This window comes from Macaca fascicularis, chromosome 3, assembly GCF_037993035.2.
Source record: "Macaca fascicularis isolate 582-1 chromosome 3, T2T-MFA8v1.1".
Taxonomy (NCBI): Eukaryota; Metazoa; Chordata; class Mammalia; order Primates; family Cercopithecidae; genus Macaca; species Macaca fascicularis.
In genome coordinates this window covers 59,946,858-60,007,805 of record NC_088377.1, presented here as the reverse complement: position 1 = coordinate 60,007,805, position 60,948 = coordinate 59,946,858, and the positions used below count along the sequence as shown (strand labels likewise).

Sequence of the window (60,948 nt, the reverse complement as noted above, 5' to 3'; positions counted from 1 at the left end):
GCTTGGGTGACAGAGCGAGACTTTCATCTCCAAATAAAAAACAATGATCCTAATGCAGTTATTTCCTTTTGCATTTATGAGAAGATGGAAGAAACACCCATATTTGATGGTTGGTTGGGAACTGTCTTTGGTATTGTATGAAGTATTTTAATAATGTGAACATGAAAAGATGAGAACCCTGCAGACCCCATGGGCATAGAGAGAAAGAAGTACATTAGAGGGTGTTGTAGGAAATATTTTCATTCCTGGCACTACTTTTTAAACCACCCCTCAACTTTCTTTCCTAAAAAGAATAGAAAAAACAAAGAAGACAAAAGATGAAGAAACATTCCACGTGACCCTCTGTACCCTTATTTGTTATAATAAAGTAAAAGCATTTTAGGGATTCTCTTGAGTGCAGTTTATGATGTGATCCATGTTATTTATTTTCTGTTAATGATTTTCAAAATTTCAATTAAAGACATTCAGAAATTTAGCTTTATCACAGGCAGCTGTTCACATATAAAACTAGTTTGGTTACCTTCATCTGTATAAACATGTAGCTAGTGAACTGACATAACTATTAAACTGGAGAATCAACAGAAACATGCCAAGAACTGGCTCTTACCTTCCACAGTGACCTCAATGTCAGGAAACTTTTCATTACTCTCAGGGCTTCATGGTCTTCCCAGAAACTGCAAAACTGTAAAATAAGCACAGAATTACTTTAGTATACTGTAGGAAAAAATACAGAGGGAGATGCTTTATAAGCGCAGAGTATTAAAATTCATTCACTTTGGCTCTTTTCAAAGTAAACTGCAGAATTAAACTTGTAGTGTAATCCTCCACAGGGGGCTCAACAAAGCCATGGAAACATAAATGAAGTGGGATTGCAAATGTGACACTTCTAATAAATTTTTTTTTAAAGAAAAAGAAGTCCATTAAATAAAATACCTTAAAAAGCCAAGAAACTAACTGCAAGTCCCCCAAAGAGAGTGGTCAATGATTCCGTGTGATTTAAGGAATGATGAGAAAGAATGTCTTAATGCAGTGAAATATAATACGCAATACAGGTAATCTCTTACCTTTAGTGTTTATTAGCCATTCCAGGAGGCGAGTAGGAAATAACTAGTTCAGGTCTAGAAAGAAAACTAAGAAATGTTACAGTAGCCAGTACAATGGTGGCCTCATAGCCAATAAAATGGTTGTGATATGACCTCAGGGTCACCTGAGGTCAGGAGTTTGAGACCAGCCTGACCAACTTGGTGAAACACCGTCTCTACAAAAAATACAAAAATTAGCTGGGCATGGTGGTACATGCCTGTAATCCTAGTTACTTGGGAGGCTGAGGCAGGAGAATCACCTGAACCCAGGAGTCGGAGGTTGCAGTGAGTTGAGATTGTACCATTGCACTCCAGTCTGGGCAACAAGAGTGAAACTCTGTCTCAGAAAAAAAGAAAAGGGTACTCAATCATCCATATTTACTTGCTAACAAGATTGACCCAGGAATAACAGAGCAGATAAAACCCAGCAGATTAAACTTCATTCAAGTACTCAGGCATAGTGCGAGCCACCACAGCGCCTCTGAACACCGTGGAGGCAGTGGTCACTATTCTCTCACTGATGAAGACAACTGAGTACGGGATGGGGAATGGCAGGGGCAATGGAGAATGCCAGGACTGCAGCTCAGAGTCAGGCTTTTCCATTAAGGACTTACAGCCACACTTGTCACCTCCAGCTAGAAAAACATTTTAGTATAAATGTCATTTTATTGTTTTAATTCCAGAAATGACCAAAGTGGCAAACAGAACTTACATTTTTATTGTTGCATTTTATCTGTTACCCAAGCTAGAGTGCAGTGCTGTGATCTCAGCTTACTGCAGCCACTGCCTCCCAGGTTCAAGTGATTCTCCTACTTCAGCCTCCTGAGTAGCTGGGATCACAGGTGCCCACCACCATGCCCGGCTAATTCTTTGTATTTTTATTAGATATGGGGTTTTGCCATGTTTGCCAGGCTGGTCTCGAACTCTGGACCTCAGGTGATCTGCCCGCCTCAGCCTCCCAAAGTGCTGGGATTACAGACGTGAGCCACCACACCTAGCCTAAAACTTACTTTTTAACAACAAACTTCATTTTATTACCCCCATGGACGATCCTTTCCAGTCACGGAATTCCAAACCAGGAGGGCTTCGGAAGGGAATCCCCTCTGGCAAGGCTTCTACATACAGGAACTCGGGGTTTGATTCAAACAGGATATGGTACTTTTACTGTCTCAGTGAGTCCAAGAGCTTGAGCTGAAAGTTCAAGAGAACATAATTTGTGGAAGATAAAATTTGACACAGACCTTCTTTTATTTGTATCTGCATTCTCAGTACATTACAGACAAGTTCCCTACAATCAAGCAATATTCACTTCATATTGAAGGCATTTTGCTTAGGATATTGGGCAAATCTGAAGAAGCAGCCTAAAAAATAGTATTTTTAGGAGGAACATTTTAACACTTTCACTCAAAAGGAGAGTTACGTTATTAGCCAAAATGACCTCTGTGTTCTAAGCAGAAATGATCGAAGGCCATTCCATACAGCAGTGGCCCCTGGCAGCCTTTGCATTCTCATCAAGAGGCAGGGTAGCTGTTCAAAGACAGGTGGTGTCTATGATGCAACGAAGCAGCACTCAGTAAGTTCAAGTCATCAGACACAGAGTAGACAGGATTCCTGATAAGGGACAGGAAACGTCAGCAGCAGGTATTGAGATAGTAAGCAGGAATGCTCTGGGAATGCTGCGTGCTCCCCACTCCTTAATTCCTTCTCCATGACAGACACACCCAATCAACTGAAACACACTTTCTTGCTGAGTCTGTTCAGAATCGTTCAAGACAGCACTCCAGGAAACCGCTGTCAACAAATCTAAGAATTTGCCAGACGTGTGTTAGCCAGATTTGAACTACAGACAGTGGAATGACACTTCACCCAGCGCCTCCCTTCCTCTCCCATCCTGACACATAAGAAAGCTGAATCCAAGAGAAATGAAGTCACCTGCTTGATTTCAATAGCAAGTGTAGTAGTAGAAATAAACCAAAGCCCGGTTTCTGGGACCTTCCTTTTTTAGGTCCTAAACTTCTATAATTCATTCAGACACAACCCTTCATTGATATGTTAAGTTAAAGACCGACAGTAGGGGAAGGACTATGGGTCCCTTCATGTTCATATGAAAGGGCGAGACTCTTATCTCCAAAAAATAAAAAATACAAAAATATTTCAATTAAAAAAAAAGTGTGACGGTTTTTGGCAATGTTTAAATAGAAAATAAGAGTATCCCTTTCAAATAAGCTGACACTTTCTGAACATGTAATAACCAGGGTCACAGAATCACAGAGGCCAGTGAGAAGATTAAAAAGCACCCCTGTGAGCCCCAGTGACACAAACACCGCCAGGAACATTTCCTGTTCCTGTCCCTCCAACTCATCCACAGCAACATAATGTCGGCAAGTGGCACGATCTGCCTCCCCTACCTCCAGGCAGCCACAGGGAAAGTAGAGAGCAAAGGGACCATTCCCTGTGTCACTGATTAGTGAGGCTCAATGGGAAACACGAAGCATGAGGGGCACCCAAAGGTAGGTGACAAGTTCAGTGTCTCCCCTTTGTCTTCCTGCTTCACGTATTATCTGCATCTTCTGCTCTTCTCATGATAAGGAAGGAAGCAGCAATAGCGTGTCTACTGTGGAAATGTGGGACTACTCATCGGGCATCATGGAACCTAATATAGAATTTTATACAGCCCTGGGAGCTTTCAGAACCTAGTGTCCTAACATGTACATCCAAGTTTTCTAAGGCTCTTGACCAAGTAGTAGACTATGAGCCCCCAGGGGTTCACACAGATTTTCTAGGGTCTTCACACTGCTAACCACAGTCATGGCAACACCTTCATTACCTTTTTAAACATTGTTTTCCCAATTGTCCCCTTAAAATTGGGCAGTTTAGGCTGGGCACAGTGGCTCACACCTGTAATCCCAGCACTTTGGGAGGCCAAAGCAGGCAGATCACTTGAGGTCAGGAGTTTGAGACCAGCCTGGCCAACATGGTAAAACCCTGTCTCTACTACAAAATACAAAAATTAGCTGGGCATGGTGGTGCATGCCTGTAATTCCAGCTGCTCGGGAGGCTGAGGCATAAGAATCCCTTGAACCCAGAAGGCAGACGTTATAGTGAGCCGAGATAGTGCCACTGCACTCCAGCCTGGGCAACAAGAGTGAAACTCCATTTCAAAAAAAAAAAAAGAAGCAGGCCCAAATCCTTTTTTTATTTTTTTTTATTTTTGAGACAAGAGTCTTGCTTTGTCGCCCAGGCTGGAGTGCGGTGGCGCGATCTCGGCTCACTACAAGTTCTGCCTCCCAAGTTCACACCATTCTCCTGCTTCAGCCTCCTGAGTAGCTGGGACTAGAGGCGCCCACCACCACACCCAGCTAATATTTTGTATTTTTAGTAGAGATGGGGTTTCACCGTGTTAGCCAGGATGGTCTCGATCTCCTGACCTTGTGATCTGCCCACCTTGCCCTCCCAAAGTGCTGGGATTAAAGGTGTGAGCCACTGCGCCCGGCCAGGCCCAAATCTAAAAGTAAAACTTAGCATAGACAATAAAAATGGTGAGAATTCCATTCCCTGGTTACTTACCCCATAGGCTGAAGAGCTGCCTCTGCCTGTAAGGATCAGGGCATTCTGTGTTTGATGGCAGAACCTATGTCAGAATGCAGCACAATCCCTGAAAAGTGAGAAGAACATCAGGGTGAGTTATCCTGACCTTGAGATTGCTTCTCTAGCTCTTTCATTAAAAATATATATATATATATAAGAACCAAGAAGGAGATCCCCTCTTGCCACCTCAGTTCTTTGAACTCAGCTACTCAAGGCCCATTTTGTCGAGATCAAGGGCTCCCATGAGTGACTGTGAGGTAGATCTGATCACTCAGAGGGCAAAAGGTAATCTCATAAAACCTGAAGATGTGAAAGGAGAACGTTGCCACTGCTCAGAAACTCCACTAGCCCATCTTGAAAAGAAATCATCTACGAACAGAGTAATTCCCACTTTCCAATTCTAGGCCTTATAGTTCTGCTGAGTGTCCCTAAACTTTTTTTTCTTTTCTTTTTGAGACAGAGTCTTGCTTTATCCCCCAGGCTGGAGTGCAGTGGTGCACTCTCGGCTCACTGCAACCTCCGCCTCCTGGGATCAAACAATTATCATGCCTCAGCCTCCCAAGTAGTTGGGATTACAGGTACACACCATCACACCCAGCTGATTTTTGTATTTTTAGCAGAGATGGGGTTTCAACATATTGGCCAGGCTGGTCTTGAACTCCTGACCTCAGGTGATCTGCCTGCCTCAGCCGCCCAAAGTGCTGGGATTACAGGTGTGAGCCTCTGTGCCCAGCCTTCTGCTCCTTCTTGTTTTGCCCACCTACTGTAAGACAACTAAGCTAAAACACATTTTGTAAGCAAACCAAAAGGAAGCTCTCTAGGTGGTATGGCTACTATACTCAGGATACTTGAACTTTCCTTGACCCAAAAATGGCTATCTGGAAGTCAGCAATCTCAGAGTACATTTCAAATGCAAACTAGAATACATTAGTGTAAACTAAGAAAGTCCAGAGCCTTTGCTTGAGTAACATTAGATGCAGCAAAACCATGAGCTTCATGCATGATTGGTATTGTAAGAGAAGCCACAGGGAGTAGAATAAAATATGACACCTTTGGCCAGGCGCAGTGGCTCATGCCTGTAATCCCAACACTGTGGGAGGCCGAGGTGGGCAGATCATCTTAGGTTAGGAGTAAGAGACCAGCCTGGCCAACATGGTGAAACCTCATCTCCACTAGAAATACAAAAAGTAGCTAGGCGTGGTGGCAGGCACCTGTGATCCCAGCTGCTTGGGAGGCTGAGGCAGGAGAATCAATTGAACCCAGGAGGTAGAGGTTGCAGTGAGCCAAGATCATGCCACTGCACTCCAGCTTGGGCAACAGAGCAAAACTCCATCTAAAAAAAAAATTAAATAAATAAAATAAAATAAAAAATTTATATATCCATATTTTTATATATATTATATATTTTTTATTATATATATTATATATATAAAAAAAACATCTTCTTGACCTATGACCAAAGTTCCTTCTAAACTCAATTTGGGGCACCATATATCACAAACCAGATGACAAGAAATTAAATAAATTTTAGTCTTTTTCATGCCATCCCAATTATAACTTGATCATTTCACTAACATGTTTCAGCAAATGCTGGAGTTTTTCTCTCTTTAGGAGTCCTCTCTCACTTTACCCTGCTTAATAAAGCACCTCACACACTTAGAAACAGGATGGAGACAGGCCAGCTTCAAGACATGCTGCACAGGGAGAACAGGCTGTCCCAAAAAGAGAGGGCTCTACACCCCTCTGAACTTCACAGTAGACCGGCTACACACAAATGCCTGAATGAAGGAAGTCCCTCAAGAAAATGAACAGTTGGTGAGATCAAGACTTCTGGCCCAAAGGGCCTACAGCTGGTCTGACCATTCATCAATCTGAATTTAAATGGAGACACATTGGACTGTGACATGCAATAAAAAACTGAACTAGCAAAGGGTTTTAATTTGGGTTTCCTTTCCACCCTACACAGCTCCAGCAAATGGAGGAGTGAGTGTGCCTGCAGTGCTCCTCACACATCTAGGGTAGTTCCCATTCACAGTGGTCAATCTTTGGGATTTTTCACACATTGCAGGGTCACTGTCGATCTATGCTAACCTAGAATGTCCAGATAAAAGCTCCTGTTTACACACTGGAGAGAAAACTGTCAAATCTGAAAGCCCATGAACTGTCCCAGGCAGGGGGAACACATATAGGAAAAAATACAGAATCTGACATGAGAAGCCTAATTTCAGATTGACCTGTACAGCTTTACAATTGTGAGTAATTAACTTACTTTCTCTAGGCTCTGTTATTCTCACATCAATAATGAGAAAAGCGAACTGAAAAGTCTCCCAGATCCCTTCCAATCTTTACATCCTCTGACTTTATGATTAAAAAGTTATTTTAATAAGGCTAAAACTGTGGCTTAACCCCAATGGGAGCCTGCTGGGATTATGCTAAGCAAAACTATTCCACACAGACAGAGCCATTCTGACCACGTGCCTCCCTACAATAGGTATCATACAGATGTGCATACAGATATGCACCAGGTATGAGAAGTCCCTTGTAGAGAGGACATTGACTGATTCAATAATAGGCTGATTTAGTCATCCAACCAACAAATATTTACTGAGCACCTTCTAGATATTTAGGGATACAACAGAACAAAACAGACAAAATCCCGTCCCTAATGGAGCTTACAGTTTAATGAAGGAGAAGGGGGAGTCAAACATCAAGTAGGAAATATGAGTTGGGAATATATTTTATGCAAAGCGGCCTGGAGGCCCTTGATAAGGTGATTTTTGAGCTGAAATCCTAAGCAGTGAGAGAGTGAGCCATGCAGACGCCAGAGGAAGAATGTTCCAGGCAGAGGGAACAGCAAGGCCCAGAGATAGGACAGGGTCAAGCATGCCTGGCATGTTACAGGAAACACCATAAGCTCAGTGTTTATACAGAGAAGTAAGAGCAGGAGAGTAGCAGGAAGCACAGAGAGACAGGTAGTAGGGGGGCAGATCATGTAGAGACAGAAAGCCACTGGAGAGTTTGAACAGAGGGGTAAACATGATCTAAATTCCACTGTAAAAGGACTGTCCTAGCTGTTGTATTGAGAGTAGACTGGCTGGGCACGGTGGCTCACGCCTGTAATCCCAACACTTCGGGAGGCCAAAGCAGGCGGATCACTCAAGGCCAGGAGTTCATGACCAGCCCAGCCAACATGGTGAAACCCTGCCTCTACTAAAAATACAAAAAATTAGTTGGGCATGGTGGCTCACGCCTGTAGTCCCAGCTACTAAGGAGGCTAAGGCAGGAGAATCGCTTGAACCCGGGAGGTGGAGGTTGCAGAGAGCCGAGATCATAGCATTGCACTCCAGCCTTGGTGACAGAGCAAGACTCCAACTCAAAAAAAAAAAAAAAAAAGAGCGTAGACTGAAGGAATCAAGCATGGAAACAAGGAAACCAGTTAGGAGACTACTGAGATAATCCAGGTGAGAGATCATGGCAGATAGGTCCAGGGTGGCAGCAGTGAGGAGTGAAGAGGGACAGACTCTGGGATATATTCTAAAGTTGAATCAACAGGACACTGGAGGACAAGACGATCTTGGAACATCTTGGGACTACTGCACAATTGAATGAAGCTAAATGGCACTGAATTCCAACATCCACTGTGAAATCCCGGGATCAGGGATTTGTTCATCTCTGTCACCCAGCGTCCCACCCAGTACTTGGCACATAATGGGGATATAAAAGGTCTTCAATTCTTTAGTGAATAAATGTGGAACTGAATATATTACAAAACCAAGAGACCTGCAGTTTCATAGGTCATTAGGAGACCAAAAAGCATCAGGTATTAGACATATTTTACTAGCAATGGATCCCCCTCCCCTGAGTGAATCTCTTTTTTTTTTTTTTTTTTAGAGACAGAGTCTCACTCTGTCACCCTGGCTGGCAGTGGCACGATGTCAGCTCACTGCAATCTCCATCTCCTGGGTTCAAGCAATTCTCATGCCTCAGCCTCCCGAGTAGCTGGGACTATAGGAACCCACCATCATGCCCAGCTAAATTTTTTTTTTTTTTTTTTTTTTAATTTTAGTAGAGATGGAGTTTCACCATTTTGCTGAGGGTGGTCTCAAACTCCTGAGCTCAGGCAATCCATGTGCCTTGGCCTCCCAAAGAGCTAAGATTACAAGCATGAGCCACTGTGCTCAGCCTGAATCTGTTTTTTTAATAAAAAATTTTCCTTTATAACTTATTTCACAGTAGTAAGCGTGAAGCCAACAAACAACTTCACATAATACAGCTGAGAATCTGAACAACTTGGCCATTTCCCTGAGAGGCCAGATGTAGTCACCAATCTCATACCACCTCAGCAACTCCCATCTAAAATACAGGGATAAATGTTACACAAGTAGTAAGCTCATGTTCTTATAAATAGTAAATCATGCACCAGGCACAATGGCTCACACCTGTAATCCCAGCACTTTGGGAGGCAGAGGCAGGTGGATCACCAGAGGTCAGGAGTTCAAGACCAGCCTGGCCAACATGGTTAAAACCCTGACTCTACCAAAAACTACAAAAATTAGCCAGGAGTGGTGGCCCGCACCTGTAATCCCAGCTACTCTGGTGGATCACCAGAGGTCAGGAGTTCAAGACCAGCCTGGCCAACATGGTTAAAACCCTGACTCTACCAAAAACTACAAAAATTAGCCAGGAGTGGTGGCCCGCACCTGTAATCCCAGCTACTCAGGAGGCTGAGGCAGGAGAATCGCTTGAACTCAGAAGGCAGAGGTTGCAGTAAGCCAAGATCACACCACTGCACTCCAGCCTGGGCAACAGAACGAGACTGTATCAAAAATAAAAATAAAATAAAATAAAATAAAATAAAATAAAATAAAAATAAAGACATATAGGATGTCACTTACATGGACAGGTGTTCAGGGCTTGTGTGGAGGAGCTGTGGATGAAGACAAAAGTCGACCTGGAGACAGTGGAGGCCAACTGGAGTTAATGAATGAGGAAAGGAGAGAAAGAGACAAGGAAAAGGGTAAGGGGAGTGGAAGATTTGCCTCAGTGTGGAGGTCATCTCTGATTGCTGACAAAGGCAGTGGAAAATATTGGAGAAGGTCTTAAAATATTGCTAAAGGTTGGTTTCAGAAAATCTTGTAACATTTCTTTTACTTTAAAAGAAAACATAGCATCTCAAGGGTTTAAGTATGAGATTTTTTTTTCCCTCTTTTTCCTGTGTATTTCAGAGTAGTTGAACCATTCAGCCACAGAAAATAATATCAGTATGAACCACATTTGAATACTACCAATAAAGACACAGGACTCTCCTCCTCTGAGGTCGAGCGCGTCTATTCACTTGCTGCTCAGCCTCCTCTTCTGCCCATCCTCACCTCCTTTTCTGGCATCTGCTCCTCCCATGGAGGACTTCACACCCTCCTCACAGAGCCAGCTGCCACCTCCCACTGTTTGAGGCCCCACCATGTTCCTGGCTCTACTGCCTTCTTGCATGTGACATCTACCTTTTACCAAGCTGAGAACACAGTGCACCCATGGTGGGTTTAAGCAGACAGGTCTGATGGCCACAAAACTCTTTTGTCATGTGGTCTGTGAATTGAATTGTCCTGTCCAAAGACTAATGCATGTTCCATGTGCAGGCCAAGTGAGGTTCTATTGGAATGAGGAACCACTAAGCACCTTTAACTCCTTCCAAGATCTTTTATGAGTGGGACAAAATCGAGTGATGCTAGTGACAGGAAGAGTGGAGATTCTCCTTTTGGTGACAGCTGCTGCACTCTCGTGACAATAGCAGGTCTGGCACTGTTTCAGCACCCAATCCTTGCAGTGTCTTCTACGGCATTTGCACATTCTTTATATAATACAGGCTTCACACCCTCAGTTTCTGCAATCACTGTCACAAATGCCACTAACAAAAGCAGTGACTGCACTCATCACAACCTTGAATTTGAGCTTTGTCTTGAGAAATGAAGGTTTCTACAGGTTTCATCATGTTCAGACTAATCCAAACTGAAGATCTACCTCCAGGAATATTTTTCTTTCTCTGTTACCTCCCTTAGCAAAAAATATGTGTCTTCTAATCTTTGATTCTTCAGCAATGCTTTGATTCTTTGGCTAAATAAAAAGCATGCTGAGGGCCAGTTGTGGTGGTTCACACCTGTAATCCCAGCACTTCAGGAGGCTGAGGCAAGTGGATCACAAAGTTTAGAGTTTAAGACCAGCCTAGCCAACATGGTAAAACCCCGTCTCTTCTAGAAATACAAAAATTAGCCAGGCATGGTGGTGTGCACCTGTAATCCCAGGTAATCGGGGGGGCTGAGACAGGAGAATTCCTTGAACTCAGGAGGCGAAGGTTGCAGTGAGCTGTAATCATGCCACTGCACTCCAGCCTGGGCAACAAAGATGGTGCCACTGCACTCCAGCCTGGGTGACAGAGCAAGACTCTCTCTCAAAGAAGAAAAAAAAAGTCAAGAGCATGGGAAGTATTAAAATCAAACATAATCAATGGTCTCCCATCAGAACAGCTCCATTTTTTTTGCTATCATTATGTGTTAATGTCTATTTGCTAAACATTGATATCTGTACTAAAGTTTCAAGTGTACCATATAACACAATAGTGCTGACTTAGTAATATCCTTTGCTGTACACTAAACTTCAGGATCATACTTATATATCACAACAAAACTATCTTTCCCTAAGGTAATTACCATTAATATTGCTTTAAAATTATGAAATGTGAAGATTGTTTTTATAATTTCACAACAGCTGAACATTATTGTCTGTAAACAAAGTAATCTAATAAATCACCATCACAACAAAAGCCCCACAACATAATGTTTCACCTTATAAAAAAGCACTGACATTTATAAAACTGTCATAGTCAATTTATAAAACTGTAATAGTAAATTATTTTTACTCAGAATAGTACTAAATTAACAATAAAAATATAGGCCAGGTGTGGTGGCTCACGCCTGTAATCCCAGCACTTTCGGAGGCAGGTGGATCACTTGAGGTCAGGAGTTTGAGACTAGCCTGGCCTACATGGCAAAACTCTGTCTCTACTAAAAATACAAAAATTAGCTGGGCGTGGTGGTGCATGCCTGTAATTCTAGCTACTTGGGAGGCTGAGACAGCAGAATTTCTTGAACCTGGGAGGCAGAGGTTGCAGTGAGCCTAGATAGTGCCACTGCACTCCAGCCTGGGCCACAGAGTAAGATTCTGCTTCAATCAATCAATAAAAACACATGAAGGCCGGGCGCGGTGGCTCAAGCCTGTAATCCCAGCACTTTGGGAGGCCGAGACGGGCGGATCACGAGGTCAGGAGATCGAGACCATCCTGGCTAATCCGGTGAAACCCCGTCTCTACTAAAAAATACAAAAAACTAGCCGGGCGAGGTGGCGGGCGCCTGTAGCCCCAGCAACTCGGGAGGCTGAGGCAGGAGAATGGCGTGAACCCGGGAGGCGGAGCTTGCGGTGAGCCGAGATCGCGCCACTGCACTCCAGCCTGGGCGACAGAGCGAGACTCCGTCTCAAAAAAAAAAAAAAAAAACACATGAAGGAAGCATTTTCTATGTATTTATAAGCCCGGTATTATGTGAAGCACTTTACTATCTTATCAAATCTTCGGGATGGATCTTCAGTTCTCATGAACACAAAACAGGATACTAAGGCTCAGAAAGGAGAAGAGATGTGGCCAGGCTGTGTCCCCAGCGCCTATGATCTCACCACTAGGTTACAGTGCTTCCAAATAGCACATGTTATGAGGTTTTTGCTTTAAAATGAACCAATAAAAAACAAAGGCAAAAAAGGTGTACATTATTAAAAACTGGAAGAATCACTAAAAGAACCTTATGTATTTAAGTACATAACTAAAAATATTATGGAAAAGTTATTGAATTAATTAGCAAATTTACTCTAATTCTAGACTTTTATTGAGGGGTAGGTTATATAATTCATGATGAAAAAAAACTGTTCGTTTCAAGTATATTAACATAAATACCATCAATATGGTTTTTCATGGTTAAATGGTCACTTAAAGCACTTCAGTTAAAATTCTGCATATCATACAATTCTACAGCTTGCTAGTAGATTGCAAAGTAAATAGTCATTCAAATAAAAACAACAAAACACGTGATGTTTTTCACTGGTTGTTGCTATTTTTAGGTGAGCATTTGCTATATACCATCAGAGAGATGATAATAACAAATTGCGAATTTCTTTCATCATTATATAAAGGTGGCTTTAAGATAGAATGGTATAAGGGCAAAGAAGAATTTGAAATCTAACATCAACTCAGCGATGCATCAAGATAAAAGTAGAGACAATAGACGCATCTTGGTGAACACCGAATTTTTTTTAGACAGAATTTTGCTCTTGTTGCCCAGACAACGAGGCCCTGCCTCGGCCTCCTGAGTAGCTGGGACTACAGGCTGGGACTACATGCCACCATGCCCGGATAATTTTGTGTTTTTAGTAGGGACAGGGTTTCTCCATGTTGGTCAGGCTGGTCTCGAACTCCCACCTCAGGTTTTCCGCCTGCCTCAGCCTCCCAAAGTGCTGGGATTACAGGCATGAGCCACCGTGCCTGGCTGAATAACGAATTTAACAAAGCAGACTGAGAGAAGCAATTACCTTAAAAAAAATAATATTTGGCCAGGCGCAGTGGCTCACGCCTATAATCCCAGCACTTTGTGAGGCCAAGGTGGGTCGATCACAAGGTCCAGAATTCAAGACTAGCCTGGCCAAGATCGTGAAACCCCATCTCACCTAAAAATACAAAATTAGTAGGGCATGGTGGTGGGTGCCTGTAATCCTACCTGCTCAGTAGGCTGAGGCAGAGAATTGTTTGAACCTGGCAGACGGAGGTTGCAGTGAGCTGAGATCGCGCCACTGCACTCCTGCCTCAGCGACAGAGCAAGACTCCATCTCAAAAAAAAAAAAATACACACACACACACACACACACACACACACAGGGTAAATCCCTAAGATCCAGGGCTTTGCAATAAATATGTAAATAAATCCCAAATATCTATGCTGAAAGTTTAAAAGAAATGCTAATTGATAATTAGAGAAATACAACTTTTCCTTAGCTTTCTAATAATCTAGAAACAAAGAATGTTGCTAATATTTAGACAGACACTACAAAGTACCTTACAAGGAGAGATGTGTAAGGATGGCAGGATTCACCAGCAGCCCTGGGCTTGTCCACAGTATCCCCACTGATGAACAGTAACTCCATTGTGTAAATGCTGATGAACACACTATTACAGGACTTTTCCAGTTTAGACATACCATATTTTCTTTCAAACAATTCTTTGTTTACGTAGATCAGCAATATGATTATTCCATTTTTCTGAAAATCGACCAAAAGTTTATTCTCAATAATACATCCCTATGTCAGAGCAGCAATAACATATAATGACTAATTTTCTATATTTTACATCCTAACAGACCATATCATTTTACTGCTTTCAAAAAATTTTTTTCCCTTTTTGGTAGTTCTTACAATTACTTTAATGGGAGACTATAAGAGAAGTTTTAAAGTTTAGTACCTCTTTTTAGCCTTTTAATTTCTGAAAAGCAAGAGGGCAGAAAAGATCAATCAAATTAAACACAACAGCAGGGAGGCCACAATGAGGAGGTCTCCAAGGGTCTTTTAGCAAACTTCCTAAAACACTTCCTAAAACACTCTCTCAGCTGCGTGGAAATAAGATTTTACAGTTGCAGTGGTGCGGGCTAGTAATCCTAGCACTTCAGGAGCAGAAGCGGGGCAGATCGCTTTGAGCTAAGGGCAACATAGCAGAAACCTCCCTCCCCTCCCCCACCCCCCAGTCCCACCCCCTTCTCTACCAAAAATGCAAAACTTAGCCAGGCCTGGTGGCAAGCGCCTGTAGTCCCAGCTACTTGGGAGCCTGAGGCAGGAGAATTGCTTGAACTCAGGAGGCGGATTTTACAGTGGGCCGAGACCGTGCCACTACCAGCCTGGATGACAAGAGCAACGCTCTGTCTCAAAAAACAAAAACACAAGGTTAAGAGGGACCCCAGACTTTACAGATACAAGTTTAACAGGGACCCTAAAGCAAAAAACCCCAGCCCTTTTTATCCCAATCATTGAAACACCAGGAGGGTATAACAGTTTTGCAGCCTAGCTGTAGCAGGCTGATGCCCCCAAGATGCCCATATCCTAATCCCGGGAACCGGTGAACATGACCTTACACAGCAAAAGGGGCTTTGCAAGTATAATGAAGTTAAGGGTCTTTGGCCAGCTTGTCCCCGCAGGGTTTATGTACTCACCTGGATCCTTATAAGAGCAGAGCAGGTGATGGAGAGCAGAGGGAGGTGTAGCGATGAAAGCAGGAAACTCGCGTCACTGGAGAAGGGCAGCACAAGCTGAGGAGAGCAGGCCGCCTCCAGGGCCAGGAAATGGAATCTCCCGCAGAGCCTGGGAAGGCACTGACCCTGCTCCCACCTTGACTCCGTGGAACTGACTTTAGAATTCTGGCCTTCAGAACTGTAAGGGAATACCTCTGTGCTGTTTTAAGCCACTAAGTGTGTGGTAATTTGTTGCAGCAGCAACAGGGAACCAGTATTGTAGTGAAGCCTCAAAACCCACCTGAAGGAGCCAGGCGCAGTGGCTCATATCTGTGACACAGTTTCACTCTGTCTCCCAGACCGGAGTGCAGTGGCACGATCTCTGCTCACTTCAACCTCTGCCTCCCCAGTTCAAACGATTCTCCTGCCTCAACCTCCCGAGTAGCTGGGATTACAGGAGCGTAGCATACCTAGCTAATTTTTGTACTTTTAGTAGAGACAGGGTTTTGCCATGTTGTCTAGGCTGGACTCAAACTCCTGGCCTCAAGTGATCCACCTGTCTCAGCCTCCCAAAGTGCTGGGATTACAGGCGTGAGCCACCGCACCCAGCACTCCTCAAGGTCTTTGATGGTAGGTTTTTCCAGGTGATCAGTCCTTGTCTGGTCTGGCTGTGTCCCACTCTCCCTCTCACCAAGTTGGAACTCCTAGCTAGTTTTCAGAGGAGGAGAGTGTGTACCCCAACCCCAGCTTAGTATGGTTCCGATCTGCATTTAACTCACGAAGCCTGGCTGCTCCCCAGGCCCTGGAGAAAAAAAGGCTCTCGCTGAGGGTATGATACAGGACGGGCCTGTCCCCAGAACCCTGTGAGACAGAAGCCCAATGTCCCACCAGGTTGGCAGGGCTGGGGAAGGGAAAGTGTTATGGCAGCCACAAGACTAAAAAGAGGCAGCAAAGGGAGCAGGACAGCGCTCCCATGGAACTCATGCCGCTGCCTGAGTGAGGTGAGGAAGGAGTGCACCCAGTGATGTCAGGGGCTCCAGAGGCGCGGTTCCAGCGCGGCTTTTCCCCTCGCTTCTTGCCATGTTATTCTAATCCCCTCCAGGTGAGCTGCCCACTTTGTACCCAGGGTTGCCGCTGGGGCCTGTACCCAAAAGCAGCCCCCCCATGGCCATGGCCCCAGGAGTGGGGCAGAGCAGGCAGGAGTCCTGGACAGAGGAGACACAGGGGCAGGAGGGAATGGGCCCCAAACTCCAGGAGGGGGCCCTTCTCATGGGTCCTGCTTATTGGCCTCTCCTCCGTTACCCCTGGGCTGATCACCCTGGGAAGAACTAAGCAAAGGCTTCTCACTCTCAGGTCCGAGAGGTTCAATTACCGGGTCCTTAGGGAGGTGCGAGCCCCTGAAACGATGCAAGGTGCCCGGCCTAATTTTTATATTTTTAGTAGAGATGGGGTGTCACCATGTTGGCCAGGCTGGTCTCGAGTTCCCGACTTCAAGTGATCGGAATGCCTCGGGCACACAAAATGTTGGAATTACAGGCGCCAGCCAACAAGCCGGGCCAGCCCTATTTATTTAAGCCTGTACATTTTGCACTTGTTAAAGTATTTGAACATTCAATTATCATGTTTTCTTTAAGCAGTCCCTCCCTGTTGCACACTTGGATGGTTTATTTTTTTAGACAGGGTTTACCTCAGTCTGGCAGGATGCAGTGCTCTGATGGGATCATAGCTCATTGCAGCCTTGAACCTTGGGGTTCAAGTATCTGGGAAGCTGAGGTGTGACTACAGAGAAGGGGTCGTGCCATGTTGCCCAGGCTGCTCTTTAACTCCTGGCCTGAATGAAGGGTTCCTTCCGTCTCGGCCGCGTCCGGACAGTTTTCTAGTTTTGACCCACAGAAACACTGAGCTGGGTCGGAGTTTGTCAACTACCCTTCTCCAGCCAGCAACACACAGAACATGGCGGGGAAGTTCGCGGTTAGGGGGTCCACTCCGACAGCGGGGAAGCTCGCGGTTACCCGGGTCCACTCCGAGAAAAACACAGTCCAGCTCCAGGCACTGTGGCGTCACCGTGACGCCGCCGGAGGCCGGCGCTCCACGTCATCACAGAGGCCCTGTGACGTCACAGAGACCCGCCCCCTCCTGTGGAACCAATCGGAAGTCGAGGCGCGGCGGCTGGGTGTTCCAGGGGCGCCCATGCGCAGACGCGTGGCTACAGGCTGCGGGTCAGTGTTCGCAGGCTGTGTGTTAGGGCCCGCAGGCTCCTACCTGGCCGCGGACACCAATAACCTACAAGGAGGAGATTTACCACTGACTGTACTACTGCTACCTGCGCGACTTGCCAGCCTGCGGCGTAGGGCGCAGCAAGGGCCTGACGCTGAGCGAGCAGGCGCTGCGCACCAAGCGGCTATCGCCTGGCGGGCACAAGCACAAGATCGGGCGGAAGCTCCTCAGTGGCCACCGCAAACCCGCTAGCTTCGGCTGCAGCCCTTGCCGCACACTCGCGTCACCTGAGCCTGTGTAGGTGCGCCTCCCAACACTTCCTCCAGCCAGGTCCCGGGGACGCCAGCAGCGTCCCCCGCCGCCGGGCGCCGCGCAGGATCGGCCAGGTCTGAGGCTGCCCTGCATTAGGGAGCTGCCTTGACCTCTGATGGCCGTTGCAACAACATCAAAGCCTTTGGAACTTTGTAGGGGGATACAAGGGGCTAGGAAACCAAGAAAACATCTTTTTAAAAATATAAGCGATCGGGCCAGGCGTGGTGGCTCACACCTGTAATCCCAGCACTTTGGGAGGCCGAGGTGGGCGGATCCCTTGAGCTCAGGAGTTCCAGACTAGCTTGGGCAACATGGTGAAATTCTGTCTCTACAAAAATACAAAAAATTAGCTGGGCATGGTGGCGCGTGCTTGTAGTCCCCGCTACTTGCAAGGCTGAGGCGGGAGGATCGCTTGAGCCCAGGAGGTGGAGGCTGCAGTGTGCCATGATATTGCCACTGCACTCCAGCCTGGTTAACAGAGTAAGACACTGTGTCAAAAAAAGAAAAAAGAAAAAGAAAGTAACTGATCTGTGTTTTTGTCTGATTTCCTACAGGATACCGAAGGACCTGTTCAAAGTATTTTCTGTAACTCCAACTGTAACTTGGTTCTAGGAGGAGAGAATCCACGTTTGGTCAACAGAACTTTTCACTGTCACTAAAGTTTACTGCTTCAGTATCTTTTCCTTACTAATTGATTGTTAATTAAGTAGTGTCCAACTGAGTAGCCTTTTTAGGGTTTATTAATTAAAAGAGAGCAGCGAAAGTGGCATTTTAACTCTTCCTTTTTTTTTTTTTTGCAGTTACTATGGTAACTCTTTTCAAGTTCACAAATGATTTGTTCTTAGCTGTAAAGAGGTCAGAAATGTAAGTGGGGAGAGACCAAAGATAGGAATATGTGTAAGATTTCTACCTAAATGTTGGCCGGGCGCAGTAGCTTACGCCTGTAATCCCAGCACTTTGGGAGACCGAGGTGGTCTATCGCCTGAAGTCAGGAGTTCAAGACCAGCCTGGCAAACATGACCAAACCCCGTCTCTACTAAAAACACAAAAACTAGATGGGCATGGTGCTGGGCGCCTTTAGTCCCAGCTACTTGGGAGGCTGAGGCAGGAGAATCGTTTGAACCTGGGAGGCCAAGGTTGTGGTGAGTGGAGATCATGCCACTGCGCTACAGCCTGGGCGACAGAGCAAGACTCCATCCAAAAAAAAAAGATTTCTACCTAAATGTCACAGACTGCTCTGAAGGTTAATATTTGGTATTCTGATGTATATTGCACAATGTGTCAACCTCAAATAATCAAAAGGGTCAGAATCTAAAGGGAGTTTATTCATGCAGAGAGTTTAAGGAGGGTCACCTGGGAAGCACAGATACCCAAGAGTGGAAGACAGTGTTCCAAGGCTTAGAAGTTTGGGATCACTTGCATAGACAAAGTTTAGGGAAGCTTAGCAGAATTTCAGCATCTCTCCGTGTAAGGCTTAATACATACTTAAAACAATCTGATTGGTCCGGGTGGTCTTTCTTTCACTCTGTCACCCAGGTGGGAGTGTAGTGGTGCAGTCGCCACTCATTACAGCCTCAGCCTCCCTGGCTCAAGCGATCCTCCCACCTCGGCATCCCTACTAGCTGGGACTAGAGGCATGCACCAACACACCTGACTAATTTTTGTATTTTCTGTAGAGACAGGGTTTCACCACGTTGCCCAGGCCAGTCTGAAATTCCTGGGCTTAAACAGTCTGCTCACCTCTGCCTCCGAAAGTACTGGAATTACAGGCATGAGCGACGGTGCCCAGATAGGGTGGTCTTTTTTTCTGGGAAGTGTGTATTTTACCGTCTACACTGAAGATGTAAGTCATGGGGTCTTTTGTGCCATCTGGTGTGAGTTAGGTACAGAACAATAAAGGAGGCAGTTAATCTGTAACAAAGATGAGTGATTGGAAGGAGAGGAGGACTAGTCTCTGGTCTCTCATAGTCATTTACAGAATGAAAATAAGGAAGGAATAAATTATAATTTAAGAAGCAGAAGTCACAAACATGCTATGTGACTCTGTCAGGGTGTAACTTCCCTCTTGGCATGATAAATTTATAGAGGGTCCTGAAACTTTTTTTAATTTTATAGTTGCTAGGTTCTCTGCACTGTTGATCCCACAACAATTCTTCGAGGTAGATGCTACTATCCACTTTTTGTTTGTTTGTTTGTGTTTGAGACAGAGTCTTGCTCTGTCATCCAGGCTGGATTGCAGTGGCGTGATCTCGGCTCACTGCAACCTCTGCCTCCTGGGTTCAAGCAATTCTGCAACCTTAGCCTCCCCAGTAGCTGGGATTACAGGTGCACACTACCACGCCCGGCTAATTTTTGTGTTTTTAATAGAGACCTGGTTTTACCTTGTTGACCAGGCTGGCCTCGAACTCTTGACCTCAGATGATCCACCCGCCTCGGCTTCCCAAAGTGCTGGGACTACAAGCATGAGCCACCACGCCCTGCCCACATTTTAGAAAACGAATTCTAAGGCACAGAGAGTTCAAGTACCTTTCCAAAGATGACACAGCTAATTAGACAGCAGACTAGGTGACCTGACCCCAGGATTTTGCCCTTGACCTCTACACTACCTTGTTGAGCACAGCAGTAAATATTTCATACATAGCTTTATCCAGAATTTTCCTGTTGGTTGTGGTAAACCATGTTTTGTTGTTTTGAGACAGGGTCTTCTTCTGTTGCCCAGGCTGCTGGTGTGCAGTGACACAAACATGGCTCACTGCAGCCTCAACCTCCTGGGCTCAGGCAATCCATTTCAGCTTCCAAAAGTGCTCGGATTACAGGAATGAGCCATAATGCCTGGCCTCACACTATATTTTAATGCTTTTTTCAAAAATGAAAACTTTTGGCCGGGCACAGTGGCTTACGCCTGTAATCCCAGCACTTTGGGAGGCCGAGGCGGGCAGATCACGAGGTCGGGAGATTCAGACCATCCTAGCTAACATGGTGAAACCCCATTTCTACTAAAAAATACAAAAAATTAGCCAGGTGTAGTGGCAGGTGCCTCAAGTCCCAGCTACTCGGGAGGCTGAGGCAGGAGAATGGTGTGAACCCAGGAGGTGGAGCTTGCAGTGAGCCAAGATCATGCCACTGCACTCCAGCCTGGGCCACAGAGTGAGACTCCGTCTCAGAAAAAGAAAATGGAAACTTTTACCAGTGATTCCCTTCCTTCAAACTAATGTGTAAGTGATAAGAAAATGATGCTGTTCTGGCCGGGCGCGGTGGCTCAAGCCTGTAATCCCAGCACTTTGGGAGGCCGAGACGGGCGGATCACGAGGTCAGGAGATCGAGACCATCCTGGCTAACACAGTGAAACCCCGTCTCTACTAAAAAATACAAAAAACTAGCCGGGCGAGGTGGCGGGCGCCTGTAGTCCCAGCTACTCGGGAGGCTGAGGCAGGAGAATGGCGTAAACCCGGGAGGCAGAGCTTGCAGTGAGCCAAGATCCGGCCACTGCACTCCAGCCTGGGCGACAGAGCAAGACTCCGTCTCAAAAAAAAAAAAAAGAAAAAGAAAATGATGCTGTTCTGTTTTGTTTTCTTTTTGCATGTTTTGTTGTTGTTGTTGTTGTTGTTGTTTTGAGACAAGGTCTTGCTCTGTTTCCCAGGCTGAAGTGAGGTGATGCAATCATGGCTCACTGCAGCCTGGACCTCCCAGACTCAAGCAATCCTTCCCCCAGCCTCCCAAGTAGCTAAGACTACAAGTGTGTGCTACCACAGTTGGCTAATTTTTGTATTTTTTGTAGAGACAGGGTTTCACCATGTTGCCCAGGCTGGTCTCAAACTCCTGGGCTCAGCTATCCTCCACCCTTGGCCTCCCAAAGTGCTGGGATTACAGGCGTGAGCCACTGTACCTGGCTGATGCTGTTCTTTTCAAATGCATTTTTACTTTTTTTTTTTTTTTTTTTTTTGAGATGGAATCTCACTCTGTCTGCCCTGCTGGAGTGCAGTGGTGCGATCTTGGCTCACTGCAGCCTGGTCTTGAACTCTTGACCTCAGATGACCCACCTGCCTCGGCATCCCAAAGTGCTGGGGTTACCGCTGTGATCCACCACACATGGCAATTTTGCTCGTTTTAGGTGCTAGAACTTGTTAATTAAAAAAAAAAAAAGTTTTTTTTTTTTTTTGAGCTGGAGTGCAGTGGCATAATCTCAGCTCACTGCCACCTCTGCCTTTTGGGTTCAAGCGATCCTCCTGCCTCAGCCTCTCGAGTAGCTGGGACTACAGGCACATGCCACCATGCCCAGCTAATTTTTGTATTTTTAGTAGAGACAGGGTTTCACCATGTTGGCCAGGATGGTCTCGATCTCTTGACCTCGTGATTCACCCGCCTCAGCCTCCCCAAATGCTAGATTACAGGCATGAGCCACTGCGCCCGGCCAAAAAAAAATTTTTTTTAAGACAAAGTCTCATTCTGTCATGCAGGCTGGAGTACAGTGGCACAATCACAGCTCACTTGCAGCCTAGACTTCCTGGACTCAGGTGATTCTCCCACCATAGTCTCCCAAGTATCTCAGACTACAGGTGCACGCCACTACACCCGGCTAATTTTTGTGTGTGTGTTTGTTTTTTGAGATACAGTCTCGCTCTGTTGCCCAGGCTGGAGTGCAGTGGCGTGATCTCAGCTCACTGTATTAGCCAGGATTGTCTTGATCTCCTGACCTCGTGATCCGCCCACCTCGGCCTCCCAAAGTGCTAGGATTACAGGTGTGAGCCCCCGAGCCCAGCCCACACCCAGGTAATTTTTTTTTTGTAGTTTGTAGAGAAGGTGTTTTGCCACATTACCCAGGCTGGTCTCAAAACTCATGGGCTCAAGCGATCTTCCAGCCTCAGCCTCCTAAAGTGCTAGGATTACAGGCATGAGGGACTGCTCCTGGCCTTTTTTTTTTTTTTTTTTTTTTTTTTGAGACGGAGTCTTGCTCTGTCTCCCAGGCTGCAGTGCAGTGGCCAGATCTCGGCTCACTGCAAGCTCCGCCTCCCGGGTTCACGCCATTCTCCTGCCTCAGCCTCCCGAGTAGCTGGAACTACAGGCGCCCGCCACCTCGCCCGGCTAGTTTTTCATATTTTTAGTAGAGACGGAGTTTCACCGTGTTAGCCAGGATGGTCTCGATCTCCTGACCTCGTGATCCGCCCGTCTCGGCCTCCCAAAGTGCTGGCATTACAGGCTTGAGCCATCGCGCCCGGCTGCTCCTGGCCTTTTTAATTCAATTTAAATTATAAATGTGATCGCTATAGAAATATGTGTATTATTTATCTGCTGCTATGTAACAAATTACTCCAGACCTAGTGGCTTAAAAGTAAATACTTAGGGCCAGGCACAGTGGCTCATACCTGTAATCCCAACATTTTGGGAGGCCGAGGTAGGCAGATCGCTTGAGTCAGCAGTTTAAGATCAGCCTGGGCAACATAACGAGACTCCATCTCTACAGAAAATGCAAACATTAGTCATGCATGGTGGTGCACACCTGTGGTCCCAGCTACTCAGGAGGCTGATGCGGGGGAATCGCTTGAGCCCAGGAGGGAGAGGTTGCAGTGAGCCAAGATCACACCACTGCACTCCAGCTGGGGTGACAGAGTGAGACTCTTGTCTCACAAATACATAAATAAAATACTTAGGATCTCCATTTCTGTGGGTCAGGAATTCAGGAGTGACAGAGCTGGGTCATTTGGGCTCAAGGTGTCTCATGACATTGCAGTCAAGCTGTCCACTGAGACTGCAGTCACCTAAAGCCTGTTTCCAAGATGGCTCGCTCATGTGACTGCTGACCAGAGGCCTCAGTTCCTGTCACATGAGCCTCTCTACAGGCTACTTAGGTGTCATGGTGTGACAGCTGGCTTTCCCAAGTGAGCAATCAAAGAGTGAGCAAGAGGAAGCCACAGTACCTTTTATGATGTAGTTTGCAAAGTTGCAAGCCATCACTTTTGCTTTTTCCCATCTGTCAAAAGGGAATCATGTAACCCAGCCCACACTCAAGGGGATGGGAACTGGGCTCTGCCTTTTGAAGAGAGTATCAGAGAATTTGTGGACGTATTTTAAATGACCATACTATGTTTAATTATTGCAAGTACGGTCACTGTAGAAAAATTGGAAAATAGGGACAAGCAAAAAAACAAATCACTTGTAATTCCATGACTCAATGGATAGCATTACTAGTTGGGTGTATATAATTCCAATATTCAAAATACATATTTTCTCAAAATATAAACACACTGTATATACTGTGGTGTAATCTCTTAACGTATTTTTTCAAAATATAAACACACTGTATATACTGTGGTGTAATCTGCTCTTTCACTTAATGTATTATAAAAAATACCTTTCGTGTCAAATATTCTTTCCTTTTTTTTTTTTTTTTTTTGAGACGGGGCTTCGTTCTTGTCACCCAGGCTAGAGTGCAATGGTGTAATCTCCGCTTACTGCAACCTCTGCCTCATGGGTTCAAGTGATTCTCCTGCCTCAGCCTCCCAAGTAGCTGGGATTGCAAGCATGCGCCACCACGTTGAGCTAATTTTTTGTGTTTTTAGTAGACACAGGATTTCACCATGTTGGCTAGGCTAGTCTCAGACTCTTGACCTCAAGTGATCACCCACCTCGGCCTCCCAAAGTGCTGGAATTACAGGCATGAGCCACCGCACTTAGCCCCTCATAACATTTTTTAATGGCTGCATACATTTCATCATATGTATGTATCATAACTGATTTAATGAATTCTGTTATAGGACACTTAGTTTGTTTACAGGTTTTCCCTGTTTTATACATTTTGTTAAATGAACATCCCTACAGCACATTTATTTGTACAATCATGACTGTTTCTTAAATCCCTAGAAGCGAAATTTTTGCAACACAGTTTGCATAATTTTAAACTTCAAATGCCTGTTACCTAATTTGAGCAGAATTTTTACTGCAATAATCAAGAGTCCATTTGGCCAAATTCCTTATCTATGACAACATCTGCGAAAGTTCCAATATTGATAACTGTAAGTGAATTTGTTGAGAGTGACTGAAATCACTATGGAATGAGAAGTTGCTATGAAAATTTTACTAAAGAGTGAACTGGCCGGGCGCAGGGGCTCACGCCTGTAATCCTAGCACTTTGGGAGGCCAAGGTGAGCAGATTGCCTGAGCTCAGGAGTTTGAGAGCGGCCTGAACAACACAGTGACATCCCATCTGTGCTAAAAATACAAAATTAGCCAGGCGTCATGGTGGGCACCTTTAATCCCAGCTACTCAGGAGGCTGAGGCAGGAGAATCACTTGAGCCCAGGAAGCGGAGGTTGCAGTGAGCCGAGATCACACCACTACACTCCAGCCTGAGTGACAGAGTGAGACTCTGTCTCAAAAAGATAAAATAGGGAGATGCGAGTGTGTTAGCACTAGCACCAACACACTACCAGTTTTCCAAAGTGGGGGCACCAGTGTAAACTCCCATTAGAGCTGTATGGATTTCTCTTACAGCACGTCCTCTAAATCTTCGGCAGTGTTAGTGTTTCCAGCTTTAGGATTTTCGGTGACTCTGTAGAGGGATCTCATAGTGGGTTTTTGGTTTTTGTTTTTGTTTTTGGGTTTTGGGTTTTTTGTTTTTTTTTTTTTAACAAAATATATTCCAATTTAAAACAGAGTTCATTTCAGGAGGAAGATATGAAAAGTCAACTTCCATCGGTGTCTGGATTAAGGATCAGGGCCAGTGGCCACAGGAGGTGACACTGAGCCGCTCCTCAGCCCCTCCTCCCTTCCCCCAACGTGCATGACACATGCATTTCAAACAGTAAAAGGTTTAAAAACAGCATTGTATAGAATATTCTTTTTTAAATAAGGTTGAAATTATCTGAAATCAGGACAGTGTAATATACAAGTATCACTGGGTCCCATCTGCCAGGCCAGCCGCAGGATCTGCTGCCACCACTGGGGGACATTGGCAAGGGAATGCCCCTCTAGGGGAGCTGGGGGACCCAGGGCATGGGTCTTGCGGTGGCCAGGGGCTGCTGCCGCCTGGGCGTGACATGGTCAGAGAAGGTGGTCAGCACTCATGAGAAAGCATTGGCAGGTGAGATTCACCAAAGTAAAAACATACACCCCACACGTGGTCCCACACGTGACACGGGTGGGGATCGGCTGCCCGTTCCCCGACCTGAGGGTGTCACTGGTGCGAGAACCACTGCCTGGGACTCTACTGGGGCAGGCACCCCTACCCCAGGCCTGTAACACCCACCTCTGCTTTTTTGAGGGGTCAAGGGATCAGGCACTCAGACCCAGAGGACCCAGGCCAAACGGTTTGGTGGCCTCAACCTGGCTCTGGGATGCTTGGCACAGCCCCCTCCCCTGGAAGGGCTAATACTAAGCACACCCCCAGCCTGCACGCTGGGCGATTCCACCCTTGTGCCAGGTCCAGGTCCCCTTGTGCGATCTGGGCCCTCAGAGATGCCACAAGTCTAGGCCCCCTAGAGGGGTCCGCTGCCGGCAGTGGATACACTGGCCCCGCCAGGGGTGGCACCATCTGCTCCCCCAGGGCACGGCCGGGCCCCAGCACTCACCATGGGGGTTTCTGGCGCCAACCCTCTTAAGTAGACACTTGGCACAAAAAAAGGACGCTTCTGGGAGAGACAAAAGCGGAAAAGTGGCGAGGGGGGCGGGGACGCTGCCCGGTTTCCCAGTGGGGCTGATCACCAGAAATGTACCTGTCTCCTCCACAGGGCTCCCCCTCTTCTCCCGCCAGAAGCCAGCAGACAGCCCTGCGCAGAAGAAGACCCGGGCAGGTGTGACAGTGGCAGGCGGGAACTGCTGGTCGGGGTGGTCTTATTTGGGGGCCGTTTCTTTCTTTTTTTTGAGATGGAGTCTGCTCTGTCGCCCAGGCTGGAGTGCAGTGGCAGGATCTCAGCTCACTGCAAACTCCGCCTCCCGGGTTTACGCCATTCTCCTGCCTCAGCCTCCCGAGTAGCTGGGACTACAGGCACCTGCCACCTCGCCCGGCTAGTTTTTTGTATTTTTTAGTAGGGACGGGGTTTCACCGTGTTAGCCAGGATGGTCCCGATCTCCTGACCTCGTGCCTCGGCCTCCCAAAGTGCTAGGATTACAGGCTTGAGCCACCGCGCCCGACTGGGGCTGTTTCTTTTATAATCTGCCAAGGCCAGAAGCAGCTGTCCAGGGTCCCAGAATCGCAGTGGGCGAGGGCAGCACGGGCGATCCATCCTGGGACAGCTGTGCGAAGTCCAGACCCACAGAGTGCTGCAGTGGTCAGTCAGCAGCAGGCGAAAGAGCCACCTCCCCAAAAACAGTCCCCTCGTTCCCCACCTTCCAAGTCTCTGGGGGAGAACCAGTCTGGGTGCCTCAGTGCCTAAAGGGGCCCCGGGAGGCGGTCCCCCGGGCGGTGGCTCAGTGCGCAGCCGTGGCCTGGCGGGCTCCCCATCAGACCGTGGCTGTGGCCAGCCAGGCCTGGAAGCTGCCAGGGCCGGTGCCTGCTGCCACCTTCCACGTGGCCCTGGCCAAAGTGCAAGTGCTGGCTTCCCGCTCCTCGGGGGCGGACACAAGTACTTGGTACAAGGCCGGAGCTGCGGGCCAAGTCCCTCTCCCTACCTCTCCGGTACACACCTGAGAATATGCTGTAAAAGTCCGCACCCCACCCTCACTGTTTCCAAATTGGGGACAACACGAAGCAGAACAAAACGAAAAGAAATGGCCCCATCCAAGTGGCCTTTCTCTGAGTGTTACTGGGGACCATCCTTCTAGCCTCCAAGTCCACGTGGGCTCCAGTGGGGTGCACTCCAGCTGGGGCAGGGTGGCCGTGCAGCCCTCTGGAGCCCCTGGGCAGCCTGGAGTGGCCAATGTCGCCCCTGGAGGCACAACCCAGAGGAGCCCCGAGCCCCCATGACTCCAGCCCAGGGACCCTTCCCATCCTCTGCAGAGGGATGGGGTACCTGGCCAGAATAGAGGACCCTGGGCGTTTCTTCAACCTGTGAGGTCAGGCGTTCTTTTTACTCAAAAAAAAAAAAAAAAAAAAAAAAAAAAAAGTTTAGGCACTTCCCAGGGTGAGCGACTGAGGGAGTCCCCCAGCCCCTCTTCGGGAGTCCAGTGGGCAAAACACAGCATTGAGTTGTCAAGAGGCCAGGCGCACTGGGCGTCAATAACTTTAAAAAGGGGAAAAAATGTTAGTCCCCGAGTCTCCAGGCCTTTCGTGCTGAAGAAGAAAAGAAGCGGGGAAGAGAAAGAAAAAGCACGTGGGGTTGGAAGGACAGTCGCCGGAGGCTGCTGGAGTGGGGACCCCCATGCTGGCTGGCAAGGGGCTCCGTGAGGCCCAGAGTCGCTGGGGACACGGGGCACTCGTGTGTTTTATGTTTCGTTGGGTTTTTTTTTTTTTTTTTTTTTTTTTTTTTAGAAAAAAGCGAGTCATAAGCCAAGGCCGGAAAAAGGCTGCCTTTGCCCGTTGACAAAAGGTGAGAAGGCGCGCGAAGTGTTCGGAGAGATATACATCCCCTGACAACTGTGAAATAAAAACCATTTGTTAAAAATATTAAAAAACAAACAAAACAAAGACAACTCCTCCGCAGGCAGAGGCCCCGGACCGGGCTCAGCAGCGCCACCCGGCGGCAGCCGCGGGCTCGGTGTGAAGGAAAGTTTGTCCGGGCCCTTGTCTCCGTCCGGTCTCCCTGGGCCTGGGCGCTTTCAGACCGGGTTGTGCTCCTTGAGGTTGAGCTGCAGGATGGTGCCCTTCACGGCCGCGAGCACGAAGCGGATGTTCTTCGTGTAGATGATCTTGTCGCCCTCGGGGTTCGTGTCCACGAACATCTTCAGGATGAACTCCCGCGCCGCTGGGCGTCCCGCTGGGGCCCGTCGAGCTCGGGGACGGAGCCCACCAGGTGCGAGTACAGGATACTGTCCTCCAGCAGGTCCTTCTTGTTGAGGAAGAGGATGACGGAGTTCTGGAACCAGGGAGAGTTGACGATGGTCCGGAACAGGGCTTTGCTCTCCTCCACCCGGTTCTCCTTGTCCGACTCCGCCAGGACTTGGTCGTATTCACTGAGGGCGACGAGAAACAGGATGGACGTCAGGTTCCCAAAGCAGTGGATCCGCTTCCTGGAGCCGACTGCTGTCCCCCCACATCCACCATCCTGAAGATGATGCTCTCCAGGTAGAAAGATGCCGGTGGTGGGCACGCGGCCCCGCAGCGCGTCCTGCGGGGTGGGCACGTGGCCCGAGGCGGCCCTGCGGGCAGCGTCCGTCAGGCAGTACTTGGCCGGGTCCGAGAGCTGGCACTGGCGCCTGCGGTCGCAGCACTCCTGGATGCCGGGGTCGTCCCACAGGGTCCTGATGGCGCTGACGTACCAATGCTCGAAGGTGGTCACCTTCTCTGCGTCCAACTCTCGGATCAGGAGCCACTGGCCTTGTTCTGCTCCTCCTTGTGGAGGATGTTCAGCATCTCCACGGCCCGGATCGTGGCCTGGGTGGCGGTGAAGATGTGGTAGACGAGCTTGGTGAAGCCGCGCTTGGCCTCCTGCGAGTAGCAGGCCCCCTGGACGATGCGCGTCTGTTTGATGAAGATGCTCTTCCCGCTCTCGCCCCTGCGGAGCAGCAGCAGCTTGAGCTGGCGCCGGGCGTCGCGCTTGTCCCCTGCAGCTGCTTCTGGATCTCGGCGTTGATCCGCTCCTTCACCTCATCGCTCAGGCAACGCGCCATCACGGACTCCAGAGTCATCGTCCCGGCCCGGCCGCCGCCCACCGGCCCCCGCCCGCCCTGCCCCGCCTCGGCCGCTGCCTGCGAGCCGCCGGGTCCCCGCTGGGGCAGCGCCAACCGCGGACTCTGGCGCTGCCGCTTAGCCTGCGCTGCCGCCGCAGCCACCGCCAACCGCAGCCTCTGCAGCCGAGCGACAGCGCCCGAGTTGGGTTTTGTTTTTTTTGTTTTTTTTTTTTTTTTTTTTTTTGAGACGGAGTCTCACTCACTCTGTTGCCCAGGCTGGAGTGCAGTGGTGTGATCTCGGCTCACTGCAACCTCTGCCTCCTGGGTTCCAGCGATTCTCCTGCCTCAGCCTCCCAAGTAACTGGGATTACAGACGCCCGCCACCACACCTGGCTAATTTTTTTGTATGTTGTTTAGGAGAGACAGCGTTTCACCATATTAGCCATGATGGTCTCGATCTCCTGACCTCGTGATCCGCCCGCCTAGGCCTCCCAAAGTGCTGGGGTTACAGGCGTGAGCCACCGTGCCTGGCCAATCTGAAACCTTTTCTAGCTCCTGAGACTGTGGTTCAAGGCAGGGCTATGCTTCCCCCTCCCAGCCCTGGCACTGTACAGAAGCCTAAGAGATGCCCACTGCCAGAGCGGGGACCAAATCCTCATCTACCAGGGACCCAGGGGGTGCCCTCCCTGAGAGTTTGGCCCTTGGTCTCACTCCCAGGCAGAGACTCCTCGGTTCAGCTGCTTGATTACCCCGTGACAGAGAGCTCATTACCTCTCCAGGCTTATTACCTCTCCAGAGAGCTCATTACCTCTGCACTCCGTGGCCCACCCTGCCATCCCCTGACAGCCCCGCTCTGGCCAGCATGATTTTCCCAGTGTCCTCTACCCACCACAAACCCGAGCCCCCCAACAGGCTTGCTCTAAGGGGACAAGTTGTGCTGCAGATGGGGCCTTAAGAAGCAGTGCTCTATGATAAAGAAGGTTGACTCATGTCTGGCAGGGCTTTCTGGAGTCTGTGGAGCTAAAGACATTAGCAGAATACAAAGCTGGGCTTGGTCACTGGCACTCCTGACTGCAGTGACACAGCAGCTCTCAGATGTGAGCCGTAGATCTCAGACCTTTCCAGAAGCTCAGAGTTCTTGCTATGTAGTGGGCCCCCACTGTTTCTACTCCTTTTCTTTTCTTTTCTTTTCTTTTCCTTTATTTTCTTTTATTTTCTTTCATTTTGAGACACAGTCTTACTCTGTTACCCAGGCTGGAGTGCAGTGGCGCTATCTCAGCTCACTGCAACCTCTGCCTCCTGGGTTCAAGCAATTCCCCTCCCTCAGCCTCCCAAGTAGCTGGGATTATGGGCACCTGCCATCATGCCCAGCTAATTTTTGTACTTTTAGTAGAGACAGGTTTCACCATGTTGGCCAGGCTGGTCTCAGACTCCTGACCTCAAGTGAACCATCCTCCTTGGCCTCCCAAAGTGCTGGGATTACAGGCATGAGCTGCTGCACCAGACCTCGTTTCTACACTTTAAACCAGCTCCACGGGAGGCCCCCTGAGGCCGCCTGCTCCAATCCCAGGTAGTGACAATCGTGCAATGTCCTGGGAGCAGGAGTGAGATATCAGACAGTTGTGTTCAGGACTGGGCAGGTCTCATGCCCAGCTGGATCCTTCAAGCCCAGCGCAGCCCCCCAGATTCCACATGTGGGGCGACAGGGACTCCAGGCCTGAACTGTGCAGACCCAGGAGGGTCCATTACAGGGATATGCAGACTGAGGCCCAGAGGGGAGGGCTGGGCAGTCCCACAGATGCTTGGAGGGACCTCTAGCCCCACTTGTGTTTTCCAGGCCTGAGCTGCTCAGTGAGGGAGTCCAAGAGCCCATCATGGAGAGTCAAGGTACCCAGCGTGGGGTCGCAGGCTGTGGTGTGGGCGGGCAAGGGAGGGCCCCAAGGGCTTCTGCCACCAGCCCCTCCTCCTGCTGCCTCTGTCCTGCTCCCATCCTGGCCCTGGCATTCTCCCCACACCCCCGCACTGGGTTTCCCCTAACGATGCCATCTTGGGTCCCAGGAACTGCCTCCTCACTTGGCTTCTCTCCCCCTGCCCTGCCCCCAGAGAGGGACTCCGGGGACCCTCTGGTGGACGAGAACCTGAAGAGACAGGGCTTTCAAGGTAAGGTTGAGCTCAGGGGGAGGTCTGTTGTCCCAGCACCATGACCTTGACCTGGTTTGGGTTTGGAGGGCCAGGCTGGAAGTGGGGAGGAGCTGGCCCCCAACCTCAGGGCCTAAGGAACCAGGCAAGCCAGGTTGGCAGCCCAGGCCCGGCTGTACCCTGCCAGCTCTGTGTTAGAGACTCCAGGGGACAGGGGGTGCCTACAGGTGGATGGTGGGGGAACTTGGGGAATGGGAAGGTATAGGGCCCAGGAGCCTGTCTGCTCCCCTCCTCCCCTTCCCCCCCCCGGCCCCCGCCATCCCCACTGAGGTAGCTGACACGCCCACTCCTTATTCAGCAATCAGCTGTGGTCTTAGTGCTTTGAAATCAGAATAGGAGCCAGGTGCCGCACCTCACGCCTGTAATTCCAGCACTTGGGGAGGTCAAGGAGGGAGGATGGCTTGAGGCCAGGAGTTCGAGACCAGCCTGGGCAACATAGAACCTGTCTCTATATCTATTTTTAAGAAAATAAATCAGAAGCCGAGTGCAGTGGCTCGCGCCTGTAATCCTAGCACTTTGGGAGGCCGAGACAGGCAGATCACTTGAGGCCAGGAGATCAAGACCAGCCTGGCCAACATGGCGAAACCCCGTGTCTACCAAAAATATGTAAGAATTAGTCGGGCAAGTTGGTGTGCACTTGTGATCCCAGCTACTTGGGAGGCTGAGGCAGGAGAATCGCTTGAACCTGAGAGGCGGAGGTTGCAGTGAGCCGAGATCGTGCCACTGCACTCCAGCCTGGGCAACAGAGCAAGACCCTGTCTCAAAAAAAAAGAGAGAGGGAAAGAGAGAAATGGTGGTCTTGGATCCTTCCGGCGCATGCGGACACTTTGTTTGTTTGTTTGTTTGTTTGTTTGTTTAGATGGAGTTCTACTGTTGTCGCCCAGGCTGGAGTGCAATGGCACAATCTCGGCCCACTGCAACCTCTGCCTCCTGGGTTCAAGCGATTCTCCTGCCTCAGCCTCCTGAGTAGCTGGGATTACAGGCATATGCCACCACACCCGGCTAATTTTTGTATTTTTTTGGTATAGATGGGGTTTCACCATGTTGGACAAGCTGGTCTCGAATTCCTGACTTCAGATGATCTGCCGGCCTCAGCCTGCCAAAGTGTTGGGATTACAGGTGTGAGCCACTGTGCCCAGCTTTTTGTTTTTGTTTTTTCTGAGACAGAGTCTTGCTCTGTCTTCCAGGCTGGAGTGCAGTGATGCAGTCTCAGCTCACTACAACCTCCACCTCCCAGGTTCAAGGGATTACCTTGCCTCACCCTCCCGAGTAGCTGGGATTACAGGTATGTACCACCATGCCCGGCTAATTTTTGTAGTTTTAGTAGAGATGGGATTTTACCATGTTGGCCCAGCTGGTCTCCAACTCCTGCCCTCAGGTGATCCTCCCGCCTCGGCCTCCCAAAGTGCTGGCATTACAGGCATGAGCCACTGCACTCGGCTTCTGATTTCTTTTCTTAAAAATAGATAGGGCCCAGGGCCCTAGATAGATAGACCAGGGCCCTCTGGGCCTTGGTCTGCATATCCCTGTAATGTCGCGCCTGGCCACACTTGGGAGTTTTTAATGGGTGAGGGTGGCTCAGTGGCTTATGCCTGTAATCCCAGCTGAGGCAGGTGGATCACTTGATCTCAGGGGTTTGCTGCCAGCCTGGGCAACATGGCGAAACCCTATCTCTACCAAAAACACAAAGAATAAATTAGCCAGGCGCAGTGGCACATGGCTGTGGTCCCAGCTACTCAAGAGGCTGAGGCAGGAGAATCACTTGAGCCTGGGAGGTGGAGGTTGCATTGGGAGCTGCCAGGCCCGTCCGCTGTGTCTGTGGGGACTGCCCGTCCTCCACCGTCTGCTGGATCAGCTGGGCTTCCATTCCTTCCTTGTCTCCAGCCCCCCAGTGACTTCATGAAGCCCCCGCCCCCTGCTCGCCAGCCCGGGGCACAGGACTCCGCACTCCATGGTGCCCCTCCCCTCCGGGGCTTATTTATTGGTTTGGTGGTTTTCAAATGTCAACAATTAACTTAATTTCCAAGTCATCACTGTTGTGGTAACAGTGCATGTCCTTCTGGAAAACACACATCTCCATCAAGACGTTGGTGCTGAAGGACCTGAGGGGCCCACTCCAAAGATCCGTTAATTGTCAGAGAAGGAGTTCCCCATAATTAGAAAATCATCTTCCTTAAAAGTCACCAAATGCCTTTTCACTGAACAGCCCAAACCCATAATCGTTTTGCGCTTTGCAGAATATTACGACGCGAGGCTCTCACGGATCTACATCGCCCACACGCTAAGGGAGCAGGGCCAGGAGCTTTTCAATAAGAAATACGGTAAGCAGCGCAGAACCCCCGAGGGAGGGACACGCAGCTGCTGTGGGCAGAGAAATGGGAGGTTTCCCAGTTCCAGTCGAGGGCATTTCTGGGGAAACGATCCACCCCTTTACGTGTATGTCTTGAGCATTTACTGTGTGCCAGGCACTATCTCAGGCACTGGAGATACTGCCATGAATAAAACAGACACAGTCCCTGTACTCATGAGCCTTGCAGACCAATGAGGTGAGACACGCTTTCAACTACTACACACAGAATTTAATAGACAGGGGCCTGGCTCGGTGGCTCATGCCTGTAATCTCAGCACTTTTGGAGGCTGAGGCAGGCAGATCACTTGAGCTCAGGAGTTCAAGGCCAGCCCAGGCAACATGGCGAAACCCCATCTGTACCAAAAATACAAAAAAGAAATTAGCCAGGTGCAGTGGTGCACACCTGTGGTCCCAGTTACTCAGGAGGCTGAGGCAGGAGAATCACTTGAGCCTGCGAGGTGGAGGTTGCAGTGACCTGAGATCGTGCCATTCCACTCCAACCTGGGCAACAAAAGCAGAACTCTGTCTCAAAAAAAAAAAAAAAAAAAAAAAAAAAGGAGCATATGACATGGGAGCATATTGGTGTGGCTTTTTCCTTCTTTTCTTTTTTTTTTTTTTTTTTTTTTTGAGACAGGGTCTCACCATGTCACCCGTGATCATGGTTCACTACAGCCTCAAACTCTTGGGCTTAAGCAATCCTCCTGCCTCAGCCTCCCAAGTGGCTGGAACTACAGGCATGCACCACTATGTCCAGCTATTTTTTAGAAATTTTTGGTAGAGACAGGATCTTGCTCTGTTGCCCAGGATGATCTCGAACTCTTAGACTTAAGTGATCCTCCTGCCTTGGCCTCCCAAAATGCTGGGATTACGGGCATGAGCCACCATGCTGGCCTTTTTTTAATGTTCTGATCAAATAGCTCACATTGTAATGCCTATACTTTTCCACGGTGCTACCCGAGACCTTTCTCGTGCCATTCACTCTCCTGCACGCATGTCTTTCCATCACACCCCTGCAATCCCATGTACACACACCCCACGCTGCCTCTCACTCCTGATGGGCAGGACCCTGCCTCTCACCCACAGGGGAAGTCTTGGGTATCAAGTACCCGGTCCAGGTCCCCTACAAGCGGATCAAGAGTAACCCCGCTCCGTGATCATTGAGGGGCTGCCCCCGGGAATCCCGTTCCGAAAGCCCTGCACCTTCGGCTCCCAGAACCTGGAGAGGATTCTTGCCGTGGCCGACAAGATCAAGTTCACAGTCACCAGGTACTCAGGGGGAAGGATGAGGGTGAAGAGGCGGGACTAGCTCAGATGGAGGCTTATACCTGTGAATCCTTAGCCTTTCCCTAGGTCCTGCTCTCCCTACTGGACAATGTGGCTCTCCTGGCGCCATCCTGGGTCCTGGGGGTGGCCAGAAAGGGACTGCAGGCCAGCCCGAGTGCAGGGAACCCTTCAGAAGTGGGACTGGTCACCCCACGATGGCAAGGGCAGCCTTCAAGGGCATCTTCAACCTGTTCAGCAACACCCGCTCACTGCACCCCCAGCCCCCGGGAAAGGCATTCAGCCCCCATCAGAGGGATTTGCCCAAGGTCCCAGGGCCAGCCAGGGCAGAGCCTGCACAAGGCCCAGGTCTGCGTCCTGCAGAGTGACACTGCCAATGCCAGCACCCTGCCACATTGTCTCAGTGTCCTGCACACACAGAGCCCCAGGGCGGCTTGTTAAAATGCAGATTCTGCTGCCGTAGGTCTGGGGTGCTCCCAGGAGAGACCGAGGCCACTGCTTCCCAGGGGTGTCTTCCTCATCCCCCAGGTCCTCCTTCTGACACCCCTGCCTCTGTTTCTCTTCTAGGCCTTTCCAAGGACTCATCCCAAAGCCTGGTAAGAGGCACTGGCTGTGGAGGGGCACTGGGAATAGGGCCCAGTCATGGTGCTGGGGGCTGGAGCTAAGCCTGCTGTGGGGCACAGGTTCTGGGGGCTGGGAACAGAAGCCAGGACCCTGCCTTTCTTTTTTTTTTTTTCTGCGGCAGAGTTCTTTTCTGTCAACCAGGCTGGAGAGCAGTGGTGTGATCTCAGCTCACTGTAACCTCCACCTCCCGGATTCAAGCGATTCTCCTGCCTCAGCCTCCTGAGTAGCTGGGATTACAGGCAACTGTCACCACGCCTGGCTATTTTTTGTATTTTTAGTAGAGACAGGGTTTCACCATGTTGGCCAGGCTGGTCTCAAACTCCTGACCTCGTGATCTGCCCGCCTCAGCCTCCCAAAGTGCTGGGATTACAGGTGTGAGCCACTGCGCCTGGCTATTTTATTTTATTTTATTTTGTATTTTTAGTAGAGACGGGGTTTCACCATGTTGGTCAGGCTGGTCTTGAACTCCTGACCTCAGGTGATCCACCTGCCTTGGCCTACCAAAGTGCTGGGATTACAGGCATGAGCCACTGCGCCCAGCCACTATTTTATTTTATTTTTAAGACAGAGTCTTGCTCTTGTCACCCAGGCTGGAGTGCAATGGTGCGATCTTGGCTCACTACAACCTCTGCCTCCTGGGTTTAAGCAATTCTGCCTCAGCCTCTCGAGTAGCTGGGATTACAGGTGCCCGCCACCATGTCCAGCTAATTTTTGTATTTTTAGTAGAGACAGGGTTTCACCATGTTGGCCAGGCTGGTTTCCAACTCCTGACCTCAAGTGATCCACCTACCTCAGCCTCCCAAAGTGTTGGGATTACAGGCGTGCGCCACCGTGCCCGGCCTAGGCCCCTGCCCTCCTGTTTAGCCACCTCACCTGGGCGCCTGACCCAAGTAGATGGAGGAAGGCTAAGCTTGAATGTGGCCTCACATCCTGGGGAAGAGAAAGGAGTGGTGGTACCAGTGATTTCTAAGTTTTACCCAGTCTGGGTTCAGGAGGGAGGGGTCAGGCCAGGTCAGTGTGCCCACTCCTGATAAAGGGGGTCTGGTTGACCTTAGTGAATAGATGAGGTTGTCGGTGAGCGGGTTCCTAACCACAGAAGGAGGGGTGTCTCCATGGGAACTGCAAGCGTGGTGGTAAGATGTGGGGGGTGTCTACCCCGCCTTCAACAGTGCAGTGCCTCTCCTGACCCTTTTTTTGTGTTTTATATGTGTGTGTGTGTGTGTGTGTGTGTGTGTGTGTGTGTGTATATATATATATTTTTTTTTTTTTTTGAGACCAAGTCTCACTTTGTTGCCCAGGCTGGAGTGCAGTGGCACAATCTCCGCTCACTGCAACCTCCATCTCCCAGGTTCAAGCTATTCTCCTGCCTCAGCCTCCCGAGTAGCTGGGATTATAGGCACATGCCACCATGGCCGGCTAATTTTTGTATTTTTGGTAGAGATGGGGTTTCACCATGTTGGCAAGGCTGGTCTCAAACTCCTGGCCTCAAGTGATCCTCCTGCCTTGGCCTCCCAAAGTGCTGGTATGACAGGCATAAGCCACCATGCCCAGCCTCCTGACCCTTTTTAAGCCACCCATCCACCTCCATGTCCACCATGGGTTGTGCCCTGGCCTCCCAAACCCAGATTTGCAGAGGCTGTCCCTGCAGGGAAACATGCCACGTGGTGAGCACTAAGGACTGGCCAGAGCCTCCAGGGTGGGCCAGGCATTGTGGCTCACACCTGTAATCCCAGCACTTTGGGAGGCCAAGGCAGGAGGATCACTTGAGGTCAGGAGTTCGAGACCAGCCTGACCAACATGGTAAAACCCCGTGTCTACTTATAATCCAAAAATTAGCCAGGCATGGTGGTACGCAGCTGTAATCCCAGCTACTTGGGAGGCTGAGGCAGGAGAATCACTTGAACCCAGGAGGCAGAGGTTGCAGTGAGCCAAGATCGCACCACTGCACTCCAGCCTGGGCAACAGGGCGAGACTCTGTCTCAAAAAAAAAAAAGTACCTAGGGTACAGTGATGTGGCGGCTGCCGACAGGCCGTGGGAACCCCCAGAAGGGGGATCAGGAGGGTGAGGGGTAGTTGGATCCTGGAGTAAGGAAGGCCGTGCTTGGGCCTCAGGGGAAGATGGGACTTTGAGAGGCAGAGAGGAGGGTGGGCTGTGTTTGGCGGGGTGAACGGCAGGGGTTGGGGGGTCACTGGATGCCAGAAGTGTGTTTCCGGAGCTCTCAGAGGGGCAGAATGGTCAGGTGATGTTGGAAAGGTAGAGACAGTGGAAGCTGCAGCAGCACAATGCAGTGAGTGTGGCTCTGGTGGGCACCCAGCTGAGAGGTCACTGGGTTTCTGGCCCTGCACTGGGTGCTGTATGCGGGTGCCTTTCACACGTATTTCAGGAGGTCCTGCTGGGGCAAGGCAGTGTTCTAGGAACCAGGGTTACAGCGGAGTGCAGACAGAGGAGGCATCTCATTTAGGCTTCACACCTAGGAGGTAGATGCTAGAGCCCACCTTACAGAGGGGGAAACTGAGGCTCAGTGTGAGTGACGGGTTTTTTTTTGTTTGTTTGTTTTTTTTTTTTTTTTTGAGACGGAGTCTCGCTCTGTTGCCCAGGCTGGAGTGCAGTGGCGCGATCTCGGCTCACTGAAAGCTCCGCCTCCCGGGTTCACGCCATTCTCCTGCCTCAGCCTCCTGAGTAGCTGGGACTACAGGCGCCCACAACCGCGCCCGGCTAATTTTTTGTATTTTTAGTAGAGACGGGGTTTCACCGTGGTCTCGATCTCCTGACCTTGTGATCCGCCCGCCTCGGCCTCCCAAAGTGCTGGGATTACAGGCGTGAGCCACGGCGCCCAGCCTGAGTGACGTGTTAATACTGTATGTCCCAGGGCTAGCAGGTGGCCATGGCCCCAGCCCTCAGGGATGGCATTGGCACCCAAGCCAGGTAGCCGCCTGGAGAACCAGCTCCACACTTACTCATGCCTCTAGTCATGCTGGGCTGGGAACATGTCCAGGCTCCTGGGAGTCTCCAAGGGTTCACCAGAGGTCACAGAGGGCTACTCCTGCACAAACATGGGCTTTTCTCAAGCCCTCCCTCGCACGGTCCCCAAAGCCTGGCCTGGGCCAGCACCGGCAGTTCCAAGGTGAATTGGAGTGGAAGCTGGGGTCTGCTGGGGGAGGCAGAGGCAATAGCAGGCCCCTTCATCTGGTGGCAGGTGTCCCAGGGCAGGTGGAGGGGTGGCACATAGTCTGTAGAGAGGCAGGTGGCTGGGGCAGTGCCCAGGAATCAGCCTTCAGGGTCCCAGGCAGCGTATGGGCCATGGGAAAGCGCCGTCTCGTTCAAGTGCCTGTACCCACCTGACTAGCTGTGGGAATCTGAGCCTTCACTTCCTTATCACTAAGACAGACAAGTACACCTGCCTCGCCATGTGATCTGAATATGGAAAAAGACGGGCAGTGCCAGGTGAGCTGGGAAGACTGTTTTCCCCCAGTTGCCTTTTTTCTTTTTCTTTTCTCTTTTTTTTTTTTTTGGAGATGGAGTTTAGCTCTTGTTGGCCAGGCTGGAGTGCAGTGGCATGATCTCGGCTCACTGCAACTTCTGCCTCCCAGGTTCAAACGATTCTCCTGCCTCAGCCTCCTGAGTAGTTGGGATTACAGGCATGTGCCACAGCATCCGGCTGATTTTTTGTATTTTTAGGCACCCTAACATGGTGAAAGGCCAAGCTGGTTGGCCAGGCCAGTCTCGAACTCCTGGCCAGCCTCAAGTGATCCGCCCATCTTGACCTCCCAAAGTGTTGGAATTACAGGGGTGAGCCACCGCACCCAACCGCCTTTTTGTCCTCGTTTGCAAATACAGAATGGACCTTAGTCTGCACACTCAGAAGTGCGAGACATGTATTTTTATTTTTCTAAAATTGAACTGGACTCCAACCAAAAGCCCCCAATGCATAGTGGCAGAAACTTTATCTGAGTCCATTTTGGATCATCATTTCCCTTGGGCTTGCGCCAGGGCCTGGAACCTTCTGTGAGGCCCACCCAGTAGACTCTTGCACAGCACAGAGAGACTGAGCATGAGAAGGTCCATGCTTGAAGAAGGCCTAACAGTGGGATGTCGGTGCAAGGATGGGAGAGTGGAAACCGAGAGGTGAAGAGATGACTGTGGCACCCAGCAGGGAATTCCCAGGAGGGTGAGGCTTCGGGAAGTTTCCAGGGGGACAAACCCTGTTAAGAATGGCTCTAGGGCCAGGCGCGGTGACTCATGCCTGTAATTCCAGCACTTTGGGAGGCCGAGGCGGGCAGATCACGAGATCAGGAGTTCGAGACCAGCCTGGCCAACATGGTGAAACCCCGTCTCTACTAAAAATACAAAAAAATTAGCTGGGCATGGTAGCAGGTGCCTGTAATCCCAGCTGCTCGGGAGGCCGAGGCAGGAGAATCGCTTGAAACCAGAAGGCGGACGTTGCAGTGAACCGAGATCGCGCCATTGCACTCCAGCCTGAGCAACAAGAGTGAAACTCCGTCTCAGAACCACCAAAAAAGAAGAATGGCTCTAAACCAGGAACAGTGGTTCACCCCTGTAATCCCAGCACTTTGGGAGGCCAAGGTAGGAGGATCACTTGAGGCCAAGAGTTTGAGGCCAGCCTGGGCAACATAACAAGACCCCGTCTCTACAAAAAATTTAAAAATTAGCCAGGCACGGTGGCACGCACCTGTAGTCTCAGCTACTCAGGAAGCCAAAGTGGGAGGATGGCTTGAGCCCGGGAGGTGGAGGTTGCGGTGAGCTGAGATTGTGCAACTGCACTCCAGCCTGGGTGACACAGCATGACGCCATCTGAAAAAAAAAAAAAGAATGGCTCTGAGATTTTTTTTAGGTCACTTACTGAAGGCTCCCATGGAAGCCTTTCCTAACAGAACCACCATGAGAAGGTGAAAATTCTGAAAGAGATTATGCTTTTTTTGTTTTGTTTTGTTTTGTTTTGTTTTATTGTTTTCAGATGGAGTTTTGCTTCTTGTCGCCCAGGCTAGAGTGCAGTGGTGTGATCTCGGCTCACCGCAACCTCCACCTCCCGAGTTCAAGTGGTTCGCCTGCCTTAGCCTCCCGAGTAGTTGGAATTATAGGTGTGCACCATGACACTAGGCTAATTTTTGTATTTTTAGTAGAGACGGGGTTTCACTATGTTGGCCATCTCAAACTTCTGACCTCAGGTGATCAGCCCGCCTCAGCCTCCCAAAGTGCTGGAATTACAGGTGTGAGCCACCACGCCTGGTTGAGATTGTGCTTTTTTGAAGATGAATCAGTCGTTAAATTGCAAGAGCTCCACTGCACCCTGAAGCTGTGGGCCTCCCCAGTGTAGGGTGAGAGTACAGCCACTCCTGGGCTGGTTTTGTTCTGGGTCAAAAGAAATGACTCAGACCAGACGTGGTGGCTCATACCTATATTCCCAGCATTTTGGAAGGCCAAGATGGGAAAAATCACTTGAGCCCAGGAGTTTGAGACCAGCCTGGGCAACAGAGAAAGATCCCATCCTGTAAAGACATTTTTAAAAATCAGCCAGACATGGTAGGGACGAACGACTGTATTCCCAGCTACTCGGGAGGCTGAGGTGGGAGGATCCCTTGAGCCTAAGAGTTGGAGGCTGCAGTGAGCCATGATTCCAGCGTGCATGACAGAGTGAGATCTTGTCTCTAAAAAAAAAAAAAAAAAAAAAGAGAGAGAGAGAGAGAGAGAAGCCCAGAATGTCTTTAATGTTTTCCTAACTGGGGATATCACATCTGCCCTCAGTGCCTCAGTTTCTCCATTACAATCTAGAGGCCCTGCCTGCTCTGACATGCTGAGTGGTGAGCAGGCGTCTGGCTGGAGAGGAAGGCATACTTGGACTTGGACCAAGCCTCAGAGGGCAGTGGGTGAATTTCAGGCCTCAGGTCAAGGGAGCCGTGGGCCAGGGATTTCTAGGGGCCAGGGGTGCTGGAAGGCACCAGGCTGAACTGGAGGGGACCTGGTGGGGGGCCTGGGGTTGCAGAGGGATGGAGGAGCTGGGTCCCCCAATTTGCACCAGAAGGAACTCTAGCCCTGCCTGCAAGGGGCTGAGACAACCCACACTTGATCCCGGGGGCTGAACACCATTTGTAGCTGGTAGCTCTATAATGCCTAGCCAAGCCACACCCCACCTGCCTACAGTGGCACTGAATTAAATTAGAGAGACTGCCAGGTGTGGTGGCTCATGCCTGTAATCCCAGCACTTTGGGAGGCCGAGGCGGGTGGATCACGTAAGGTCAGGAGTTCGAGACCAGCCTGGGCAACATGGTGAAACCCTGACTCTACTAAAAACACAAAAATTAGCCAGGCATGGTGGTGCATGCCTGTAATCCCAGCTACTTGGGAGGCTGAGAAAAGAGAATCACTTAAACCTCGGAGGCGGAGGTTGCAGTGAACTGAGAGACGCGCCACTGCACTGCAGCCTGAACAGCAGAGTGTAACTTGGTCGCAAAAAAGAAAAGAAAAAAGAAAACCCAGGACAGCTAATGGGGGCTGTTCAGGATACGCTGGGAAAAAGTGGTGGTGACTAAGGCAGGAGAGACCCTCTACCCAGGTAGCTGCTATAATATTCCATCCAAAGAACATTCTAGTAGGTCATAAAAACCTACAGGGGGCCGGGCATGATAGCTCATGCCTGTAATCCCAGCGCTTTGGGAGGCCAATGCAGGAGGATTGCTTGAAGCCAGAAGTTGGAGATCAGCCTGGGCAGCATAGCAAGACCCCATCTCTAAAAAAAAAAAAAAAATTTTAATTATCTGGGCATGGCGGTGGGTGGTGGTGTGTCCCTGTAGTCCCAGCTACTCAGGAGGCTGAGGCAGGAGGGTCACTTGAGCCCAGGAGTTTGAGGCTGCAGTGAGCTGTGATCACAATGATCACATCACCTCACTTCAGTCTGAGTGACAGAGTGAGACCCTGTCTCTAAAACACACACACACACACACACTCTAAAGAGATATGCAAATATATGCCCATGGTATAAATTTGGAAAATACAGAAATCTAACAACCCAGATGGCTGTTCATTTTTATGATGATACATTTCTTCCAGATTTCCCCCCAAGCTTATTAATTTTACATCTCACTGTTCTTCTTTCTATAAATTTACACACTTAACCTTAAAACATAAACATGTTCCCAGGTCTTTAAAAAGCTCTGTTTCTTCTTTAGCCTGTATCATGGTTATGTAACTACCCTGTGCCCCAGTTATGGACATCTGAGCAGCCGCTCACACCACAGACACCTAACACTCACGTCACACTTTTTTTTGAGACGGAGTCTCACTCTGTCGCCCAGGCTGGAGTGCAATCGTGTGATCTCAACTCGCTGCAACCTCCACCTCCTGAGTTCAAGTGATTCTCCTGCCTCAGCCTCCCAAGTAGCTGGGATTACAGGCACCCATCACTACGCCAGGCTAATTTTTGTATTTTTAGTAGAGACAGAGTTTTGCTGTGTTGGCCAGGCTGGTCATGAACTCCTGACCTCAGGCGATCCACCCGCCTTGGCCTCCCAAAGTGCTGGGATTACAGGTGTGAGCCACCACGCCTGACCCCATCACACTTACGATTTGCTGGTTACAAAGCCCACTCACGTTACCATGTCATCTCCCCGAGTAGCCGGACTTATTGGAGGGGACTGAGGCTCAGAGATATTAAGCAGCTTTCTCAAGGCCACACAGCGTAGTGTGGCAGAGATTTGAACCTAAGTCTTTACCATTTTATTATACTTCAGAACCCAGGGCAGGGTCTCCCACTAGCCTAGGGCTTGGTGTTGGTTCCTGAAGTGGGTTGTGGCCGCACCCTCTTTCCCCACCACCGCTCTGGTCTCATCCACACTGGGTGGCTCTTTGCTGTCCCCTCCTGGCTACCAGCAGCTATTACACAGGTCCTGCCTATGTAAACCTTTAGACTCATAGTTAATCCTCTGGGTTCATTTATTTGTACATCAAAAATGTATGGAGGGCCAGGTGCGGTGGTTCACGCCTGTAATCCCAGCACTTTGGGAGGCCGAGGCGGATGGATCACAAGGTCAGGAGAACGAGACCATCCTGGCCAACATGGTGAAACCCCCGTCTCTACTAAAAATACAAAAATTAGCCAGGCGTGGTGGCGCGTGCCTGTAATCCCAGCTACTTGGGAGCCTGAGGCAGGAGAATCACTTGGACCCGGGAGGCAGAGGTTGCAGTGAGCTGAGATTGCGCCACAGCACTCCAGCCTGGCAACAGGGCAACAGAGCAAGACTCTGTCTCAAAAAAAAAAAAAAAAAAAAAAAGAGAGAGAGACAAAAAGCCCGCAAGTGAAGCCCAGAGAGAAACTTACTACAGGAGGTGATCGGTTGCACCAGCCTCTGCTGGGAGGTCAGTCCTAATGCCTGAGACTAGATGGAGGGGCTAAGCAACAAGTTGCAGTGGGATGGTTCAGAGCAGTTTTGGGGGAAGAGGTAGGCACCAGAGTGGAATAGTGGACTCAGGAGAGAATGAGAAAGACAAGTGATTAAATCTGCCAAGGACAGATCACCGTTTAGAGGGCAGGAGAGAATGAACAAGAGTGGAGAGTGGAATGGATGCAGAGGCCTTTATATTTTTGGTGAAGGGAGGTGGCAGAGTCTTGCTCTATCGCCCAGGCTGTAGTGCAGTGGCATGATCTCAGCTCACTGCAACCTCTGCCTCCTGGGTTCAAGCGATTCTCCTGCCTCAGCCTCCTGAGTAGCTGGGTTTACAGGCACGTGCCATCACGTCCAACTATTTTTTGTATTTTTTAGCAGAGATGGGGTTTCACCAAGTTGGCCAGGCTGGTGTCAAACTCCTGACCTCAAATGATCCACCCGCCTCAGCCTCCCAAAGTGCTGGGATTACATATGTGACCCACTACACCCAGCCAAGAGAGGGTTTTAGAGGTAGGAACAGCAGCTGCATGATCTTCAGCATATTCAGTAGAGAGGGAGGTGAGTGGTGGGAGAGGAAGGAGGATGGGGGGAATGGCAAGAAAAGGAGTACCCTACTTAGAAAAGGAATGAAGCTGGATGTGGTGGCTCATGCCTATAATCCAGCACTTTGGGAAGCTGAGGCAGGAGGATCACTTGAGCCCAGGAGTTTGAGACCAGCCACGTAGCAAGACCCCATCTCTATTTATCTGGGAAAAAAAAAAAAGAAAGAAGAAGAAGAAAGAAACAGGATGGGTGGAAGAGGGTTGCTAAAGGCTCATGCAAAATCCTCTCTGCCTGCTCCTTCTCTCAGGGAGGGATAGGGGAGGGACAGTGGACTGAATGTCCTCATGGGGATGAAGGATGGTTGGGGTCAGGGTCCTAGAGGGGGGGCTGGAAGGAGGGAAGGAGACGGCCAGAAAAGGATGTAGGACACAGAGGTGCCATCGTGGATCACCAAGAGGTTCAGTACTGGCCAGAGGGAGGAGAGGAGGTCAAGGCACGTGTGGGGCACTTGGGAGATGCATCTGTGCCTGCACACAGCTGAAATCCCCAGGAAATAAGACAGGAGCAGGATGGGTTTCTGCAGCCAAGGTGAGACCAAAGTGCCACCTCACTGCCACCCTCAGTAAAGACTAACTTGCCCTTTCCCCCAACTCCCCTTCCAGAAGTAGCTCGCTCTCCTCTGCGTGCCACACATCGGGGGGTCAGGGAAAGCTCCCCCTCCTTGGAGAACTGGTGTTCCTTAGGCCAGGGGCCAGTCCCTGCAGAGATGAGGAGCTGGGAAATCCCCTCCTCCCATCTCGCATGTCCACGTGTGCCAGACCCTGTGCTGCGGGCTTTTCACACACAGCTTCTTAGACGCTTAGCCTGTGAGGCGGGTGCTGTTGTCCTTCCCATTTTGCAACTGAGCAAACAGCCTGAAAGAGACAAAAACCAGGTAGTTAGCAAGAGGCCAAAGCCATTCCCTGGTCTATGCTGTTCTGCAGCCTGAGCCTGGGGTGGCCAGGTGGGGTTGTGCAGTAGGGGGAAGGAGAATAGCCCCCAAAAATGCTGCCAGAATGGTAAAGGGCCTGGACTGCAAAGCTAGTGACTTGAACTTTATTTTGTGGCACTGACGGTTTTTCCAGTCATTGTAATGATACAATAAGATTTGTGTTGTCTTCAGGTTACCATGGTAACCGTACTTCCACCCACTGAGGGTGGATTGGAGAAGGCAAAAATAGGGCAGAGAAGCCAGGGAGGGTTGAGAAGGTCTGAACCCAGGCAATGGGCAGCTGGGCCCCACAAGGGATGGGGTTAGGATCTAGAGGCAGCAGCAGGGTGTGAAGAGGGCAGAAGGTTCTGGAAGGGTGATGGTGGTGCTGGTCTCCAAGGCTGGATCTGTGATCCTGTGAGACACATCCAGGGGCCCATGTTCAGTAGGTGAAACCTGAGTGGTATTTACTGCAGGCAGGGTGGCAGGCAGGCTGGGGGCCTCTCAGAAGCGTGGAGCTGGCAGAGAGAGACCTGCCCAGGGCGCCGGAGGAAAGGGCGACTGCGCAGGAACAGAGTAGACGAGGTGGGGGAAACTTTGGGTAGGAAGAGCTGAGTCAGGAGCATTGAGGCAGCGGTTTTCAAACCTCAGAAGCAACAGCAGGACCGGGCACAGTGGCTCAGCCTGTAATCCCAGGACTTGAGGAGGCTGAGGCGGGTAGATCACTTGAGGTCGGGAGTTCGAAACTAGCCTGGCCAATATGCTGAGACCCTGTCTCCACCAAAAAATACAAAAATTAGCCAGGCATGGTGGCAGACGCCTGTAATCCCAGCTACTTGGGAGCTTGAGGCAGGAGAATTGCTTGAACCTGGGGGATGCAGAGGTTGCAATGAACCGAGATCACACCACTGCACTCTAGCCTGGGTGACAGAGCAAGACTCTCCCAAAAACAAACAAACAAAAAACCGCCAGATGCAGTGGCTCATGCCTGTAATCCCAGCACTTTGGGAGGCCAAGGCAGGAGGATTGCTTGAAGCCAGGAGACCAGCCTGGGCAACATAGTAAGACCCTGTCTCTACAAAAAGAGAAAACAATGAGCCAGTGTGGTGCTGCACATCTGTACATCTGTAGTCTCAGGTACTCGGGAGGCTGAGGAGGGAGGATCGCTTGAGCCCAGGAAGTCAAAGCTGCAGTGAGCTATGACACCACTGCACTCTAGCCTGCGAGACAGAATGAGACCTTCTCTTTCAAAAGAAAAAATTCTAGAATTGTTCTTGAATAGCAGTGGTTAACATTTTTTAAAAAGCTTTGGAAGGTAGTGAACTCCCCATCGCTGCAGGCATTTAAGCAGAGATTGAGCTGCCACTCACCAGCTAGGCCGCTTCCCATAGGGCTTGCTGCAGGAGAGGAGAAAGGGACAGGAGAGCCCTGCCCGTTTGGGAGGGGCTGCGGGGAGGACTAGAACCAAGGGGGGGCCCCTCTACCCACCAAATCCACTTCTCTTTGCTGCTTCCCACAGCTCCTCCCTGCACATGGGCCGAGCCGCCCCTCTCCAGCTCCCTTTTGGGCAAACACAAGGGCTCTCCCGGGACCCAGGCCAGCTTCCGCTCCTTTTAGTTCTCCTCTGACCCTGGGGGTACAGCCATCCCTGCCAGCTTGAGGGGACTCTGGGAAGGCAGCGCCCCACCTCTCCTTCCCCAGAGCAGGGGCTCCAGACCCAGGGATGGTACAGAGCTGCCAACTTCCTGTGTGACTCCAGCAAGTCAGGCTTGCCTACCTGGGCCTCAGTTTCCCAGTAAAATGGGAAGAATTGCCCATGCCACGTCTGCCTCCCCTGGGGCCACCCTGGAGTGCATAACCAGGTGAGGAGGAGGGATGGGCTGTCATGAGTGGGACGTGGTGAGGCAGACAGGCTGGCCAGGCTGGAGTATGGACGGCCTGGGAGGCCTGGCTTTGCAACATGGACTGGGCCCTTCAGACCTGGCCCTGGCAAGCTCTTTTGCTGATGTCCCCATGACTGAGGAGCCCATACAGCCCCACTGGTCAGGGCCAAGCTCTTGGCGGGCTCCAGTTTTATCTAGGACATCCCCACATTGTCTCCTCTGTAAACGTTCCACTTTCATCTCAATTTAAGGAACTATGTCAAATTGCATGCTGCTAGCTGGGTGCAGTGGCTCACGCCTGTAATCCCAGCACTTTGGGAGGCCAAGGAAGGAGGGTCGCTTGCATCCATGAGTTCGAAACCAGCCTGGGAAACATAATGAGGTCCTATCTCTACAAAAAATAAAAAATTAGCCGGGCATGGTGGTGTGTGCCTATAGTCCCAGCTACTCAGGAGGCTGAAGTGGGAGGACCGCTGGACCCTGGAAGTTGGAGGCTGTAGTGGGCTATGATTTTGCCACTGTACTCCAGCCTGGGCAGCAGAGTGAGACCTTGTCTCAAAAAAAAAAAAAAAAAAATTACATGTCGCTGAGGAAGATCATTCCACCTACACTCACCTACCTCTCTCCACACCAGAATTGTTTGAGGCCCATTTCGAGAAGTTCAGCTGTGGGGGAAACGCCTGCCAGGCAGAGGGCTGTGATCCCTTTTCGGGGGGTACAAGTGGAGAAAGGCCAGAAGCCTCAAATACAATAGCACCACTTGTCATCGTCCTCTTTGATCTCCTGCTAAGCCTCTCTCTTCTGTGGGGTCTCCTGTCACCCAGTGGGTGCTGTGGTGGGACAGGCTTCCTGGAGAGGATGAGCTGAGCCAGGCCTGGATGCTAGTGTAGGATTGACCTCTGCAGAGGGTACTGGGGGGACACGGGGAGGGACTGAACAGTGGCAGGCACAGGGATAGGTCCCTTTTTGCCTTCTCAGGAACCAGTACCATCACTTTTGAGCTGTGTGATCTTGGATAAGTTAACCTACTGTCTCTGATCTTGGATAACTTAACTTGCTGTCTCTGATCTTGGATGAGTTAACTGTCTTTGGGCCTCTATTTCTTTGAGGTGATACAGAACAAGGGCATTCTCCATGATCCTCCCTTCTGCTGCCCAAGACCTGAGAGTCATTTCCTTGTCCCCAGTCACACACAGGCACACACCCTCTGGCCCCTGCCTCCCTCTCTCAGCCTTCCCCACCCCCTCTCCACCCTTCCAACTCTGTCTTGAGCTCTTGAGAGCTCTTTTTTTTTTTTGAGACGGAGTCTCGCTCTGTTGCCCAGGCTGGAGTGCAGTGGCACGATCTCGGCTCACTGCAAGCTCCGCCTCCCGGGTTTATGCCATTCTCCTGCCTCAGCCTCCTGAGTAGCTGGGACTACAGGCACCCACCACCACGCCCGGCTAATTTTTTGTATTTTCGGTAGAGACGGGGTTTCACCATGTTAGCCAGGATGGTCTTGATCTCCTGACCTCATGATCCGCCCGCCTCGCCCTCCCAAAGTGCTGGGATTACAGGCATGAGCCACCACACCCGACCATCTTTCTCGAGTTTCTAAAGAGATCGCAATTCCAGCACCAGTCACATGTTTCTCCACTGAAATGTGTCTGCTTGTCTTTGTTAATTAGGGTTCAGTAATGATCTCCCTTCTGCCTTCCCAGGGAAAGCTGGCATCTGCGGGGCGGGGCTTGGAGGCCTTTGTGGGCAGACGAGACGCCCTACTGCCAGGCCTAGAGTTGGCCCAGTGCCTAAAGTGGCAGAGTCAGCCATGAAATGATGGCATGTTGGGGAGACCCTGCCCTTTTCTGGCTGTTAGGGACTCAGCTGGGGTCATTACAGCCCCATCCTGCCCCCAAACCTTCCACATGTCGGGGAAGGGAACCCCACGCTTCTTTGCCTTTATTAGACAGGGGCTTCCAGGCTGGGCGCGGTTGCTTATGCTTGTCATCCCAGCACTATGGGAAGTTGAGGCAGGCGGATTGCTTGAGCTCAGGAGTTCGAGACCAGCCTGGGCAACATGGCAAAATCCCATCTTGACAAAAATTAGCCAGGCATGATGGCACATGCCTGTAGTCCCAGCTACTCAGGAGGCTAAGGCAAGAGGCTCACTTGAGCCCAGGAAGTCAAGGCTGCAGTGAGCCGTGATGGTGCCACTGCACACCAGCCTGGGCAACAGAGCAAGACCTTCTCTCAAAAAAAAAAAAAATTAATTAAAATAAAAGTAAAAATAGACAGGGGCTTTCTGGCCCCAAAAGGGAGCAGGGTTGGGGGTGCCTTTAGAGTCTCTTGCAACATCCCAGAAAGCCTCCCACAAACCCTTTCCCCAACAGAGACCACCCAAGCTGACAAGAGCAACCCACACCTTTATTTAGGCTGGAATGAGATCAGCACCGAGGGGTCCCCAGGCACCTTGTGCCGAACAGAAGCTGATGAGTGTGTCTGAGCCACCGAAGTAGAGCAGGGGCAGGGCGGTAACCATGGCTCAGTACATGTGGTTTACTGGGTGTACCGGATCCTTCTAGCCTTGTGGGGAGGGGTGTGGTGACAAAGGAGGAGGGAGGTGGAGGTGGGGGGACACGCAGGCCTAGCCCTCTAAGGACCTTCCCGTCATGGAGAGGGCTCAGCGCCGCCCGCAGAGGATTTCGTGGGGTCCAACAGAGGCCTTGGGGACTCAGGTACAGTCACTCACCCGTGCACGGGCACAGGTGTCTCCACTGGGGCCAGCACTGTGCCAGATGCTGGTCTTTTATTATTATTCCATTATTCTTTTTGTTTGTTTTTGTTTTGTTTTGTTTTGTTTTAGAAACAGAGTTTCGCTCCTATTGCCCAGGCTGGAGAGCAGCGGTGCAATCTCAGCTCACTGCAACCTCCGCCTCCTGGGTTCAAGCGATTCTCCTGCCTCAGCCTCCTGAGTAGCTGGGATTACAGGCATGCACCACCAGGCCCAGCTAATTTTTTTTTTTTTTTTTTTTTTTGTATTTTTAGTAGAGATGGGGTTTCACCATGTTGGCTAGGCTGGTCTCGAACTCCTAACCTCAGGTGATCCAGCCGCCTCAACCTCCCAAAGTGCAGGGATTACAAGCATGAGCCACTGAGCCCGGCCTCATTATTCTTATTTAATATTTTTGTAGAGACAGTGTCTTGCTTTATTGCCCAGGCTGGTCTAGAACTCCTGGCTTCAAGGGATCTCACCCCCTTGGTGTCCCAAAGTGCTGGGATTACAGGCGTGAGCCACTACACCCAGCCTAGATACTGGACCTTTTTTTTTTTTTTTTTTTTTTAGGTAGGGTCTCTCTCTGTCACTCAGGCTGGAGTGCAGTGGCATGATCACGGCTCACTGCATCCTTGACCTCCCTAAGCTCAAGTGATCCTCCTGCCTCAGCCTCCCAAGTAGCTGCGACTGGAGTTGTGCACCACTGTGCCAGGCTATAATTTTTTTATTTTATTTTATTTTTTTTTTGTAGAGACAGGGTTTTACCATGTTTCCCAGGCTGATCTGGAACTCCTGGGCTCAAGTAATCCACACATCTCAAACTTCCAAAGTACTAGGATTACAGACGTGAGTCACTGTGCCCGGCCTATGCTGGATATATTTTTTTTTTTTTTTTTTTTTGAGACGAAGTCTCACTGTGTTCCCCAGGCTGGAGTGCAGTGGCACGATCTCGGCTCACTGCAAGCTCCGCCTCCCGGGTTCACACCATTCTCCTGCCTCAGCCTCCCCAGTAGCTGGAACTACAGGTGCCCGCCAGCACGCCCAGCTAATTTTTTGTGGTTTTGGTAGAGACTGGGTTTCACCGTGTTAGCCAGGATGGTCTTGATCTCCCTCCTGACCTTGTGACCCGCCCGCCTCAGCCTCCCAAAGTGCTGGGATTACAGGCGTGAGCCACCACACCCAGCCAATGCTGGACTTTTAATCAACACTGATTAAAAAAAAAACAAAACTGGCTGGGCACAGTGGCTCATGCCTGTAATCCCAACACTTTGGGAGGCCGAGGCAGGTGGATCGCCTGAGGTCAGGAGTTCGAGACCAGCCTGGCTAACATGGTGAAACCCCATTTCTACTAAAAATACAAAAAAATTTGCCTGGCGTCATGACACACACCTATAATCCCAGCTACTTGGGAGGCTGAGGCAGGAGAATCGCTTGAACCCAGGAGGCTCAGGTTGCAGTGAACTGAGATCATGCCACTGCACTCCAGCCTGGGCAACAGAGCAAGACTCCATCTGAAAAAAATAAATAAATAAAAAGCAGAGGAAGAGAAGTGGAGATTCCCCCATTCCAACAGCCTCCTTCCCACCCCCACTGCAGGTTTGGATTTGGGGGTTTGATGACTCTGGCATGTCTAGGCCCTAGAGGGGTTCAGAAGGAGGGGTCTTGGGGACCCAGAGAGTAGTTCGACAAGTCAATCCCACTTTAAGACAGTTCCCTTTGAGCCAGGCATGGTGGCTTATGCCTGTAATCCCAGCACTTTGGGAGGCCGAGGCGGGCAGATCAACTGAGGTCAGGAGTTCGAGACCAGCCTGGCCAACATAGTGAAACCCCATCTCTACTAAAAATACAAAAATTAGCCGAGAGTGGTGGCTCGTGCCTGTAGTCTCAGCTACTCGAGGGTCTAAGGCAGGAGAATTGCTGGAACCTGGGAGGTGGAGATTGCAGTGAGCCCAGATCATGCCACTGCACTCCACCCTGAGTGACAGAGCGAGACTCCATCTTAAGAAAAAAATGGCAGTTCCCTTTGTAAAATGGGTCAAGGCTTAAGGGCCCCTCCTGCATGCAGTGTCCAGGCCCAGCCAGGTCTGGGGTGGCAGGAGAAGCACAGGCTCATGATCACTGGCCTGGGCACAGGTGTCTGCCCCATTGCAGCTTGGCCCTCCTCTCTCCAGGCCTCAGTTATCTCATCCATGAAATGGAGCTGATGGAATTCCTGCTAAACCTGTGCACACGCCCTACAAGGGGTTAAAAACTGAACCTGAATGTACCTTTTTAAAATTTTTTCGAGACTGGGTCTCACTGTGTCACCCAGGCTGGAATGCAGTGGTGCAATTGCTGCAGCCGTGAACTCTGCCCGGGCCTGGCAGCGAGATGGGGCTCTGTGAAGTGGTTCAGGACGGGAGAGGAGGACTATTATGCTACGCTTCTGCTACAGATCGTAGTCTCTCCCCTCTAAGCCACCCTTTCTCATCGCTGGCTGCGTCTCCCTGCTGTGAATCCGTCGTAATTACCAACATGAGATCGTCAGTCTGAGCCGAAGACCTCTAACTAGGTGGGGAGAGGCCAAGGCTGCCCAGGGCTCTTGCACTTTGTCCCGGGAGAGAGCCGCAGAGCCAGCCCAGGCATCACCCGAGCCAGCTGGTTTAAAATTGTGTACATAGCATGGCTGATTCAGTGAGCTCGGTTGTCTTTTTTTTCTCGTTGGCAAAATTCAGTTACTCCTTGGGCTAACAGACAGCAGGTTGGAAAAGATGAGAGTTGCCCAGGCAGCGTTCAGAAGAGAGAGGAGACCGAAGAACAGAATGAGCAGGAGGGGGCAGGAAAAATGTCAAGGGACGGCCTGTCCACCAAAGGCGTCACTGTCCGGGGCAGTGGGCAAGAGGTCACTGCTGTGGGGATGGGTTCTTTCAGCAAGACTTTCTCACAGCACTGGGGGCAGAAACATGAAGGTGAAACCCCGCACACACTGAGTCCCAACTATGACATTTCCAAACAGGGAACACTGAAATGTTTGCAACTGTGGGTGTCATTTACAGCCAGTCTGGGTTCAGGGAAGCTCAGGCAGGTCCCCTCCCCGAGAATAGGTTTGCTGACTTGGCATTCAGGACAGTAAACTAAACCCCACCTTTTTTTTTTTTTTTAGAGACAGGGTTTCCCTATGTTGCCCAGGCTGGTCTCGAACTCCTGGCCTCAAGCAATCCTCCCACTTCAGCCTTCCAAAGTGCTGGGATGACAGGCATGAGCCACTCTGCTCAGCCTGTAGTGCTTTTTGATTGTGAGATTAGATCCAACAGGCCCAGAGTCCCAGTTGAGGAATGTGGAAACAGGCTCAGAGAGGTTGAGTGACTTTCCGTACACCACACAGCATTCGGGGTTAGACTCAAGATTGCCTTCCTGTCTAATGAGCCAGGAACTTTCCCCATCCCTGTCCCTGGAAATCCCCCTTTTCCCCACTGTATGCAGGCATTCAAGCAGGGGCTCATCCAGGCCAGCCCCTACCAGAGCCTGCCCTGCCCCATTTCCTTCAAAAACTCACGATATAAAAAAATGTAGCTTGGACAACATAACAAGATCTTATCTCTACAAAAAATGGAAAAATTAGCTGGGCGTGATGGCCTGCACCTGTAGTCCTAGCTACTGCACTTCAGCCTGAATGACAGCAAGACCCTGTCTGTATCAAAAAAAGAAAAAAAAAGTAATTATCTGTCCTCTAAATTAAATAAAAAGAAAGAGGTAGGAAAATGCAAGAGCAGCTACAGAGAAAAATCAGTGTTCTTCCTGAGCTTGATGTTGACTGAGCTAGAGAATCCCACGGACAAGGCACATTGTGGGCCTTGCACAGTGTCTGCACATAGTATGTGCCGAGCTTGTTTATTTTTTAATTTTTGTTGGTTGTTTGTTCGAGACAGGGTCTAGCTCAGTTGCCCAGGCTGGAGTGCAGTGGTGCGATCATGGCTCACTGCAAACTTCCAGGCTTAAGCGATCCTCCCACCTCAGCCTCCCGGGTAGCTGGGATTATAGGCACACACCACCATGCCCAGCTAATTTTTTTTTTTTTTTTTTTTTTTTTAGAGACAGGGTCTTGCCATGTTGCCCAGGCTGGTTTCAAACTCCTGACCTCAGCCTCCCAAAGTGCTGGGATTACAGGCATGAGCCACTACCTCCGGCCAGTTCTTGGTGTTATTAACAAAGGCATTTAGCCCCACTCCACCCCGCCACACTCCAGAGGTGATCAGGACGCCTCCCCAAACCACCAGCCCCCTCAGCCAGCCCAGCCCCACTTTCCTCACATGCACACTCCCGCCACTTCTGGTTCACCGCCTGGCACCTGTGTGCGCCATATAGAACTGCCATAGTGTCCTGTTGACTGCCCCGTAGTGTCACTCCCGGTTAGCCGCAGACTGGTTTAGGGTTGCACTTCTCCCCAGACCAGGCAAGACTTGGAAGGAACAGGGGAAGTTTCCTGATTGGCTAATGCATGTTGAGCACCCGAAATTACAAGATACTGCAAGTTTCCTTGTGTCTTACTCGCCGCTCTCAACTGCCTTGGAGGTCCGTGTGATGAGCCCCAGCGTGCAGATGAGCCCACATCCTTGGAGCTTTGGGCCCCGTCTGGTGGTCACCTCCTCTGGGAAGCCCTCCCTGACTCCCAGCTGAGTCAGGATCCCTGTTACAGGCTCCCGCGGGCCATGTAAACCAAAAAGTGCCTGAAACAGGTCTCCATCGATTTAGAGATTTATTTTGCCATAGTGGAGGACACAGCCAGGAAAAAGAGACTGAAGCTGCAAAAGGGTCTGTGGCCTGTGCTTTTTTCCAGAGAGGGTTTTGAGGACTTTGGTATTTCAAGGGGAAAGAGGGGCTGGGCACAGTGGCTCACGCTAGTAATCCCAGCACTTTGGGAGGCCAAGGCAGGTGGATCACCTGAGGTCAGGAGCATAATGGGCAGCATAATGAAACCCCGTCTCTACTAAAAATAAAAAAAATTAGCCAGGCGTGGTGGCGGGTGCCTGTAATCCCAGCTACTCTGGAGGCTGAGGCACGAGAATCACTCAAACCCGGTAGGCGGAGGTTGCATTGAGCCAAAATCAGGTCACTGCACTCCAGCCTGGAAAACAGTGAGACTCTGTCTCAAAAAATAAAAAAATAAAGGGGGAAGGGGAATAGTTAATGATGTATTCGTCCTGTGCTCAGTAAATCTGCATTTTACATAAGATAAACAGAATAGAGGAAGTCAAATACACATTTGTCTTGGGTGGACAGAGCAATGATTTCTCTTCTTATCTTTGTCCCCTGCCGGTGAAGATAAGCTGTGATTTTACATGGCCAGGGTGAGGGAGGCCACCAGGGGAGATAGGTGACCTTCTGTCTCACAACTATCTGCTTAGGGACAAAAGGCTATCGCGTGACTCAGTTCCCAAGCTTAACATTTCCCTTTGGCATAGTGAGTTTGGGGTCCCATGTTTTTTGTTTGTTTGCTTGTCTTGTTTTGTTTTTTTCTTGAGATGGAGTCTCGGTCTGTCGCCCAGGCTGGAGTGCAGTGGCGCAATCTCAGCTCACTGCAACCTCCACCTCCCAGTTCAAGGGATTCTCCTGCCTCAGGCTCCTGAGTAGCTGGGATTACAGGCACGCATCACCACGCCCAGCTAATTTTTTGTATTTTTAGTAGGGACGGGGTTTCACCATGTTGGCCAGGCTGGTCTAGAACTCCTGACCTGAGCCACTATGCCCGTTCTGGGCCTCGTCTTTGAGGGGCCTGCTAAGCTTCTTTCTATCCTGCAGGCTTCGTAGCGCTCTGACTTTGAGTCTCACTCTGTCCCGGCACAGGAGAAGACAGAGGGGTGGCATTGTGGGCTGAGAGCAACAGATTTAGAGGAAACTATCTTAAAGATTAAGCCTGCTTTCTACAGCTACTATAGCAGATGCCAGGCATGGTGGTTCACATCTGTAATCCCAGCATTTTGGGAGGTTGAGGCGGGCAGATAACCTGAGGCCAGGAGTTCGAGACCAGCCTGAGCAACATGGTGAAACCCTGTCTCTACTAAAAATACAAAAATTAGCCAGGCATGGTGGTGGGCACCTGTAATCCCAGATACTCGGGAGGCTGAGGCATGAGAATCACTTGAACCCAGGAGGCAGAGGTTGCAGTGAGCCAAGATCGTACCACTGCACTCCAGCCTGGGTGACAGAGCATGACTCTTAAAAAAAAAGAAAGAAAGAAAGAAAGAAATGTAGAGGAATCCGAGACATCAGGAAACCCAGGGCTCATGGTAGAGTGGAAAGACCAGGGCTTTGGGGTCGACACAGAGTACTCCTGGTGCTTAGTGGCTGTGTGACCTTGGGCAAGCTTCTTTACTTCTCTGAGCCTCTGTGTCCTTGGCTGCAGTGTCTAGGAAAGCATCTGCACACAGTGATGTGTGTGATCCAGGCCATCCTTTCTCTGTACTGTGCACGCACAGCCGTGCCTACTGAGAATTCTGCCACCAAAGATTCCTCAGTGGCATGGGGACAGATAGAATGTGCCGTCGCTTCCCTGCAGGCTCTAGGAGCTGGTCCTTGGGCCCAGGACTCCATTACAGTGGTCTGCATGGGATTTGGACAAGGGTGGCCTTGATTCTTCCCACATCCTAGTCCTGAAAGAAAGGGCCATGTTGGGCCACAGGAGAAGAGGAGGGTTCTAGGGGATGTGGAGCGTGGGGTCTTGGTGTGGCTGAATTAGAGGCATTACTCCACAAGATAGGGACACGGGAGGAGGACATTGTCTGGGATGGCTGATGTTTGCAGTGTATCTGGGCACCCAGGGGGGCTGGCAGGCTGTGCCTGAAGACAGATGCAGCAACTCAGAGATGTGCGGAGATTCCTCAATGTGGGTGTGGATGGACCAGGCCAGGGACCTGCAGGGTTTGGAAGGACCTGAGGTGGTGAGTGTTGGAGCCCTGGGAAAAGGAGGAACCAGGCCAAGCAGGTGCCCAGCCTGTCTCCTGTGGGAAGCTCCCTGCTCTTTGGGGCAACCCCCACATTGGGAACAGGGCCTCCCTTCTGGGCAGCTTGTGCATAGGAGGCCAAACCACCCAGATGGGGTCAGCAGACTCCAAGCAGCACAGAGCACCAGCCCAGGAGATGCAGTTCCCAAGGCAGCCTCTAAACAGAAGTGAGCTCTTTGCAGAGTTTTCAAGATTAAAAGAGCCAGGTAGGCCGGGCGCGGTGGCTCAAGCCTGTAATCCCAGCACTTTGGGAGGCCGAGACGGGCGGATCACGAGGTCAGGAGATCGAGACCATCCTGGCTAACACAGTGAAACCCCGTCTCTACTAAACATACAAAAAACTAGCCGGGCGAGGTGGCGGGCGCCTGTAGTCCCAGCAACTCGGGAGGCTGAGGCAGGAGAATGGCGTAAACCCGGGAGGCGGAGCTTGCAGTGAGCAGAGATCCGGCCACCGCACTCCAGCCTGGGTGACAGAGCGAGACTCCGTCTCAAAAAAAAAAAAAAAAAGAGCCAGGCACAGTGGCTCACAACTGTAATCCCAGCACTTTCGGAGGCTGAGGGCAGGAGGATCGCTTGAGCCTAGGAGTTGAAGAACAGCCTGTGCAACAGAGAGAGACTCTCTCTACAAAAAATTTAAAAAAAACCTTAGTCTGGCACGGTAGTCCATGCCTGGAGCCCCAGCGACTTGAGAGGCTGAGCGGGGAGGATTGCTTGAACCAAAAAGTTCAAGGCTGCAGTGAGTCATGATGGCACCACTGTACTCCAACCTGGGAAACAGGGAGTCTCAAAAAATAGTAGTCAGGCCGGGCACGGTGGCTCACGCCTATAATCCCAGCACTTTGGGAGGCCAAGGTAGGCAGATCACCTGAGCTCAGGAGTTCGAGACCAGCCTGGCCAACATGGCAAAACCCCATCTCTATTAAAAATACAAAAATTAACCAGACGTGGTGGCAGGCGCCTGTAGTCCCAGCTCTCAGGAGGCTGACGCACGAGAATAGCTTGAACCTGGGAGGCAGAGGTTGCAGTGAACCGAGACCGCACCCCTGCACTCCAGCCTGAGCAACAGAGTGAGACTCTGTCTTGGAAAAACAAGAGGAAAAAAAACAGGAGTCATTTTGTTCCAAAGATCCATCAGTCTCCTCTGCCCTACATCATCCGGCCCTGGCTCCCTGCCTGCTTCTAGCTCTACTCCCCCAACATCTCACCCTTACCCTATCCGCCTGCCCCAGAGGCCCAGCCCACGTGACCCCACGCTTCTCAGAGAGATTTCCTGTTGGACATGCAAACCACCCTTCCTGCAATCCCAGCCCCATCCTCAACCCTGGCACAAGCCTGCAGGCTGCTGCAGAGCTCTACGCCAGACCCCATCTCCAGCCCAACCACCCCTCAGCCTTACAGCCCAGCTCAGGCCCCGTCTCCAGGGCCAACTGACCCCAGCAGCTTCTCTAGGCTACAGGGAGGGGACAGCGGAGCACGCCAGGGCTCAAGTAGCAGATAGGCCATGACGGTTGCCTGGGCAGTGAGCGGGGAGAATGCACAGCCCCCACACTCCCAGACACAGTCTGTTTCCCATTCACAGATCTTGGCCAGCGAGCAGTCAGGGGATTTCCAACAGCCCAGCACAGTCACACCAGCCCCTGTGCACAGACCCCGCTAGGCCCATCAGTCGTCTCCCCTATACCACCCCGAAGTTCAGCCACTTCCAGTACACAGGATCTTTCTTTTTTTTTCCTTTTTTTTTTTTTTCCTTTTTTTTTTGAGACGGAGTTTCACTCTTGTCGCCCAGTCTGGAGCACAGTGGCGCAATCTTGGCTCACTGCAACTGCTGCCTTCCAGGTTCAAGCAGTTCTCCTGTCTCAACCTCTTGAGTAGTTGGGATTACAGGTGCCCGCCACCACACTTGGCTAATTTTCGTATTTTTAGTAGAGACGGGGTTTCGCCATGTTGGCCAGGGTGGTCTCGAACTCCTGACCTCTGGTGATCTGCCCGTCTCGGCCTCCCACAGTGCTGGGATTACAGGTGTGAGTTGCTGCACCCGGCCAACACAGGATCTTTCACCCTTGAGTGCCTGTGATTGGATGGTCCTTCTGCCCCATTGTCTTCCCACTGCCACTCCATCCTTCACAAACTCCTACCTGCCTTTTCGGAGTCCGTTTTTTTCTGTTGTTGTTTTCATTTTTGTTTGAGACAGGTCTCCGTCTCCCAGGCTGGAGTACAGTGACGTGATCTCTGCTCACTGCAACCTCCACCTCCCAGGCTCAAGCGATTCTCCTGCCTCACCCTCCCGTGTAGCTGGACTACAGGTGCCCACCGCCACACCCAGCTAATCTTTTTGTATTTTTAGTAGAGACAGGGTTTCACCATGTTGGCCAGGCTGGTCTCGAACTCCTGGCCTCAAGTGATCTGCCTGCCTCTGCCTCCGCAAGTGCTGGGATTATAGGCATGAGCCACCATGTCAGGCCTTGAGAGCCCATTCAAGCATCCTGCTCTCCTGGGGGAGGTCTCCCCAGACTTGCCCAGACAGGGTGGGCATTCCTGATTCATGCCCCTTGTCTCCTAAGTGTGTTCTGTTGTACTTTAGTGACCAGGTGACACCCCCTCTGGCTGGGATCCCCTCAGGGGAGCAGCCCTGTCTCTTCTCTTTAGGTTGTTTCATGCCCAACACAGGGCCTGTGCTGGGGACACTGGTAAGAAAATGTAGGATGGGCTGGCCACCGTGGCTCACACCTGTAATTCCTGAACTTTGGAAGGCCAAGGCAAGAGGATCACTTGAGGCCAGGAGTTCAAGATCAGCCTGGGCAACATAGCGAGGCTCCATCTCTAACAAAAATTTAAAAAATTAGGCGTGGTGGCGCACATCTTTATTCCCAGCTACTCAGGAGGCTGAGGCAGGAGGATCACTTGAGCCTGGGATTTGGAGGCTACTATGAGCTATCTATGATTGCACTACTGCCTTCCAGCCTGGATGACAGAGCAAGACCATGTCTCAAAAAAAGAAAAATGGATGGATGGACAGACCAACAACTGAGACTAGAAACCAGCTACTGCCAGGTGCAGTGGCTCAAGCCTGTAATCCTAGCATTTTGGGAGGCTGAGGTGGGTGGATCACCTGAGCCCAAGAGTTTGGGACCAGCCTGGGCAACATGGTGAAAACCTGTCTCTACTAAAAAATACAAAAATTAGCTGGGCATGGTGGTGTGTGCCTGTGATCCCAGCAACTTGGGAGGCTGAGGCAGGAGAATCGCTTGAACCTGGGAGGTGGAGGTTGCAGTGAGCTGAGATTATGCCACTGCACTCCAGCCTGGGCAACAGAGCGAGACTCTGTCTCAAAAATATATAAATAAAATTAAATAAATAAATAAATAAATAAATAAATAAATAAATAAATAAACAGGTGCATGGGAGTGGGTGGGGCCTGCAGATAATGTTTTGGCAAGTCAGGGATGCCTGGTGGGAGAAGCAGCAGGTCCGGTGGCCAAGCCGATGCCAACTCTCATGCCCCCTTGTCTTCCTCTTTAGATAAAGATGACGCCAACAGACTCGGGGAGAAGGTGATCCTGTGGGAGCAGGTGAAGGAACTCTTCAACGAGAAATACGGTCAGTGCCTATGGTCGGGATCAGCACACCAAGGCCTCCTCCCGGGGGAAGCAGGAGGCCCTCCCTCCCTCTGCAGCCAGCCTCGCCTTCAGAAGCCCCCAGCTGGCCTGCCTGCTCCCTGGGGACACGGCTGCTCTGCCTATGACCCACATTTTGTGTATGTT

At 50.3% G+C, this 60,948-nt stretch overlaps 2 long non-coding RNA genes and 1 pseudogene across 2 annotated transcripts; 1 reads left to right on the top strand and 2 right to left on the bottom strand.

Annotated features, from left to right (window-relative positions):
* Nucleotides 1–606: 606 nt before the first annotated feature.
* Nucleotides 607–4,740, bottom strand: LOC102139090 (uncharacterized). The gene is made up of 4 exons (XR_001489242.3): nucleotides 4,650–4,740; nucleotides 2,121–2,273; nucleotides 1,065–1,118; nucleotides 607–682 (listed from the first exon to the last, which is right to left on the bottom strand). It is a non-coding gene; the product is annotated as an uncharacterized lncRNA (long non-coding RNA).
* Nucleotides 4,741–28,015: 23,275 nt separating this feature from the next.
* Nucleotides 28,016–29,384, bottom strand: LOC102138224 (guanine nucleotide-binding protein subunit alpha-11 pseudogene; annotated as a pseudogene).
* Nucleotides 29,385–33,177: 3,793 nt separating this feature from the next.
* Nucleotides 33,178–35,359, top strand: LOC141409846 (uncharacterized). Its single transcript, XR_012432338.1, has 2 exons — nucleotides 33,178–33,725; nucleotides 34,838–35,359. It is a non-coding gene; the product is annotated as an uncharacterized lncRNA (long non-coding RNA).
* The last annotated feature ends 25,589 nt before the right edge of the window (nucleotides 35,360–60,948 follow it).